This window comes from Euprymna scolopes, chromosome 26 (assembly GCF_053919585.1).
Source record: "Euprymna scolopes isolate OS-2025 chromosome 26, ASM5391958v1, whole genome shotgun sequence".
Classification (NCBI taxonomy): domain Eukaryota; kingdom Metazoa; phylum Mollusca; class Cephalopoda; order Sepiida; family Sepiolidae; genus Euprymna; species Euprymna scolopes.
This window is the reverse complement of record NC_136507.1, coordinates 48,253,698-48,325,786: the sequence shown is the minus strand read 5'-3', so window position 1 is coordinate 48,325,786 and position 72,089 is coordinate 48,253,698. Positions and strand designations below refer to the sequence as shown.

The 72,089-nt window shown below is 33.2% G+C and overlaps 1 protein-coding gene across 1 annotated transcript; it reads left to right on the top strand.

The window, feature by feature from the left end:
- Positions 1-26,006: 26,006 nt before the first annotated feature.
- Positions 26,007-59,637, top strand: LOC145248006 (ciliary microtubule associated protein 1A-like). The gene is made up of 5 exons (XM_080109696.1): positions 26,007-26,162; positions 29,464-29,872; positions 45,537-45,661; positions 59,027-59,167; positions 59,526-59,637. The coding sequence occupies exons 2-5, from the start codon at positions 29,470-29,472 to the stop codon at positions 59,616-59,618; spliced, it is 762 nt and encodes a 253-aa protein (XP_079965822.1). The 5' UTR covers positions 26,007-26,162; positions 29,464-29,469; the 3' UTR covers positions 59,619-59,637.
- The last annotated feature ends 12,452 nt before the right edge of the window (positions 59,638-72,089 follow it).

Here is a 72,089-nt window from a genome sequence, read left to right as displayed (position 1 = left end):
AGCGTCATGGCACAATTTCTAGCAAACTTGTTGAAATGAAGTCGAAAAATATTTTATGCGAATTTATTTTTATGTTTATAACTACAAAGAAAGGAGATTGACGCACTTCGTTTAATAGCACTCTGGAGGCATCTTTAATTATATTTAGTGCTTTTAGTAGCGCTCTGCAGGTCCCCTGTTTGTTTCACTGATCACTTAAATAATTTCATTTCTAGAAAGAGCCGATTAGAAAATTGGTTTTAGTAGTGTTCTAGAGGTTTTTTTTTACATAAGATAATGTCCTAGATTGAGACATAATCAAATTAACAAACAGAGTCCTGAATAGAAGTATGTGCTCTATTTCAATCATCATCAATTGATCTGAGGTAATCTCGTCAGCATCGGGCAAAGCCAAACTCTTTGACAAAAACTTTGCAGCTAATTCTACCCTATGTGATCAGAGCCGTCAACCCCCATATTTCCCCCTGTGTATGAAAACACGCCCCGCGACATACAAATATCTGTGCGTGATGTTACTAAGCTAAACAAAAACCTCGATTCCAGTGAAGCAACTGGCCCTGACGGCATTCCTATTATAGTGCTGAAAAAGCTTCAATCAGAACTGGTTCCCATACTTACAAAGCTGTTTAAGCGTTGTCGTAAGGAGAAAATGCTTCCAAACACTCTGGAAAATCTTATCAATATACCCCATTTTAAAAAATCAGCTGATCGGCTATCCCCCTCTTAATAGAAACCAATAAGTCTCCTATGTACCATGAATGAAACAGAGAAGTTTTATTTTCATTATATGTTATTATGTGGATAATAAAATATAATAAAAATAATTATTAATATAATTAATAATCATAATGATAATTATCCACATAATAACATATAATGAAAATAAAATATAATAAAAATAATTAATATAATTTGTAATTAGAACAAAATAACAATACTTAAAATATTATATAATGATATAAAATATAAAAAAATATTAAATTACTTAATTAAAAGATTATATAAAATATAATAAAAAGTATTACTTAAGAATTTGAATGTAAAACGTTTTTCTTAGCGTCTCTGGAGATTTTCAGAATATGGAAGAGAAACATTCTTAACTTAAACCAATCTTTTATCTTTACATAATCAACGATCTGATCCCCATCTGGCATCAATTGAAATGAATGGCTCTCGTCTTCGGGAGGCCTCATGTTTTGACAAGCTTCTGGGCTTGACCTTTACTCCTGATCTTAAATGGAAAACATACATTAAATCCGTTGCCAAGGCCGCTGAAAAGTGGTGGGATCCTTCCAGTAGATATCTCACTGCTTATGCAATTCTCTATCTATATAAGAGCCAGGTACGTCCAAGGATGGAGTACTGTTGCCACATCGGGACAGGAGCTGTTAGAAAGGACTTATACTGCCTTGATAGAGTTCAAAATAGATTTCGTAGCCTTGTGGGGGATGTCATTTTTTCTTCCCTGCAACCTCTTTCTCACAGAAGGAATATTGCGAGTTTGTCTATGCTTTATCGTTATTTTCATAGCAGGTTCTTGGCTGAGCTCCATTCTATGGTCCCCTCCCCTCGCCAAACTTTCACAAGAAACACCCGTCTAGCAGAAAACACTATCACTAGTTCCCCCCACTCTTTATCTGTGCCTAAACCTAAGCGTAGATTCCATGAGCAAAGCTTCTTTCTTAGAACTGCACGCCTATGGAATAGTGTCTAAACCTAAACGTAGATTCAATGAAGAAAGTTTATTTCTTATAACTGCACGCATGTGGAACTCTGTTCCGTTTTCCTGCTTTCCAACTGAGTACAATATGGTCGTCTTTATGTCCAACGTGAGCAAGTTCTTGATGAGCCAACTCCTTATGTAATCCAATTTACCAATTTTCTACTACTAACGATTACTACGATATTTTTCCATTGACTACTGTACACTCATTTACTCTTATCCTCAAGTGACCCCAGGGCCTTTATATGTCGTGACTCCTTTGTAAAATAACCTGATAATATATCATGATAGTAACGAAATTTCTTTTGCCAAGATGCCGTTACATCATGTCACGTGATTCTTATCTCGGTAGCCACGCCTTAGCTCACATTAATCAGCTTTCACCTCCATACACCATCATACAGCGTATACATGCCTGATAGACTCTTCCCATGATTGACAGTGTTAATCATCTGCTGATTAGTAATAGCATGGATTTATTCCATGCACTCGCTCCATCCTGGGTTCCAATGGTATCACTAAAGTAAGAAGACTCCTGAACAATCCCAATAGCTTCGCCATCTAGATATACATCTATACATCCATCTGTACATCTAAGTTCTCATCCATCTACACATCTTGCATACAAGTTGATTATCCTCTTTCAATCTACCACTAATTCCATTGCACATTTTGTATGCCCAATATTTATTAGTATCACACAAAAAAAATAATTGCATTCGATTCCTTTTTCACAAGCACAGCAAAAAAAAAACCTTTTTCTTTTTAAAGTTTTCCAACACTACAACCACTGATCATTATTTTGGGTAGCATTTACTTTCAAACTTTTATTTTCCATAGAATTCCATTGAAATCTCCAACTTTAGTAAACTTTCCAATGTTTTACTCACAAGTGCTAAATTATACAGCATCTCTTCCTGAATTATAACTAGTTATCGTTGCATTCGTGTGTGACTTTCTTAATACATTTATTCAGTTGATTACACAAACCACATTTATGATGAAAAAAAAAAATTTATTAGATAAAAAACGAATGTAAGCTTATATTAGATTTGTGCATTGTAGCTTTTTTAAATACATTGCCTTTTTTACGTTTCTCTGTGGTTTATACAACTAAATGAATTACAAATGATGCAATTCCCTATCTATATAAAAGCCAAGTACGTCCAAGGGTGGAGTACTGTTGCCACATCTGGGCAGGAGCTGCTAAAAACAGCCTATCCTGCCTTGACAGAGTACAAAATAGGTTTTGTGGCTTAGTGGGGGATGCCCTTTTCTCTTCCCTGCAACCTCTCTCCCACAGAAGAGGCGTTGCGAGCCTCTCTTTGTTTTATCGTTACTTCCATGGAAAGTGCTCGTCTGAGCTCCAATCTCTGCCCCTCGCCAATCTTTCACGATAAACACCCGTCTATCTGAAACCATTGTCAAAAATTTCCCACACTCTTTATCTGTGCCAAAACAAAAACGTATATTCCATGAACAAAGCTTCTTTCTTAGAACTGCACGCCTGTGGAACTCTGTTCCGTTTGCCTGTTTCTCACCTGACTACAACTTGATTGTCTTCAAGTCCAGCATAAACAAATTCCTGATGAACCGCCCCTTAAGTAAGACACTTTATCAAATCTCCATTACTAACGATTACTTCGATACTATCCCATTGATTACTGTACACGCAATAACCCTTAAAAAACACTATACCTGCGTTGCACACTGAAGTTTTCACGTACGTCCACAAACATAATTTGATTTATTGGCATTTTATAAATAGTGGAACTGAATTGTTAATAAAATTAACAATTATTATTACAATACAATATTTTGTTCAGAAAAAAAACCGCTCTATGCCTTTTCATAAATGCCCCGTAATCTCAATTTTATTACTATTCAATAATATGCAAGGACATTTTGGTGATCGTGTTATCTGTAGGTGCGATCAATTTTATCAAAATCATCAATCTAAAGCCAATAAAGGAATGTGTGAAAAAGTCTTTGTTAATTTTGCACACTCATATCCAGGTGTGCTTTTCATTGAATAATAATTATACAAAACCTGTTGGATATCAAATATTGGAATTTGGTGGGCAAGTCAGAGTTGAAGTTTATTTCTAACAAATATAGATTTTATTAATGATTCCGTGGGTGGCATTATTTGAGTCATCCTCTAAGTTAACTTGCCATGCTTATATTTAAATTATAATGATTATTGCTTATTTTAGTTATGTCCGAATATTTCTATACGGCATTCTGACCGTCAGTCAGACTGTCACGCTTATGTTTGAAACAACAAGTTTTCATGCTTCCGTACATCTATACATGAGGCTATTCCCGTTCGTTGGTCGGTCACACATTACACATTATTTGAAATACCATACTCATCGTTGTACACGCAAATTGGATTAACACGCGTTTGTTTCGCGTGCTTCTGAAAATGTCATTATTTTAAATCAAACAACGAACATTTGTATGATTAACGCGATACGTCGATTTGATCGGCACAGCGCTATTGTTGACATTGATTTCAAAGTTCTGTCTAGAATAAAGTACTCACGGGAAGAATCACGTGAATGTTTCTAACACCAATAGAAAAAGTGGCACCATGGAGCCAAAAGGTTTGAACTTGGCTCATGTTGTCAATCCAACCTTATTATCAACTTCACCACTTCTTCCCCTCTTTTGACAGATTGGATTGAATATTTAGTTTTCTTTCACTGGTGAAGACATTTGGAAAAAAATTTGTCAGAAATTTGCTAGTTTTTAATGTCGGTGTTGTTACTATTATTATTATTATTATTGTTGTTGTTGTTGTTGTTGTTGTGGTGGCACACATTCATTTGCATATGTGGATAGTAATTACACATAAATAGGAAGACTCAGTTAGTCTGAGTGTGTGTTCACCAGAAGCCAACGAAGGCCGCCAAGAGCAGATATGGTTCTCCAGCAAAGACTCTCTCATTTGACACCATTATGTAAATATCCTGTAAATATACCTTTTCCTAATACACTTCTTATTTGATCTACCTTTGTTTGTTGAGTCGTCATTTGTATTGCTTTCTACGTTACTTGCTTCAACCTGCAAACTTAACGGTGACGACGAGGATGAACGTCGAATATAACAGTTTGACGAAGAAATGGAAAGAACTCACTAAAAAAGAAGTACAACGCAACGGTTGACCTTTCTAAGGAATACAAGTTTTGACGAACGAAATAGTCGTAAAAACGGATTTTACGCTAAAGAGAAGTTCGACTCAAGCGGAAAAAATGAATAATTCAGCGAACATTGGAAAACTGTAAAATATTTTCCTCGCGAAGTACAACACGGTTGTTTCCCAAATTCCAAGAACAAAAACTACATTCAGGTTAAAAAAAAGTAACCTCGATTAATAGTATTTTATTTACTAAAATACTAGCCGAAAAAAAAGAGACAAACCAAAACCTTTAATTGCAGTCTCAAAGAAAAAAAAAACTCGAACGTGGCAAAAGAAAGCGACGATTTACGCCGTTTCCCGTGGAATACATCTTAAAAAAAATTTATAAAAAACTGTAAAAGTGAATTTTTGTAAGTCCATACATCTTATTTTTTTCAATTGTGACTCGAGTTGAAAAATTTTTTTTTCTATGGAAAGAGTTGTACTTAAGTTCGGCTGTTATTTATTAGGAAATGCCTAAAACGGAAAAGTAAATCGTATTTTGTGGTTTCAGCAAAAGTCTCAGTTCTTATGTTGTGGTTGGATGAGCTTGACTCGCTAGCAAAGTGAGAAAATATTATTCGAGCAGCGATATTACTATTGAAAACAGGAGCTATGAACAATTTTTTTGTAACACAAGCCATTTTATATGGTACGGATATTGTGTTCATGTGAAATTGTACAATTTTTCTTCGTAACTGCATTACTGCTACTGAAGCATACAAAAAAATGGAAGATTTATCTAGAATGTTAATGCAATTTTTGCAGACGCAACAAAAGGCGCAATCCGAGCTAGATGCACGTAGAGAGGAGAAATTATTGAAATGGCAAAGGGAACAAGAAGAAAGGCAGAAGAAATTACAATTTGAATATGAAGAAAGGCAAAATGAACGTTGTGCTAAAACACTGGAACTATTAAAGACTAATCGAGAAAATGTCGACAGTACTAATTTCTCGCATACAACTATATTTAATAGCACGGCCACATTTAATTATGTGCCGGAGGAAGAAAAGACTTTTGAAGCATACTATACAAGATACGAGGATGTCTTTCAACTGGACTGCAAAAGTTGGCCAAATAGCCAGAAAGTGAGCCTTTTACTCAGGAAGTTGGGTGTAAGAGAACACAGCAAGTTCGTAGATTATATACTACCTAAAAAACTACGGAATTAGATTTCATAGAAGCTGTAAAATTACTAAAAGAATTATTTAATCCGAATATATCTCTTTTTCATAAGAGATGGTTGTGTATGAATCTAAGGAAGATGGACAACCAAGATTATTTGACATACGCACGCATCAGTTGCCAATAAAAAAACTGTGATAATTTTAAGCTAGCGGAACTAACAGTAAAAGATTTCAAATGCCTAATCTTAGCACAAGGGGTAGTCTCCACGAAAAATGCAGAAATACGCAGACGAGTGTTGTCTAAGCTGGAATCTGAGCAAGATTTAACACTTCAGAAATTAGCAGAGGATTGTGAAAGGGCCATTACACTAAAAAAGGATTAAAAAAAGATAGAAGAATCCGGAGTGGCATATGTAAGAAAGGTTAGAAAACCATACACACCAACCAAGAACTATACAAATAAAAGCAGTCAAAACGGAACGAGATATTCCAAATATAATAATTATTATTATAGTTAAGAATATAACAAGTCTCTTCCTAGATATAACCGTAAGTGATGCGCAGAAAGACATTGGGAATCGGATTGCCCTTATAAGAAGAAAAATGCTACATTTGCAAGAAAGTCGGACACAAAAGCGATTGTGGCAGATATAAAGATTTCACCAGAAAGAGAGTACAGCAAACAAAATCAAATGAAAAATTAGGCAAAAATCGGCGAAAATACATAAAAGCGAAAATATTTAAAACGCCAATAAAATTACAACTGGATTCAGGATCCGATATTTCTATACTAAACTTGAATACTTGGAAAAAGTTGGGTAAACCAACCATGATGAAAACAAGTAAATCAGCTCGGACGGTAACTGGTGATGAGATAAAATTTGAAGGAGAAGTTATCCTTCCGATAAAATTAAAAGGGATTACGAAGAAATTAAAAATGTTCGTATTGAAAAATAGTGAAAACCTGTTTGGAATAGAATTAATTGAGAAATTTGGACTCTGGGATAAGCCAATTAATACATTCTGTAAAAAATAGAATGTACTACTCCAACAACAGAAAATATAAAAGAGGACTTAAAAAATTATTCCCTGATGTATTTATGACTAAATGAGGTCGTTGCAATAAATTTAAGGCCTCGTTTGAACTTAAAGAAAACACCAGCCTGATTTTTAGAAAAAAGCGAAACGTTCCGTTGGCTGGGTTGGAAAAGATTAATAAAGAATTAGCAGATTGGAACAGACAGGAATACTATCAAAAATAGAACATAGCGACTGGGCAGCCCCCACCGTATATGTAAAGAAAAAGAATGATGAAATCAGAGTGTGCGCAGACTTTTCGACAGGTCTAAACTCCATATTAAAAGATTTCCATTACCCTCTACCAAGCCCAGAGGAAATATTCACAAAGTTGAATGGTGGTAATATCTTCTCCAAGATAGACTTGAGCGACGCGTATTTACAAATACCGGTCGAGGAGAATTGCTCAAAAATACTATGCATCAACACGCATAAGGGATTGTACAAATACAACTGGTTGCCCTTTGGCATCAAAGTAGCGCCTGCCTTTTTCAACAAGCGATGGACACCATGCTAAGTGGTATTGAGTGCGCATGTGCATACCTGGACGACATTGTTATCAGGAGCAAATCCCTAGAAGAACATAAGGAGCATTTAAAACAAGTATTCACTCGAATACAAGAATTCGGGTTTAAAGTAAAAGAAAATAAATGCGACTTTTGTATGAGTGAAATTAAGTATCTTGGACATATAATAAATAAACATGGGCGACGTCCAGACCCAGAAAGATCTGCGGCAGTAAAAAACATGCCAGCACCTAATAACGTAAAACCTTGCAGAGTTTCTTAGGATTCGCAAATTATTACCAATCTTTTATTGAAGGGATGCATAATTTGCGAGCTCCCTTAAATGAGCTGCTAAAAAAGACACACCTTGGAACTGAACGCAATAATGTCAAACCGCTTTTGACAAAATAAAGAGCGCACTAACATCTGAATTATTTCTAACTCACTATGACACAAAATTAAATATAGTCGTCGCTAGTGACGCTAGTTCATACGGCATAGGAGCATGCATTCAACATATCATGCCTAATGGATCTAGAAAGCCGATAGCTTACGCTTCAAGAACGCTGCTTCCAGCAAAGAAGGCGTATTCACAGATTGAAAAAGAAGCGTTGAGTATAATCTTTGCAGTGACTAAATTCCACCGATATTTATATGGTAGACAATTCATACTTGAAACCGACCATAAACCATTAGTCACAATCTACGGATCAAAAAAAGGATTACCTGTATACACCGCAAATAGATTGCTGCGCTGGGGTACGATCCTACTGAATTACGATTTCCAGCTACAACATCTAGCATCGAAAAAGATTTGCCATGCGGATGGACTTTCAAGACTGATACCACAGAAACATAATTTGGAAGAATCAATGATTGCAGCAATTCGAACAAACGTCGAAGTGAAAAATATGGTAACAAACATCATTAAAGAACTACCGGTAACATTGTGGGACATTAAAAGAGAAGCTGATAAAGATGAATATATAAATGATATAAAAGAAAAAATTATAAATGACAAAAATGTTCAGAAAATTTTTTCCATATGTAACGATGTGTTATTATATAGCGAAAGAGTAGTAATACCTAAAACGTTGCAGAAGAGGATTTTGAGAGACTTCCACACAGGACATCCGGGGATAAATCGGATGAAGTTTCTAATAAAAAGCTACGTATACTGGCGTAACATGGACGTCGACATAGCTACAACAATAAATAGATGTGAAGGATGCCAGTTAGCGGCAAAATCCCCACCTATAGTACACAAACCTTGGCCGAAAACCGACCACCCATGGTCGAGAATCCACATGGACTTCGCTGGTCCAATAGGAGAAAATTACTACTTAATTGTAGTAGATAGTTATACAAAATGGCCTGAGGTAATGCGTTGCAGGAATCCAACAACGAACAACTCAATAGGATTCCTACACGAGTTATTTGCACGATTTGGTGTACCAGACACACTGGTCACTGACAATGGAACTCAATTCACATCCACAGACTTTAAGGAATTTTGTGACACGTTCCGAGTAAAGCATATCACTACTCTGCCATATCATCGATGATCGAACGGCCTCGCGGAGAGGTTCGTGGACACGTTAAAACAAGCGTTGAAAAAATCCATTTGGATACCAACGGAAAAAGCTTTGCAACAATTTTTGCAAATATATAGGATAACACCGCACCCTAATACCCCGTCAAACATATCACCAGCTGATTTAATGTTTGCCAGAAAGGTGAAATCAGCGTTTGATAAACTATTGCCAAGACAGGCAATTGTCCGAAACACTATACACATGATAAGAAAGAAATATAACTCGGGAGATCGAGTATATTTCAAGTGCTACAGGAATAATACTTCTTACATAAAAGGCACCTGAACCAAATAAAAAAACGCCACATTCAAGATCGTGATTATACAACAGCAGTCGAAGAGGAGGAAACCATGGACATCATATACGAATCCTTTAATTTGAAACCGCCTCAATATACACCTGAACCCCGAAGATCAGGTAGAAAAAGAAAGTTTAATGAACCATTAATGTTAAATCCCAAGAGAAAAAGATATTGAAATCTGTGCGACTTCAAATCTTGGGAGGAGGGTGTTGTGGTGGCACACATTCATTTGCATATGTGGATAGTAATTACACATAAATAGGAAGACTCAATTAGTCTGAGTGTGTGTTCACCAGAAGCCAACGAAGGCCGCCGAGAGCAGATATGGTTCTCCAGCAAAGACTCTCTTATTTGACACCATTTTGTAAATATGCTGTAAAAATACCTTTTCCTAATACACTTCTTATTTGATCTACCTTTGTTTGTTGAGTCGTCATTTATATTGCTTTCTACGTTACTTCTTTCAACCAGCAAACTTAACAATTATTATTGTTGTTATTATAATATGGGATTTGGTCCGTCGACGGCGATATAATTATGTCTCGATAAAACTATCGGTGGGTTGTGTAACCTTAAATTCACTAACCCCATTTATGGGAGAATGTCAAATCAAAATATTGAAAATAACGACGTAAATGAGGCTAGAATATCTTGCGATGGTCTCACGTCAGATAGGTGTCCCAATGGTCAACAGGGTGGGTCCTGTCGTCATCATAACACTGTTCGAAATTCTGAGGATGTGGTTGGATATAGGAGGAGTGAGAATTGCCAGAGAGGGTACCAAGATAGGAAGGGAGTTGGAACAGGAAATGTAAAAAAAATATGGACGGGTGAGAAAAGAAGAGTACCGTGGGAATGCTTTGTAAGAAGTGGAAGTACCAAATCTGGTGGATATATCCGAAAAATGAAGGAAGAATGGGAATCGAGAGGAGGGGGACCTAGAAGTGTCGCGAGTTTGGTATCCCAGTTAAAGCAAATTACAAATAACAACCTACTCTCAATGATTGCAAGAGAAGAGATTGAATGGATGGTTAGGAATGAAATGAATAACGAAAGTAAAATTGATGAAACTAGCTCTGATGAAAGAACTGAGAGAGTGGAAATGTAGAAAGGAAATGTAAAAGATGATGAGAGGCGGACAACTGAGGAGGTATGGAATCCTATGGTTAGGGGAAGTAATGAGAAAGAGTTTGAAAGATCTAAGGCAGATGAGATCATTGACTCGGAGACAATTGAGGCAGTGAAAGGAGCAGATGTATGGAGAAGTGGGGATGGAGTTCGAACTTTGACTTCTGTAGAAAAAGAAGTACTTCAGAAGTTTAGAGAGGTTCTTCTTAGAGACGATATTCCAAGTATGAAGAGTTGTGATAGACGGAAGGTGAAAAGCGAGGTAAAAATAATTCAAGGAGTAATTCACAACATCATAAGAAAGAACATATCGATTACGGAACTTAACAGGCTTTTATATGCAGCGTCATACGTTATTGTGAATCGTCTTGGCTTATTGCAGAAGAAAAAGGGGAAAAATGAAGGATAGAAGGCCACACTGGTAGAGGCAGCTTGAAGAAAGTATTAAACGGTGGCGGAAAGACATTGGTAGAATCGAAGAAATAAGAAAAAGAGTTAAACTAGGACAGAAAGCCATGGGCGAGCTTGAAAGGAGGTATAGATTACTGGAAAAGGGAACGATGAACGTTCTAACAATGTGGAAAGAGAAGGTCCACACTGGTGGTATAAGAATTAGGAATTTTGTTGGAAAAAGTGTTGCATTTCGGCAGAACAACCTTTTCCGGAACAATCAGTCGCAGTTGTATAAAGAATTAAATTATAGTAAACAGGCAGGAAATAACAACATTCCAAATGCAAAAGATGCAAGGAAGTTCTGGAGTGGGATTTGGTCCGTCGAAGGGCGATATAATGAGAAGGCTAGCTGGTTGGGAGAGGTCAGAGAAAGGCTATCAAAAATGCAGCAGATGAAGAACGTTGAGATAACCATCGATGACGTTAAAGCTGGCATACGAAGGATGACAAACTGGAAGGCACCTGGTCCAGATGGAGTGATGGGCTTCTGGTGTAAACAGTTCCCATGCCTTTATCAACCTATAGCTGCTGCTCTGCAAAGGGTTGTAGAGTCGGGAGATGTCTCTGATTGACTTGTGAAGGGAAGAACAACATTGATTAGGAAAGATCCTGCAAAAGGAACAGATGCCAATAATTATAGACCAATTACATGTCTGCCATTGATGTGGAAACTGTTGACTGGAATATTTGCTGAGAAAATTTATGAACATGTAGAGAGTAATGGTATTTTTCCTGACGAACAGAAGGGGTGCCGGAAAGGCTCGAGAGGTACTAAAGAGCAACTACTAATTGATAAAGCAATAATGCAGGATGTGAAAAAGAAGAGGAATCTGAGCGTAGCATGGATCGATTACAGAAAGGCTTATGACATGGTTCCTCATTCATGGATACGTGAAATACTATTGATGATGAAGGTTGCTGAGAATGTGGTACGGCTTTTGGAGACAAGTATGGCTCAAGGGAAAACGGTGCTAACAGCAAACAGAGAGGAGATAGGGAAGGTTGAATATAGAAAACATAAGTAAATATATAGAAAACATAAGCAAATATATAGAAAACATAAGTAAATATATAGAAACATAAGTAAATATTTAGAAAACATAAGTAAATATATAGAAAACATAAGTAAATATATAGAAAACATTAGCAAATATATAGAAAACATAAGTAAATATATAGAAAACATAAGTAAATGTATAGAAAACATAAGTAAAAATATAGAAAACATAAGTAAATATATAGAAAACATAAGCAAATATATAGAAAACATAAGTAAATATATAGAAAACATAAGTAAATATTTAGAAAACATAAGTAAATATGTAGAAAACATAAGTAAATATATAGAAAACATAAGCAAATATATAGAAAACATAAGTAAATATATAGAAAACATAAGCAAATATATAGAAAACATAAGTAAATATATAGAAAACATGAGAACATATATAGAAAACATAAGTAAATATATAGAAAACATAAGTAAATATATAGAAAACATAAGCAAATATATAGAAAACATAAGTAAATATATAGAAAACATAAGTAAATATATAGAAAACATAAGTAAATATTTAGAAAACATAAGTAAATATATAGAAAACATCAGTAAATATTTAGAAAACATAAGTAAATATATAGAAACATAAGTAAATATATAGAAAACATCAGTAAATATTTAGAAAGCATAAGTAAATATTTAGAAAACATAAGTAAATATATAGAAAACATCAGTAAATATTTAGAAAACATAAGTAAATATATAGAAAACATCAGTAAATATACGGAAAGCATAAGTAAATATTTAGAAAACATAAGTAAATATATAGAAAAGATAAGTAAATATATAGAAAACATAAGCAAATATTTAGAAAACATAAGTAAATATATAGAAAACATAATAAAATATATAGAAAACATAAGCAAATAATTAGAAAACACAAGTAAATATATAGAAAACGTAAGTAAATATATAGAAAACATAAGCAAATATTTAGAAAACATAAGCAAATATTTAGAAAACATAAGTAAATATTGTTACGACCCGGAATGTCTAGGGGTAAAAGTCGTAACACAAAATATAAAAAAATATTTAAAAGAAATTAGTTTTCCCGGGTTTTTAGATACGGGAGGGATATATCCATTTTCTCGAAATACATTTATAAACTCAAGACAGGAAAAACACATCCAAATGACAATACCGAGGCCAATGGAAAAATTAATACAATTTTATTTACATATATAAAAATATATTGTAACGAAAATAAAAGAGAATGTGTAATTAGATGAACAAACAAACTTGAAATAGATTCGAGAGAGAATTTCCGCGCAAAAGAAAAAGAAAACAGTTCATATCCTGTCGTCTGCTTGTAACTCCAAAATGGAAGGACAACCTTTTTGTGTTTTTGTTTTTGTTATTGTTTTCATATATGAGAGAGAGATATAGAGAGAAAAATAAACAATAGACTCACTCAGCGTCGGGTTTTAAATATTTCTATCGTATTCCTTTCTTTTTAAACAATTTCATTCCTTCGTCTATATTGAATACATTATCCTTCCTAATTATCGCCTTTTTTCGTTTTCTCTGTCGTCAAAATATCTCGTTCATTTCTTCGCTGTCATTAGCATCACAAAACGTTGTCACCATCGCCGACACTGTCGCTTTCCTAACCCACCTCTTCGACTGCTATATCGTCACTGACTCGCCACCCTGCGCCGCTCCTTTCCCTCTCTCTAATGGTATACCTTTCTCTCTCTCTTTGGCGTCCCCTCTCTCACTGCATGTACCTGCATCGCTCTCGCGTCACTCGCTCAATAATACGCGACGCGGATGCCTGCGGCTTTCCCTCTCTCTAGTTTCATATCTTCTCTCTCCCCCTCTCTCTTTCTTTACAATTTATAGGTGTCTCCTCGCTGTATTTTCATATGTTCTCTCTCTCTCTTTTTCTTTTTCCCGATGTTTACAAATCCACTGAGAGCAGACGATAATATAAAACGCGATAAAAACAGAATTTCTCTCTCGACTTAAAAAAAAAAAACATTTTTTTTATAATATTTAAAATAATTATTGTCTCAAATTATATATTTTTTCCACATATTTGTAACAATATATAGAAAACACAAGCTAATATTTAGAAAACATAAGTAAATATATGGAGAACATAAGCAAATATATAGAAAAAATGAGTAAATATATAGAAAACATAAGTAAATATATGGAGAACATAAGCAAATATATAGAAAAATTGAGTAAATATATACAAAACATAAGTAAATATATAGAAAACATAAGTAAATATGTAGAAAACATAAGCAAATATATAGAAAACATAAGCAAATATATAGAACACATAAGTAAATATATAGAAAACATAAGCAAATATATAGAAAACATAAGTAAATATTCAGAAAACATAAGTAAATATATAGAAAACATAAGTAAATATATAGAAAACCTAAGTAAGAATATAGAAAACATAAGTAAATATATAGAAAACATAAGCCAATATATAGAAAACATAAGCAAATATTTAGAAAACATAAGTAAATATATAGAAAACATAAGTAAATATATAGAAAACCTAAGTAAATATTTAGAAAACATAAGTAAATATATTGAAAAAATAAGTAAATATTTAGAAAACATAAGCAAATATACAGAAAATATAAGTAAATATATAGAAAACATCAGTAAATATTTAGAAAACATAAGTAAATATATAGAAAACACAAGCAAATATATAGAATGCCTTAGTAAATATTTAGAAAACATAAGCAAATATTAATACAACATAAGTAAATATATAGAAAACGTAAGTAAATATATAGAAAACCTAAGTAAATATATAGAAAACATAAGTAAATATATTGAAAATATAAGTAAATATTTAGAAAACATAAGCAAATATACAGAAAACATTAGTAAATATATAGAAAACATCAGTAAATATTTAGAAAAGACAAGTAAATATATAGAAAACATAAGTAAATATATAGAAAACATAAGCAAATATGAAGCAAACATCAGTAAATATATAGAAAACATGAGTAAGTATATAAAAAACATAAGTAAATATATAGAAAACATAAGTAAATATTTAGAAAACATAAGTAAATATATACAAAACATAAGTAAATATGTAGAAACCATCAGTAAATATATAGAAGAGCATAAGTTAATATTCAGAAAACATAAGTAAATATTCAGAAAACATAAGTAAATATATAGAAAACATAAGTAAATATATAGAAAACATAAGTAAATATATAGAAAACATAAGTAAATATATAGAAAACATAAGTAAATATATAGAAAACATAAGTAAATATATAGAAAACATAAGTAAATATATAGAAAACATAAATAAATATATAGAAACATAAGTAAATATATAGAAAACATAAGTAAATATATAGAAAACATAAGTAAATATATAGAAACATAAGTAAATATATAGAAAACATAAGTAAATATATAGAAAACATGAGTAAATATGCATTAACCATAATCAAATATATAGAAAACATAAGTAAATATATGGAAAATATTAGTAAATATTTAGAAAACATAAGTAAATATATAGAAAACATAAGTAAATATATAGAAAACATAAGTAAATATTTAGAAAATATAAGTAAATAGTTAGAAGACATAAGTAAATATTTAGGAAACATAAGTGAATATATAGAAAACATAAGTAAATATATAGAAAAAATAAGGATTTATATAGAAAAGATAAGTAAATATTTAGAAAACATAAATATTTAGGAAACATAAGTAAATATATAGAAAACATCAGTAAATATTTAGAAAACATAAGTAAATATTTAGAAAACATAAGTAAATAGTTAGAAAACATAAGTAAATATATAGAAAACATAAGTAAATATTTAGAAAACATAAGTAAATATATGGAAAACATAAGTAAATATATAGAAAACATAAATATATAGAAAACATAAGCAAATATATAGACAACATCAGTAAATATGCAGAAAACATAAGTAAATGTTTAGATAACACAGGAAAATATATAGAAAACATAATAAAATATGTAGAAAACATAAGTAAATATTTTAGAAAACATAAGTAAATATATAGAAAACATAAGCATATATTCAGAAAACATGAGTAAATATTCAGAAAACATAAGTAAATATTTAGAAAACATGAGTAAATATAGAGAACACATGAGTAAATATTTAGAAAACATAAGTAAATATATAGAAAACATAAGTAAATATATAGAAAACACAAGCAAATATATAGAATGCATTAGTAAATATTTAGAAAACATAAGCAAATATTAATACAACATAAGTAAATATATAGAAAACGTAAGTAAATATATAGAAAACCTAAGTAAATATATAGAAAACATAAGTAAATATATAGAAAACATAAGTAAATATATAGAAAACAGAAGTAAATATATAGAAAACATAAGTAAATATATAGAAAACATGAGTAAATATTCAGAAAACATAAGTAAATATTTAGAAAACATGAGTAAATATAGAGAACACATGAGTAAATATTTAGAAAACAGAAGTAAATATATAGAAAACATAAGTAAATATATAGAAAACACAAGCAAATATATAGAATGCATTAGTAAATATTTAGAAAACATAAGCAAATATTAATACAACATAAGTAAAAATAGAAAACATAAGTAAATATATAGAAAACATTAGCAAATATTAATACAACATAAGTAAATATATAGAAAACGTAAGTAAATATATAGAAAACCTAAGTAAATATATAGAAAACATACGTAAATATATAGAAAACATAAGTAAATATATAGAATACATAAGTAAATATATAGAAAACATAAGTAAATATATAGAAAACATAAGTAAATATATAGAACACATAAGCAAATATATAGAAAACATAAGCAAATATATAGAAAACATAAGCAAATATATAGAAAACATAAGCAAATATATAGAAAACATAAGTAAATATATAGAAAACATAAGTAAATATATAGAAAACATAAGTAAATATATAGAAAACATAAGTAAATATTTAGAAAACATAAGTAAATATATAGAAAACATAAGTAAATATATAGAAAACATAAGCAAATATATAGAACACATAAGCAAATATATAGAAAACATAAGCAAATATATAGAAAACATAAGCAAATATATAGAAAACATAAGTAAATATATAGAAAACATAAGTAAATATATAGAAAACATAAATAAATATTCAGAAAACATAAGTAAATATTTAGAAAACATAAGTAAATATTTAGAAAACATAAGCAAATATATAGAAAACATAAGTAAATATTTAGAAATCATAAGTAAATATATAGAAAACAAGTAAATATATAGAAAACATAAGTAAATAGTTCTCACAGCGTAATGTTCAACTGTAATATAGAACAAGATTCGTTACGTGAGACTCATTTGCTCTGTTGAATGCAATGTTAAGGTTGTCCTTATGTGCTGATACCATATGTATTCTCTTCAAGCTGTGTATCAGCTAGATTTAGATATTTTTTATTGCGATTCTTTCATTTTCTTTTTACTTATTTTCTCTATATAATGAAGTATAGTCAACCTATTTCCTGAAGTTTGCCATCGATAACTTCTGTCATACAAAATCTATCTTTGATTCTGAATAGCTAATCATGTACGGCAAGCATCGGTCACTATTCTTCTAAAAATTGGAAATTGTCTATTTTTAATCTATTATTACATACTATATCTGGCCTGATGTTTCCTCTAGTAAGATCAATTTTCGGTATACACCACACTTGTTATTGAATAATAATCTGCGTTTGTTTGCCAATTTGCTAAAATTGAAAATGGCGTTCAAAATCGCTGTGTAAAAGTTAACTAAAACACAAACAGCCATTCACCCTTTAGGGTTAACCGTGTTGTGGGATTATTGTTAGTCCCGACCTCTATGATCACCTAGAAGAAATAGTCAGTGGAATTACAGTCGAATTATGAAGGCGGCCACAAGTCCGGCGAGCAGTGACAAGAACATTTTTATGCAGCCATACTTGGGACATCTTGGATTTGTGTGCAAGAGTGGGGTTCTGATGGAAGACGTAGCTATCTGAACTGAAGTTAGTTTTAGGTGTCAGGGTCCAAAGGCCGTGGGAAGAAAACGGAGCCCTCAAAGTGGACGCAAGTCACAGAGGACGTAAGTCTATGGTCGGGAAGCGGGAGAAGGAGGAAAAAAAATAAAGAAAAAGAATTAGTCGGGGTTGGAATGTTTTGGCGAGGAAAGGCGATGATTTCGTTTTGATTGGCTGGTGGAATAAACGGCGGGAAGACAAAGAAAAAAAGATGATGCCTTAAAAACATTTATACGGTTGATTATGAGTTAGCCATGAAGGTTTGTGAATTTCCCTTCTCTGTTTCCTCATCAAAGAGACTTTTGCGTTATCACTATCATGGATTATATGTTTTTGTTTGTTTGTTTACTTGTTTTATACAGAAAAAGGATAAATAAAGTCCATATAAAACGGGAAAATATAAATATATATATAAACTATATTTCTGCTTCCGACCTCCTCATTATATCATGTTGAATTTTTCTTTTTTACGGTCTTTTTGCATACTCGCTTTTCGTTGTTTTAATTAAACTCGGGGAAACTCGATAGGCGATGAAATTCGCTCACACTCGACTGGATTGGGGACCAATCGCGTAGTCGTCTCTGGTGGTAAATGCTCTCCCCTTCTTTTAAGCTTTGGTGCAGGTAGTCGGTGTGCTGACATTAAAAGTACTGCTGCTCATTTAAACACGGACCAGGGATGTAACATAGGATATAAAGAAACATTGCATTCTCATGTTATGGAAAATTCATTAGAGATCTAAAAGTCACTGCACATTATTACCTCTTTTCGGAGAAAGTGAGTTTATCACCTGAGATACTCTCACTCATGAAGGAATGCTGTCAGATTAGAATGTTGTCGATATCGATTTTAACAGTTCATTACACCATAACTTGACATTTAACGGTTTTGTTATGCCAACTGCGCACACACGGTTTTCAAATTTTTCGTATTGCCACCCGGGCAGGGGTATAGGGATAAAGTAAAGCGGGTATTATATTTTTCATTCATATAAAATATTTCGTTCATTCATATAAAATATTTCGTTCATTCCAGTGTTTGGTTGTAAACACAATTATTTACGTCCTTAAAGAACATTTCTTGCTCGTAACGTTGCTGTGAGGATGCTTCTTCATAGATATGAACGAATGCGAACATATTCATTATACATAATTTTGATTCTTACTAAATATTACTTTTCATATTTATAGCTAATCAAAAATCAAATAATACGTTTAGATGGACTTTAAAAGTGGGAGTATGAGTTGCTTGCATTCTTCCATTTTCTCAGAAACTTGGGATGATCGAGCCTCACTAGATTCTACTAAAAGAAAGGGAAAGGAAAATTTTGCAGGAGAAAGATTTGTAAAGGTGCATGACAGATATTTATAAAAGTTGTTGATTTTTATTTCATATAAAAATATTTATTATGTTTCGAACGGATAACTGTCCTAAATATTGGGGTTATAGTAACATCTATATTACAGGCTTTTATAATTTCATAAGGCCGTACTATTCATTTTTCAAATCAAAAGAAATTCATAATTTTTAACTGATAAACATATGTTAAATTATGACAAAAGCATATTATAAACGAAATTTCTTTATTGCAAAAAAAACAAAACAATATTTCATGCAATAAGACACATATCCACTGACTTAGGGTTAGTAAGGAAAAGTTAGGTATTTCTTGCAAGTTTAATCTCTAAATGGCACAGAGTTATTCGTTGTATCCTCCCCTTTTCATAATACGTTAATGCTTGTATCCTTTGATCATGATAAACTTTTGTTAATTGTACCCCCTTCTTTTCACACTGAGTTATAGTTTGTGCAATGTTTTATTTTTCTCAATTCACTAATCACCCGATAAAGGGTCGAATTTTAACGTGAAGCAGACAATGAGCAGACACAAGGACACGCAAGATTAGTGAAATGAAATGTTTGATTTTCATTAAGAAAGAAATAATTGAAAATAAATTATGTTAGAAAATAATCGCTGTTCAAACATTGCCAAAAGTTACCATTTTTATGATGTCATCTATTACAGCATCACAAAAGTTTAATAAATAATTATATTTTTGTTTCAAAGCAGTAGCAGCAGCGGTCGTAACAATTGCTGTTCTTGAAAATAATTTTATTTATTTATTCAACTGGTAATTTATTACGATTTATTAAGCCAAAAAATCCACTCGATGTAAGAGTTAATCAGAAAGATAGATTATCAGTTCAATGATGAAGAATATTCAAATATTGAGAACGAATAAAATGAATAAAATTTGATGAGTATGGGGAAGCCATATGATGAGAATTTGTTGATATTGAATTTTCTGATTACTATGCTTGTAGCCCGCAGGTAAATTATCCTTTGGTAACGTGTTCGGTAGATGAAAAGTAATTATTTGCATGGAAGCCGAATTAGAAATGATGTTATGAATATCATCACAAACTGTCCGTGCCACAAACTGCATTCAATCACTGAAGAGCCTTTTCGTTCTTTTAAACCTCCATTAGTAAATAATAGAGCCATGTACTAATGTAACCGATGGTAAGACTTGAAACTTCAAGTTTGTATTTTGATATTTTCTTGGGATTGAAAGGCTCCCTTCAATTCCAAGTCTGAATAACTATGACGTTGTTTGCACGCCAACCGAGAAGGTTAACCTGCTAACCCGGCGTTTGCCTCTAACTCCATGTTTACCCCAACAAACCACTTCTCCTAAATGTCCCATTGCTCACGGAAGCCACACTCGATGATCTAAAAAATCACCCTTTTCATGTTCGTACTATCATAAAAAATCACCCTTTTCATGTTCGTGCTATCATAAAAAATTTTTTCATGTTCGTGCTATTATAAAAATTCACCCTTTTCATGTTCGTGCTATCATAAAAAAACTTTTTCATGTTCGTGCTATCATAAAAAAAAAACTTTTTCATGTTCGTGCTATCATAAAAACCTTTTTCATGTTCGTGCTATCATAAAAAACTTTTTCATGTTCGTGCTATCATAAAAAAAAAACTTTTTTCATGTTCGTGCTATCATAAAAAAAACTTTTCATGTTCGTGCTATCATAAAAAACTTTTTCATGCTCGTGCTATCATAAAAAAACTTTTTCATGTTCGTGCTATCATAAAAAACTTTTTCATGTTCGTGCTATCATAAAAAAAACTTTTTCATGTTCGTGCTATCATAAAAAAACAAACTTTTTCATGTTCGTGCTATCATAAAAAAACGTTTTCATGTTCGTGCTATCATAAAAAAACTTTTTCATGTTCGTGCTATCATAAAAAAACTTTTTCATGTTCGTGCTATCATAAAAAAAAACTTTTTCATGTTCGTGCTATCATAAAAAAACTTTTTCATGTTCGTGCTATCATAAAAAAAAACTTTTTCATGTTCGTGCTATCATAAAAACTTTTTCATGTTCGTGCTATCATAAAAAACTTTTTCATGTTCGTGCTATCATAAAAAACTTTTTCATGTTCGTGCTATCATAAAAAAAACTTTTCATGTTCCTGCTATCATAAAAAACTTTTTCATGTTCGTGCTATCATAAAAAAACGTTTTCATGTTCGTGCTATCATAAAAAAAAATTTTCATGTTCGTGCTATCATAAAAAAACTTTTTCATGTTCGTGCTATCATAAAAAAAACCTTTTTCATGTTCGTGCTATCATAAAAAACTTTTTCATGTTCGTGCTATCATAAAAAACTTTTCATGTTCGTGCTATCATAAAAAACTTTTTCATGTTCGTGCTATCATAAAAAACTTTTTCATGTTCGTGCTATCATAAAAAAACTTTTTCATGTTCGTGCTATCATAAAAAAAACTTTTTCATGTTCGTGCTATCATAAAAAAAACTTTTTCATGTTCGTGCTATTATAAAAAAACTTTTTCATGTTCGTGCTATCATAAAAAACTTTTTCATGTTCGTGCTATCATAAAAAAACTTTTTCATGTTCGTGCTATCATGAAAAAACTTTTTCATGTTCCTGGTATCATAAAAACTTTTTCATGTTCCTGCTATCATAAAAGCTTTTTCATGTTCGTGCTATCATAAAAAAACTTTTTCATGTTCGTGCTATCATAAAAAAACGTTTTCATGTTCGTGCTATCATAAAAAAACCTTTCATGTTCGTGCTATCATAAAAAACTTTTTCATGTTCGTGCTATCATAAAAAAAACCTTTTTCATGTTCGTGCTATCATAAAAAACTTTTTCATGTTCGTGCTATCATAAAAAAACGTTTTCATGTTCGTGCTATCATAAAAAACTTTTTCATGTTCGTGCTATCATAAAAAACTTTTTCATGTTCGTGCTATCATAAAAAACTTTTTCATGTTCGTGCTATCATAAAAAAACTTTTTCATGTTCGTGCTATCATAAAAATCTTTTTCATGTTCGTGCTATCATAAAAACCTTTTTCATGTTCGTGCTATCATAAAAAAAAACTTTTTCATGTTCGTGCTATCATAAAAAAAACTTTTTCATGTTCGTGCTATTATAAAAAAACTTTTTCATGTTCGTGCTATCATAAAAAACTTTTTCATGTTCGTGCTATCATAAAAAAAAACTTTTTCATGTTCGTGCTATCATGAAAAAACTTTTTCATGTTCCTGGTATCATAAAAACTTTTTCATGTTCCTGCTATCATAAAAGTTTTTTCATGTTCGTGCTATCATAAAAGCTTTTTCATGTTCGTGCTATCATAAAAAAACTTTTTCATGTTCGTGCTATCATAAAAAAACGTTTTCATTTTCGTGCTTTCATAAAAAAACTTTTTCATGTTCGTGCTATCATAAAAAAAAACTTTTTCATGTTCGTGCTATCATAAAAAAACTTTTCATGTTCGTGCTATCATAAAAAAAACTTTTCATGTTCGTGCTATCATAAAAAAAGCATGGACATCTCATCGCTACTATACTACCAACAAAAATGCTCCGCTGATATTGCCTCCGTTCTCTCGTAAGTCTTCAACAAATGAATTTCCAAATCTTGCTTTCCTGGCTGCTGAAAAATTGCTTATGTGGTACCAGTTTTCAATAATTTCTTATAAAAAAAACTAGCCAATTCAACCATCGCCATATTAGCTTCCTTCCTCTCTCCGCCAAATTTCATGTCAATCAATCACTAGTTCATTGCCTCATAGATTCTAAATCTCTTTCTGGCCGACAATATGAATTTCGGTAAGCTTGTTCTTCTACATATATCCTAACTGTAATCCTTGAACCTATATCTCACGCACTGAATAAAGCAGGGGGGCTAGTGCAGTAACATTATATATATATATATATATATATATATATGTATATATATATATATATATATATATATGTATATAATATTGTACAAGGTTTTGCACAGATCTTTTCATGAAAATTAAATTACTTGACGAATACTAAATATGATCAAATCTTCCTTAGACAAAAGAAAAACCCAGGTTGTCGTTATTCGTACGTCAAAACAACATGTTATAAATGCGAGTGTGCCACATCTTTGGACTTTTATCATTCTTGATATTCATAAATGACCTGCCTCAGTAAATTGTATTTGAGATGAATATATTTGCTGATGACACCATACTTTATAACAGACACGAGGGTGACAACGAATGACCACGTATCAATGGTTGAAATCTTAGAGAAAGTCTGTAGTGGAACGTGGGCGTAAAAGGATGGTAACATTGGATGCTGCTAAGATTAAACTTGTTTCCTTTAACAATTACCTTTTCAACCACTGATTGCCATGACTAATAATACTTTCCCGAAAGCACTTCATTCAAACTCCTCGGCTTAAAATTCACAGACAACATGAATTGAAACAAATACATTGAGGACATTGCCAAGGCTGCTGCAAAGAAGGTTGGCTCTCTTTATCGTGCGAGAAAATTACTCACACCTGTGAGTATCCTATATTTCTACAAAGCCATTTTTGCCCATTTATGGAATATTGTTTCAACATCTGGTCTGATTCATCTGCCACCAGTCCTTCACTCTTAGACAGTGTCTCCCAAAAAATGTCTTCAACCTGATATGTCTCAGACTACCAACCAAACTTCAACCTTTGTCCAGTTGTCGAAATATTGCATCCCTGTGCTTATTTTGTAACTATTTTAATGAGATGTTCTCTGAAGAACTCAAAGCACTTGTCTCAACATAAATATAACTGACAACCCCAACAAGCAGCAAAATCCCACCTCATACATTGTAGAAAGCCTTCTACTCTGATAGTTTATTTCCTCGAACTTCTAGGCTTTAGAATTTCACCCCCGTCTCTTGCTTCTCCGGGTGTACACAGAATTTAAAATGTAATGTCAACAGACATTTCGCTTCTCAACTCCCTACATAATGTTCCTGTAGATTTGATCTCAAATAGTAGGCCCTTACGTTCAAGTGGCATTGTCCTTTGTTTGGGTTAAACAAAAAATAATAAAGAAACATGAACTTTGCTGTCATTATTTGTTATGTGGTAAATCGCTAAATCCACAGAATAAAGTATGGTAACTTTTGGTTGAATGAATTGATCTTTGTCTATTTATGAAGTTAAATAATTATTTCGGTAACTTTCATCTCAAAACCAAATTATCATTTTACATAGCTCAACCCATTGAGTGACTACGTTATTATGGTGGTCACAACGTAAGTGTGACGGAAAATTGATTATAGTAAATGGTATTGTCTGAGAGCACAGTTCAGTAGACATATCTTGCTAATATAATACCTCTATTTCCTCAACAATAATATGCGATCAAATGGAGGCATGTTAAGGCGTGAAGATATTATAATTAAGAAACATATACAACATTATTCCCAGGGTATAATGCTTGGGATGATAGTCTCCCGACAACAATACAAATAGAATACATCATTCTCCCTGAAAGGAGGAGGTAATACTTGAGGGGTGGTCTTATGATCATAGAACAAATACTACACTAACCCCCCCCCCAAAAAAAAAGGAGGTAACGTCTGAAAGGATGATATCATGGCGAACGAACATGTAGTATACTACACTTCAATGAGGAGGTAACGCCTGAGATGATCGGTTCATAACAGCAGAACAAATACTACACTATATTCCTCCTACTAAAGTGAGAATTAAAAGAGACTACATTAGTCTAAAATAGTATAGTAAACTGAATGGCGTATTACAAGTACAATAGTACAATATTAAGGAAGGTAATAGTATAGTTTCGACTTAAGATGAATACCACATCTAGATGAGAAATAGATATAAAAAAGTCAGGAGTAAAAGAAATTGCTTTCAACAGAAACATTTGAGGTTTCTATCTCTTCTAACTACTGTTTCTCACGAAGAGATGCCTTTGACATTATGCAGGTTGATTGTGTCGTATGGCCATATACACATTTATGGCCGCTCAAAATTTCCCATAAAACATTGCCTTAATCTAAAAGGAAAATCTCTTCAGATTAAGGCACCAGCTTTAATTTTATACATATAATTTTATATATATATATATATATATATATATATATATATATATATATATATATATATATATATATATATATATATCAACAATTTTTTATACATGTATGTATCAACTTCCCCAAGAGAGCTCTTTATAACAAAATTTGAACTTTACGTGGATTTAAAATTGCCTAGATCGGATTCGTCGACATTCCTCAGTAGCAATCGACTTATCCCCTCGCAAACTCGAAACGATGATATAATTCACGAGGGGATGACTCTTTGAATACTGAGAAAAAACAGTAGAGCCATCATATTCTAATTCTATCACGAGGGTCAGAAAAAAATTCCACCTGCTCTACTTACTTAGTAGTGTTTGTTATCTATGCGTTTAAATGACCTGACGTCATCAATGAAATGACGTCAAAATTGGTTGACCTTCTCAGTTTCTTCTTTCATGATTTTTCGTGCTGTTGTCAAGTTTAATTTTTCGGTCCGGCCACAAAGAAATTCAGTTCCTTTAAGACGTGAAGAGAATACGCTACAAGGCAAGTCTGTAAAACTATCAAGTCTTTCTCTTTAATTTTCGTAATGATGAAAGGTGCCACTTTTATTAGTTTTCGAAATCTATTTTATTTTTCAATATTATAAAAGAAAACGAAACTTGAATTTCTGCATGTCAGTAAAGCCGGGGAAGTAAGAAACGGGGATGGAATTCCAAAGTCTAGAAGTTCGAGAGAATAAACTATTGGGGTAGAAGACATTATTCTGATGAGCTAACCTTTGGAAAGCATGCGCGTGCGCGACAAGGACTGAATATCGAAGTAAAGATTTTACCATGAACCGAAATTACTTTAATCCGGTAACTTAGAAGTCCAAGTCGATAAGCAATTCCGGGTACTCATGCAGAGAGTGATCCGGATGTAACTCAGAGTCAGCCCGGCTTTCTCCGGAACATGACTACAACAGCTAGAGTAAGCCGAGCGTCGCCGAGGAAATTAAGCCGAACGTCGCCGATGAAAGCATAACAAGAAAAGAAAACCTACCTTAAATTTTAAATTTTATTTACTGTAAAGAAAAATGTTATAACAATATTTTTTCCTTTTTTTTTGCTATATATATTTTTTTTTGTTCGAGAAAAGGTTCAAAGGGTAGTCAAATAAATACTTTCAAGGAATTTTTTGTAAAGTTTTTTTTTTCAAGAAAAATTGAAAAATTATTTTTGTTTTTTGGGGTGTTTTTTATAGTTTTTTTTTTCAAGGAAAAACCCGAAACTAAAAAAAGTTGAAAGAAAACTGGGTGGGATAGTTTTTTTTTCATATTAAAACAGATGTTGTTGTTGTTGTTTCCTCAGACCGTTGTTTTATTAATCGTGTGCGTAGATCGTATTCTGCATTCGCGTTGGAGGTCTTTCTGTGTTGCTCGCTCGAACGCCCACAAGTAGGTTATTTTAATTATGATGGCAATTGTCAGTCTAGACTTGGCAAAAAAGTTACCAGTCCGGCATTTGGTAGCCTGACAGCTCCAGGCATAACCATCGCTTACCTTTCCTCTTATAATATGATTGCACCTGTGTCCACATGATGCACAAGTTTTCGTCTGTGCCAGTAATTCTTTTCTTTACAAAAGTCGAGGACCCCGGCTGGTGTTTTAAGCTGCTCACTTTTAAGGCTGTAAAATTCATTCGTGAAAGTACGAAATGGTGTGTTTATTTTATTTTTATTTTTTTTTACTAGTTTTCTTTTCTTCCTCTCCCAAATTGTCGTCTGCTGCTTTGAATTTTCAACTCGCGCGAACGCGCGTCGCGTTGAAAACCATCGCGCTACATTGTCATTGGCTTAGCTTTATGTTATGTTAGACGGCTTAATTTCCTCGGCTTACTCCGGCTAATGACGTCATGTTCTGGGGAACGTCGGGCCGGCACTGAGTTACACTGGATCACTCTCTGCATGAGTACCCAATTCCGTGAGAAGAAGAGAACAAATTTGTTATTATTGAATGTTGTTTTTGCTTTACTAGTTAATTTAATCCATACCGTGTTTGTGGATATGAGAGAATTGAGTATCGTAATAGTTTCAACAGAAATCCAACAAAATATATATATATATATATATATATATATATATATATATATATATATATATATCATTGAACCATATATATATACCATTGAACTAAAAAAATCGAAGCAAAAGACGGGAGATTGAGACGATATAGATACAAATCTGAACAGTGCAAGCAAAACAGGACATTTGAAAACAATGAAATCCAATTCTACCAAAATGTGAACGGAGGAAAAGCAAAAACAGAATGACCAAACCCGACAGAAACAAAACTTTACTGTAATTAGATATGAGAACATTGTAGAAATGCCGACTGGTTGAAAGATATGAAAGAAGAGCTACAACAAATCGAAGAAGGAACAGTGAATGAAATCAGCAAAGAAACCCTAAAGAAAACCATAGAAAAAATGGCAAACTGGAGAGCACCAGGGCACGGCATACTGGTTCAAAAAATTCTCAACATTACACGAAAGGCTAGCTCAAAACCTGAGAAGATGCATACAGCAAGCTCTGATAATGACCCGTATGAGAACTCCTAGCAAATACAAATAATATCTCTACTTATATATGAGTCACTTTTTGTGTGTATGCGTGAGAGTTCATTCCTGAAAGTATCATAAAATAATCATACAGATATAACATAAAGAATATATGAAGTAAATAAACTAAAAAACACGCCATGAGAAAAACACATGCATACACAAATGTTAATAATTAACAAAATTAGCAACGATCGAACGCCGGAAGATTTTTTTTATGATAATTCATGAAGCCGATATAAATAATATGTTATAAATATATATCTTGGGACCTCACGCCAGTAAGTAGAGATTATGTAAATTAATATAAATTAGTATAAATTTCGGGGGGGGGGGTTACATAATATATGTAAGGATAATCTGGAGACACGAAAATAAACCCGCCCGCAGCCAGCGTGATTGAGGCGGGGTCCGAGTGATAACTTCCTATAAAAAATGCGCTAGAAATGCAGGTGTTGAATGGTATGATATTGAGATTCGACGGAACAGAGCTAGTTAGTCGGAATCGGAAAACCAGAGAAGCGAGATTCACCTGAAACTGTAGAGAGAATCTAAGTGAATATTGCCTCAAGACTCTGTCGTGCGTTGACTATCTTAAGACTACGTTAGAAAAACGAGCAAGTTAAGAAGTAATCAGAATTAGATTGGTCTCTTCTCCTATCTCTAAATAAAACCTTTGAAATCCAAGCAAGTCTCCATTGTATTTCTATGGATGAATAGATTAGTCTTAAATTAAACAGACGATTAACAACCACAAGGAGTAAGAACCCCAAATAGAAAAGCAGCGATGAAAAGAATGAAAACCCAACAACCTCACGCGTATGCAAAATACTTTTTTGTTGATTGTTCTTGATCGCTCACTGGCATTAAAAAACACACATATGCACAAGTACGCGTTTTTTTTTTGTTTGTGAAATCTTGCAAATAGATTTATTTCAATTTACTCGCTCTTTCTCAAACATCTTTCTGTTTTCGTGGAAATACTTATAAAATAAACTCAGGAAGCCGGCTTGAGCTTGGTATTCACTGCGAATCTATTAAGTTAGAGACGTGTTTGTACTCTGTCTAAGAGGAAGAAATAAGTTGTTGCGCCAGCTCAGATGTAGGAACAATGGGATCTTTGTTAATTTTTGTGATCGTTTATTTCTGTAAGGTATTCTACGAAAACAATCGATCAGTCTTTTGCTTTATACTGTATTCGTATCGTTTATTATCAATAATTTAATATTCATATCTTTTTTTAATAGAAAACCATGACTTTTCAATTAACTATTCCACGAGGGCCGGTTGGCGCGATGTACACATCACCCGGTCCGATATACATGCTGCCCAACTTAACAGGGCAAAAGATGCACGATTTTCGCAGTATCCACGTAAAGGCACCAGCGTATCCGTTCGGATATCGGATCGAAGAGAAGCGAGAGAAGATTGGCCCAGGTCCTTGTTACAATTTTCAGAATCAGAAGGTGTATCGAGATGGCATGGACGGCACACCGCATTACTCACTTTACAGACGCCCCAAGGACAAGCCAGAATATCCTGTCCCAGCGGCGAACCGATACTACCCAGAGAAAACATTTGCTCTTAGCATGCCGTCAGCACCGAAATACTCCTTCAGACTAAAGAACGACACCTTCAAAACTGATAATACCCCAGGTAAGTCATTTAAATACGTCTCTGCACTTTGCACCTCAGCGAGCGTCATTTTATTATTCATCACTTATATCCATTATTTTATTTTATGTCCGCCACTGCATGTAGAGGAGGATTTGACTGAATATTCGAGTGAGAACTGTAACTTGAATTGAAACAATATTCTTAAATATAAAATTAACAATTTGATGGATTCATAATCAAATCCAGAATTTGAATCTAAAAATTTGCTCGATTAAATAGAAAATTTAACATTTCCTTGTGTTCGCAATGCATTCACAAACAACTGTAAATTGGTAAATATGACCAACTCAAGAATTGGGAAATGCGTTGCGAGAAAAATTTGAAATGAATTATTCAATTGTGAAGGTTTATATAAACAAGATGATTACATTTTAAGCAATTTTTTAACCAATATATCAAACATTTAGGAAGAGAAAAGAAACAAACATTTTTTGAAAACCATCTTCTAAACAAAATAAAAAAATATATTAAAAAGACGATAAAATTACCACAAACTAAAGTTGATCAATGTTGCGAAGAAACCTGGGGTCACTATAGATAATTATCAGTTAAGTCCATAAAATAACTGAAACATAGTAGAACGTATACAACATTTTAACGGACCCTCAATATCTGGTTCGTACTTGTAAGACATTCACAGCAAGAACTCTCTTTGCTGCCGTAATGAAAAACTTTCCTTTCTTTCAGAAATTTTTCGCAGAAGGATACATGCGACGTGGTCGTCTTCAAATCCAATGTTAACAAATATTTATTATAAACTGTTATGAAGCGTTCCCATATGTATTTGAACTTGAACAATCTCATCAATATTTCCTACTCCTCTTATAAAGGTCTTCATCTCTCAAATCACGACCTGTCAATATCGTTAATTCTTATCCTCGAGTCGACTCCGGCCTTGGTATGTTGTGGTTTATTAATAAAAGTATTTCTATCCATCTATTACGCTTTGGTTTAAAAGAGTACTTCCATGTGCTAAACGTACGGATTAAATAGACGCATCTTAGGTAAAATATGCGTCCTTATTTGATGTTAGATGACAACCACATACGATTATAATTCACCTCGCTTTTTAATTTCATTTCGTTTCATCTGCCGATCATAACGTTTTTGTTATGGACGTCACTCCAGACAATGGACAGAACGCCACTTAATGTAAGAAGGCAAAAAGAAGGAACTATAATTAGCGTAAAGACTGGAGATTTCCCTTTATCTGAATCAATCATCTCTGTAAAATGCTTTATTCATTGGATGGTCTGTTGATTTAAGATTGAAATGCAACAAAGCATTTCAAGCTTAAAATAACATCCTTAAACGCACTGGTTGATTTCAAATTTATTTTCAAGTTAGTCGAACTATCAACATATCTATCAATTTGAAGTTTACAAATCTAATTAATTTTCCTTAACTAAAACCTCAGTTATTTATAATTATGACAAGTAATGTGTTAAGAGGAGATCGATGGTGTGGTGAAATCACCATTTGTCTCTTCATAAATGCAACGTAGTAGTTTTGAATTTAATCTATTTTTACATAGATAATTTATAAAAAGTCAGAGATATATCGGCTATAAGCATATTGAAAACAAAATAAGACGGATACAAAAGTGAAAGTTAAATGAACTTTTTCAATTTCTTGTCCATTATTATTATGTCTCCAAAGAAGCTTTCAAACAGGTATTCACAGATCTCTCCTAGAAAACAGCATGTGGTGTTCTCTGGAAGCTGAGTGATAACAAGTCTCCCCCAGATTTCGAGTATTCTTCACCATTTGCAAATAATTTTGCATTATCGCAACAGCTGCTAGCCATTGATTTCTGCTTGGCAGCGGCTATGTATCTTCAATGGAATTTCAATAGCACTAAGCATCCCTAAGGTCCCAGTTCTCTTCGCACTTATCCAGCAGAGGTTTTACCATTACTCTATCCTCGGTCTTTCCTTCCTCCTTAACTTTACTATGCTATTCGGTCTATTTTTTTGGGGGGGGCAGTGATGTAGTAAAGGGGAGATGAGGTGGGTTAGAGAACTTATAGATATGCACCTTAAATGTTCTTGGTTCCATGTAACACTCTGCAGCAGTTTGTCTGGCTCGGGTTTATTATTATTATTATTATTATTATTATTATTATTATTATTATTATTATTATCTATATATTTATACACTAATTCGCTCCAGCCGTTATCATTCTGACCACCCTTAAAAGGAAAGTGAAATATTCCAAAATGGCTAATAAAACAAATAATTTGGTGTCGCTGTTAGGAAAACACATTCTGATTATATATTAATACGTCAAAATAAGTAAAATCATGTTGTGCTTTTTAGTTCAGGGGTCTTTGAAATCTCTGCATTTCACGTAAAAACATTACTTAATTATATGGAATGTTGAAATTAGTACAAATTCCAAAGTATTTCCAGTGAAAACATTATTACTTACTAAAGTGTCGCTTCGATCATTATCATCCTGACATCCCTTAAAAGGAAAGTGGAATATTTCATCAAAATGAAAAAAAAATACCTCTTAGCTGTAATGAAAATAAAATCTTACTTGTACATAAAAGTTATTAAAACCGAAACTCATTTCAAATCATTGAGAAGTATAACTTTTAAATAATAAATAAGGTGCTTCTACAGTATAGCCCGTATGAAAAAACAAACTCTAAGTTGTAATGTACAGAAAAGTTAGCACAATAGAAAATCGCATAAAATAATCTAAGAGTTTCAATTTTAAATAAGAAATAAGGTACCTGAACAGTAATCGACTCAAGAAATAAGATACTTGTACAGTATAGTACCCATATTAAAAACAAAGAACATCTTACGTGTGACGTACTTGAAAGTGATTAAAACTGAAAATCACGTAAATTCATCGAATAGTATGATATTAAATAATAAACTCTTAGCTGTGACGTACGGGAAAGTAAGAACAACCGAAAATTACGTAAAATCATCGAGTAGTTTTATTTCTAAATAAGAAATAAAGTACTTGTACAGTAATCGACCTAGAAACTAACGTACTTGTACAGTACAATTCCCATTTGCAAAATACAGAGAATCTTACCTGTAACGCCCGTAAATGTTTTTAAAACTGAAAATAACATCAAATCATAGAGTAGTATGACGTTACATTATTTTCTCATATAGGTAGAATACTGTACAAGTACCGTATTTCTCCTCATATTATTGTGAAAGCGGGTAGAAAGAACCGAAAAGCGCATAAGGGGTCAGTCCTGGAAATGGCTGAAGCAGTTTACGATCTGAGAATCACTTTATTTTATCTAACAAATTAACATTAACATAGACATTAAATTCCATCATGAATAAGAATATTAATCTTATGATATATATATATACATATATATATACATATATATATATATATATATATATATATATATATATATATATATATATATATATATATATATAGCGTTGCAATATCATTTGCCAACATCCTACACTTTTATTTTTTCTTTAACTAAATCCCACCAATCGTATTCCTTACTGATTCATTCCATTTTCTTACCACTAAAAAAAATTTGCAAAAATTTACATGCAACATGTTTCTATCAAATCTTATTACTTACATGCCAGATTATCAGATTATCAAGAAAAGATTGTAACATACTTATTACTAACTGATTTACAAGTCACTTTGATTGGATTAAAATCTCTAGAAAAAATGATGCCTTACTCTAGTTCTATTTTTGTAATAATATACCTCCATATTTAGCTAGAAAAATATTTAGTTTTTAATTCACAGTCTGATCGGAACTATTATTACACTGATTGTTCTATTGAAGGACATTCTCTTGTTTGCTTATGTGATGATGTTTTCAACTACTGTGGAAATTACACGGGTTCTGCTAGTTATTATTATTATTATCATTATTATTATTATTATTATTGGCTCACAAGGAGCTTTCACACAAGTCACCAAAGATCTCTCCTTGATAACAACCTGTGGTGTTCTCTGGAAGCTGAATGGCAACCACTCTCCCCAGGTTTCCAGTACTCTCTACCTTTTTCGATAATATTTGCAAATGACTTTGCATTATCGCAACAGCCGCTTACTATTGATTTCTGACTGACAGCGGCCTTTGGTCTTAACTGGAATTTAAGCAACGTACCAGTTCTCTTCGCACTTGTCCAGCGGGGATCTGGTCAATGCTCTCCTCGATCTTACTCTTTTTGGAGGAGGGAGCGGGACAATAATGTGGTAATGGAGGGATGGGGTGGGGTTAGAGGACTTATAGGTATGCCGTTTCAGCGTACTTGGTTCCGTGTAGTGCTTCATGTTTTGCCTTTGCAGCAGTTTGTCTGGCTCATGCATGTGGTTCATATATGTTCGTCTCCACATTCAAGGGTTTCTTTGATATTTCAGTTGTTTTCATTATTGATATTCGTTATATCTTTCCAGTCATTTCTCTGATTCCAATTTCTCCCATTTTTTTATAGTTTATCGGGATTGTTCCTAGTGCTCCTACTTTAATAGATAGTATTTGGATTTTCTTCATCATCCATATCCCTTTTAGCTCTCTGGCTAGTTTTGTATATTTGCTCCGCTTTCCCTTTTCTTTGATATTCGCCTGTGATCAGCTGGGATAGCAAAGTCTACGATTTGATAGGCCTTTTCGTTCTTGTTAATTAATATGACATCCGGTCTTCTTGCTTAGATTGTTTTGATCAGTTTGTATGTCTATGTCCCATAGGATTTTATGATTCTCGTTTATTATTATTATTATTATTGATTTTTTAATACAATTTTCATTTTTTCCAATTATAAATCTTATGTTCCCTCAAAGTACCTAAATACAGGTTTCGTATAACATAAGTTTCCTATGACCTCACTCAGATTGTTCAGGAACCCACCCGTGTGCCCGACAATGACGGCCAGTATGCGAGCCTACTAGACCTTTTTCTCACAACTTGCCCTGAACTATGTTCAGTTTCTGTTCTGTCGCCTCTTGGATCTTCCGACCACTCTGTTGTATCAATTAAGATAAAAATGAAATGTAATAAGTCCCCAGACGTACCTCTCCATCGTACAGTATATCGATACACTAAGGCTGACTCGGATAGCTTCCGTACATTTATATCTGATCTACCTCTGCATTCCATGTTTAAAAAGGATGTGTCCTCTATAGTATTAAACCTGACTGAATAGTTAATTGTAGGTATTGACCGTTTCATACCCTCTAAAACGTTTCAGCAAAAACCTAACAGCCAGCCATGGTTCTCTCCAGAATGTGCTGCTGCCATTGCGCACAGAAATCACTTTTTCCACTGCTTCAAACGTAATAGATGTATGGAAACTAAAGCCGCTTTCAGGACTGCCAGCAACCATTGTAAAAAAGTAATAAAGAACGCAAGAGAGTTGTATGCTCAATCTGTTAAGTCCAAAGTAGCTGAGCAGCGGCTTGGTTCCCAACAGTTTTGGCAAATAGCAAACAGAATCCTGAACAGAAGCTTGTGTTCCATCCCAACTATTATCAATGGACCTGAGTTAATCTCGTCAGCATCAGACAAAGCCAAACTCTTTGTCAAGAACTTTGCAGCTAATTCTACCCTTTGCGACCAAGGCCGCCAACCCCCAATATTTCCTCCTGTACTAGAAAACACGCTATGTGATATACGTATATCTGTACGTGATGTTGCCAAGCTAATCAAAAACCTTGATTCCAGTAAAGCAACTGGCCCTGACGGTATTCCAATTATAGTACTCAAAAAACTTCAACCTGAACTAGCACCCATACTTACAAAACTGCTTAAACGTTGTCTTAAGGAGAATAGTTTCCCATCTCCCTGGAAAATTTCATCAGTATGCCCTGTATTTAAGAATTCAGGTGATCGCTCATCCCCCTCTCAGTACAGGCCAATAAGTCTCCTGTGCGTCATGAGTAAGTTGCTAGAATCTGTGTTAAATACAGAAGTAATCAACCATCTCAACAAAAATAACCTTCTTAGTGACACTCAATATGGTTTCCGTTCTGCTAGATCTACAGCAGATGTGCTTACAGTTTTATCTCATAGGATTAGCAAATCTCTCGACGGTGGCAATCTTTCTAGGGCAATTGCTCTTGACATATCTAAAGCCTTTGATAGGGTATGGCATAAAGGTTTACTTCATAAGATCGCTAGCTATGGTATAGCTGGAAAAGTCTTCTCAATTATTAAATCATTTTTTTCTGATAGGTTCATAAGAGTAGTAGTTGAGGGGCAAAAATCAGAAGCTCACAGTATTAATGCCGGTGTCCCTCAGGGGTCCATCCTGGACCCAACTCGTTTCCTGATCTACATTAATGATCTTCCAAATCACATCCTTACATCATTTGTAGACATTTATGCTGACGACACTACCATTTATGGTAGCACATCTAAGACAGTAAACGACTAAGTTCTCTCCAATTCTCTCTCCTCTGATCTTGAGCACGTAGTACAATGGGGAAAGGAGTGGCTGGTTTCTTTTAATGCATCTAAAACCAAGCTTCTCTCTTTACATCATCAACATTCTAATCCACATCTGGCATCAATTGAAATGAATGGCTCTCGTCTTCAGGGGGCCTCAAGTTTTGACAGGCTTCTGGGCTTGACCATTACTCCCGATCTTAAATGGAACACGTACATCAAATATGTTGCCAAGGCCGCTGGAAAAATGGTGGGATCTTTCTATCAATCCGGTAAATATCTCACTGCTGATTCTCTATCTATATAAGAGCCAGGTACGTCCAAGGATAGAATACTGTTGCCACATCTGGGCAGGAGCTGCTAGAAAGGACTTGTCCTGCCTTGATAGAGTTCAAAATAGACTTCGTAGCCTCGTAGGAGATGTCCTTTTCTCCTCCTTGCAACCTCTATCTCACAGAAGAGATGTTGCGAGTTTGTCTCTGATGTATCGTTATTTTCATGGAAAGTGTTCGACTGAGCTTCAATCTATGGTCTCCCCCTCGCCAAACTTTCACAAGAAACACTCGTCTAGCTGTAAACACTATCAATAATTCCCCCCCACTCTTTATCTGTGCCTAAACCTAATCGTAGATTCCATGAACAAAGCTTCTTTCTTAGAACTGCACGCCTGTGGAATTGTCTTCCGTTTTCCTGCTTTCCGGCTGACTACAATATGGTTGTGTTCAAGTCTAACGTAAATAAGTTCTTGATGAGCCGTTCCATATAAGTTATCAAATTTACCAAATTTTCATTACTAATGATTACTATATTGTCCAATTTCTACTGTACACTCTTTAACCCTTATCCTTGAGTGGCCTCTTGGCCTTGATAATGTGGTGATGCCTATGTAAAAAAAAAAAAAAAGTTTCGTCTCGGTGAAGGGAAAAACGCGTGTTATGTGGCGCACACCCATCAAAAAAATTTTTTTGTAAAGATATGGCTTATCAGTCTGTAAGTACAACTCATCTCAGAGACAAACGCTGATATCAACTCCCCGTCCTGTTAATCAAGTGATTGTTCAATTCATCAACGAGAAAATAAGATTTATTATCTTGTATTAGAAATATACAAGCTCGTAACAACTTTAGAATTCGAGTAAATAACAATAAAGAGGCAGCCAATATATAATTATGTAAGTGAGACTAACGTGATAATGTTCAAGAATTCCAGAGCAAATAATTATCACGAAATTTTCTTCAGAAATAGGATTTCAACGCATTGCTCGTGATTGCCGGTTCGTCACTTGTAACTTGCTCGAAAAAATATCTTGTTCTTCTGAGCAACATATTTTTTCAAACTGGAGAATTCGAAAGATCCTAGTCGGTCGCATTACCGATTTTATCACGTCGAGATTGAAAAGCGAGTGAATAGTGTTCAGCGTTGCTCTACACGAGCAAAAGCTACTTCAAGCGAAGCCTATATATATATATATATATATATATATATATATATATATATATATATATAATCATTTTAGTCATTCAATGAATTAAAAGAAAATTGAAGTGAAGTGTTTGAGTTTCATATCAAAGATTTTTTATTTTTCTAAGTAAGACAAAGAATACATTAGAAATTTTATCTCCTTATCCTATAGGGTTTCGATGTCTACCATATCTTCAGAGGAGAAAATATTAGTAAATAGCTATAATGGTATACCCCCTGTTTGCTAAAGTCAGTGAGACACGGGAAATCAGAATTTAAAATTGATTAATTTAAAAGTCATAGAGTAAGGGACGTTAAAGAAAAGGATGTAAAAGTTTACATCCAAAATATACGGTAAAATCCGCGGTGACTGTCATCGGTTTCCATACCAGCTGATTGTTGGATAATTTTTATTTTGAATTATATATATATATAATTTGACTATTGTATTGTAAAAATATTATTTAACAAACCCGTTTTATATCCTAGATTATACTACTACTACTACTACTACTACTACTACTACTACTACTACTAATAATAATAATAATAAAATCGAAAGATTAATTGAAGTATGGTGTCTTATAATTAGAATTATATTTTTTTGGAACTGGATTGTGTTCCGCTTATTTTCAACTAGATTTAAATTAACGTATTTAGCATCAATTCAATAACTGTTTTGTAACTTGTAAATCGTAATTTTCAATTCACCAGGAAATCCCTCCTTGACTCTTCTGGAAGGGTCAACAGGCTTTAACTCTTCCCGATTTTCTTTTCCCATCTCCATTCCTATCTCTCACTATTACTTCAATAGGGAAGGTTCCTTCGACTTTCGGACTTCTTTCCATTTTCTTTTCTTAGGGAAGGAGGCACGATCATATCATTTGGTGATTAATTGATCTTCAATGATTTGTATATTCATTCAAATCTCACAAATCAGTATCGACTTTGGTCTTAACTGGAATTTAAGCAAGGTACCAGTTCTCTTCGCACTTGTCCAGCAGGGATCTGGTCAATGCTCTCCTCGATCTTACTCTTTTTGGAGGAGGGAGCGGGGCAATAATGTGGTAATGGAGGGATGGGGTGGGGTTAGAGGACTTATAGGTATGCCGCTTCAGCATACTTGGTTCCGTGTAGTGCTTCATGTTTTTCCTTTGCAGCAGTTTGTCTGGCCCATGCATTAAATAGTTAACTCTAAATATGCTACTTCATTCGAAAAGGCAGCTTCTAAATCTTTGTACAAAGATTTAGTATTCCTAAAAGTCCTTAAAAATGATAAAAAGTCTTCTCTATGTGTAAAGTAAACCAAAGCTAAAAGAAAAAGTATATTAATTCTATTACCTCTATATCTGGGAACTACCTCACTTGAAAATTTACTTCCTAAGAACTCTTTAATTAAACCTAAAGTATTATTATATCTAAGAGAAGACATTTTCATAATTCTTGCCACTAAGGACTAACTCACTAAGACTAGCATTCTCAAAATGCTTTAATTGCAGACATACCTCCTTTGTAATTGCTTCCAAAGGATGTGTGTTGCAATTGAGCTCTATTAATTGCTTTTCCCATTGTAATTCCAATATTTCTACAGTACGGTGATTGACAGTCTGTCAAACACGAGCCAATTTTTTCAATTATTTTTTATGCTAATTGCAGGTTCACCAAAAATTTTAGAGTATACCTGAGCCAATTTACTAATGCGGTCATTGATGTGATTTGCATAGTCCTTTGCATAACCACCAGGTACACTCTGGACGGCTATGACATGGGTTGACTCAGGCGTTATCATAAAATTATTAATATGTTCGCCATCCTTGATTGTGGCGTCAAAATTCAAAATACTCGCATCAGAGTTAAGGATTTTATCCACAGTCATATAGTCTGCAATAAAACCTAACTCTGCTGGCCTCTTAAACACTGTAGTTGCTGAAAACCTTTACATTGTACATTGAAAAATGTACAAATTGAATTTACCAAATATGGCTAATTTTTTGTTGCCACATTATGCATATTGCATATATAAAAAGAATTCTGGAAAGATATTTAGAAGTTTTTTTGTGGCTGTTTTTTAAATCTGTCTGCGTTGATGCATCGCAAGTGGTTTTTATTGTGCTTGTGATGCTGGTACTACTGGTGGTGGTGGTGGTACTGCTGCTTGGGTTACTGGTGGTAGTGCTGGAGAAAGAGGACTTTGGGTGAAACAGTTTATACACAGGTTTTTTGCATAAACTAATGAACTCTCCAGACTTTGTTGGGAAGGAATATTTCCTGTAGTTCTTCAATTGTTTGCAAACATTGGCGACATGATAATATGTAACTACAGGAAAACCATTTTCTACATTTCTTCTAGTTGCCCACTCCGAGATCTTCCTCAGTGGAAGATGTTTAACTACTAACATATAAAATATGTGGCCATTCAAACCTGGCTCATTTCCTTCAGCGTTTTCAAAATTCTTTCAAATTGAGGTCAAAAGGGTCGGTTGTTCAGACTGAAAATAATAGAAAAAGAATTCTTTTACAAACTTGGAATTAATTTTTCAGATTAGATAAAATTTATGAACATCGAAACAATTTCAATAATCCAAAAAACAAATGCTACAAACAAATTATAGTTATTAAAATTATTACATTTTGTGTTTGTATTACTGTGCACATAAAAAGTTGTCAAAAAACAAATGTATAACGTAAATGTTATCAAAGGCAAGATAAGTTACTTTTCTACCTAACTGGATAATTTTTTGGTGTTTTTATTTAAAGTAACATGTTTATTCAGCTCGAAAAACATACCATGTTTACCGATTGGAAAATTTAAAATGGCGCCCGACTCTCTCTTTCACACGGTAAGTTTGGGAAAGGAGTTAAAAATAATAAAATAGGCAAAATACTGTTAGAAACTAGCTCAATATATGTTACCGTGCGGTGGGTTTTTAACAGTATTTTGTATATTTTTTATTTTTAACTCCTTTTCTCAAACTTATCGTGTGAAAGAGAGAGTCGGCCCTGGGCGCCATTTTAAATTTTACGTCGGTTAACACTATGTTTTTCGAGCTGAATAAGCATGTTACATTAAATAAAAACGCTAGAAAATTATCCAGTTAGGTAGAAAAGTAATTTATCTTGCCTTTGATAACATTTATTTCTTATATATTTGTTTTTAGACAACTTTTTTGAATCTATGTGTACAGTAATACAAACGTGTAGTACTTTATCGCCGAAACTGGACACGCAATTTTATTTCAGTTTCGGCGATAAAGTGCAGAAATTACCTTAAAAATTAATACTTTTTTTTTTTACTCAAATAAAGTTTAAAAACTCAAAATAAAATTAAAGTACAACTTTCTCATCAGTTATAGAAAATAAAAAAACACATGTGGTAATAAAATGAACTCACGATTCCAGCAGAATTCTTTAAAGACAAGTAAGTCCGAGTCCCTTGTGCGGAGCCTTGCCAAAGGTAAAGGATTAAAACGAAACAGTTGAGTCGTCGTCGTGACAAGAGTCAAAATATAATAAATGAAAATACTGATATATGTATATATATATATATATATATATATATATATATATATATATATATATATATATATATATAAATTGTAATAATTGCAAAAAGGAAAGCAGAGAATGAAAATCTTAACACAGCTGAGATACGTGCGTTTGCGACGGTCGACCTGTGTATAAAAAAGATAATCAGTTGCCGTTGTCGCATTATAAATATAAAAGGGAGATAAGGCTGGATGGCATAAATATGCCACCCAGCCTTATCTCCCTTTTGTACTTTTGACATATTTCATTTCAAATCCTTATGTGCTACCATACTTGAAAACTGTTAACATTTCAATTATGGATTTTGACCGATCACAGATTAATCGCCTCACCAAATTTCCGTTTTTTTTAATATCTGAAAGAAATACCTGAATTTTTTATTTAATATTGTAATTCTTCATTATCGAGATATTTTTTTATATCGAAAAAAAAAGAAAGAAAACAATGAATGAAATAGAAAAAATATCCTGAGCGTCCAATGTTGACTGGAATATTCTAAAGATAAAATAAACTTCCACCTAAAAAAAAAAAAAAAAAAAAAATCAACGTAGTTTAAAAAAAAAGGATTTACACTTTGGACTTTATATGTACATTTATAAATAACTATTCTTTTTTGTTGTTTTAAATTTGAATATTTTATTTATTGATCTTTTATCTTCAATTTGTGATATATAAAACTTTGGTACATAAATTAATTATTTAAATTTAAATAGACATTTCAAAATGGGAGAATTTAAAAAAAACTTTTGTCTAAAATATTATATTCGGTTTATTAGAAAGAGCATAACATTTCACATTGACCCTGAAAATATCGTAAAAATTGAACCAATAGGAAAATTTTGATAGATTTTTTAAGTTTAAAAATTGAAAAATATTTAACACGTAAAATTCAATTGATTTCATTACGTAAAAAGTGGCTGCCTGAACGCACGCAGGCACTTTGTAAACACTGTTTTTTTTTTAAATAAAAAATAATATTTCTCTTATTTTTTAAACAACTTTAATAGTTTATTTTGGAAGTATATTTTATAAAGAAAATAAACAGCCCACTTTAAACAGAGAAATTACGAGTTTTTAAAAAAATATTTTATTCGTTAGGGGTGTCAAAAATTCCCCCCAAATTCTGATACACCTAGTGCGTGCAAGGTATACGCGTAGGAGTGCCAAAAGTTTGCTAAGATATTTCTTGTTAAATATTTTTTCGTTGAGTCACTTGGCGAGATAATTTAGTATTAATTACTTTGAACTTCAATGCTAAGCCATAAAGCTCTGGTCCCTGTGCAACGATTGAACAGAATGGGTGTATAAAGACATATAAACTGGTCAAAGTACACATATGCTGCATATCTATCTATCTATCTATCTATCTATCTATATATATATATATATATATATATATATATATATATAGATATTCACTTTCATTAGAACAACTCAAGCACAACAGATATGCCTTCAGCCTAGACGTCGTCGCCCTTCAGCCTAGACGCCATCGCCCTCTACACATCTGTCCCTGCATACCCGGCAATTGACAGAATTACCGACTGCATTTCTTCCTGTAACCTCTACTGCTTTGGCCTCACTGGAACTGATATACATGACCTCCTAGAAATAATAATAGATAACACTTACTTCACATACAAACAAAGCACATATAAACATTGCCTATGGGGTCCAGCCTGTCAAGACTACTCGCTATCGCATTCATGGATAAACTTGAACGCCGCGCCCTCAACTCTTGCTACTCCTACACCTTCTTCACGCGATACGTTGATGATATCCTACTCCTAACACCTTCCCGGGAGGACGCAAACTCAATTTTTAACATGTTTAACAACACCGACCCACACATTGAGTTCACCATCGAGCACCCCGACAGCTCTGGATCCCTGGCACTTTTAGACTTCAGCCTCAGGATCTCCGTAGACGGTAATATATCCACCAAATTCTATAAGAAACCCGCCTGTAGAGATCTCTTCGTACACTATAAATCTGCCCTCCCCCATAAAGCTAAAATAAGCCATGCAAGGAATGAAATAGCGCGCATCCGCAACAAATGCAGCAACGAAGCGGATAAAAATACCTGCACTAATAAATTCAACCAAGTGCTAAAAACCAATGGATACCCAAAACCAACCATTGAAAACCTCAATAAATCTAGAAGACGCACGCAACATTCTTCCTCTAACACCTGCTTTCTAAAACGGCCCCATTTCAACGACAAGATTACAACAGCCATCCGCAAAGCTATACACAGAGAGGGTCTAGACATACAACTTATACACACTGGGCCATCACTACGACAGCATTTGTCAAAACGCAAAACCCACCTAAGCAACGTACCCTGCACCCTAACTAACTGCCCAATGAACACCACCAACATGTGCCACCGTACATACACAGTATATCGCATACAGTGCACCAAATGTGACCAATCATACGTCGGTATCTCAGTGAGACACCTGCACATTAGAGTAAAAGAGCACATACAAACACAAGCCTCTTCTGTTCGCAAACACCTTCACACATGCGGCAACACTAACACATCCATCAGAGTAGATATTTTAGCCACCGAACGCAATGTTGGCAACCTTCGTATCAAAGAATCAATCCTGATTGCCAAATTACATCCCAAGATTAATCGCCGACATGAATTAGGCTCTTCATTCTTAACTTAATGCACACCATCCCACCATTGTATAATACAATTAAAAAAAAACAAACAAAATAAAATAAAATAAATCCAAAATTAAATTAAAATAAATCAAAATAAATAAACAAACAAAATAATAAATAAGCAATCCCTATTCAAGATTACTACACATTAATAATAATAACAATGTTAACAATTAAATAGCAAGCCTAAGATATATGAATTAGATGGTGCGAGCACGTGGGCTACACGGCTACAGGTTTAAGGCTCATGCAAATTTATAAGTTTATATGGCCCATTATAGCCCAATTTATTTCTCCGAGTAAACCTAACAATATTAATCGCAAATAACAATAAGACATAATACACCAAAAACAGAAATCCAAGTTAACTCAAATAAATAAATATATTATAAAAAAGAATTACAAAAACTCTCGAAATAACTTCTAACCACTTCGTCATAACACATTGCATATATAAATAAATAATTATAGTTACTATATAATTAAACTAAAGATACAAGAATCCACAAATGAGTATATATACACTACATAACGAATTAGATAAACTACCCCCAGAATAAGAATAATATCACTAAATTAAAATAAATAAGCAAATAAATAAATACATAAAAAGTAATGCAAGGTTATACATCTAACTGGGAAGAAATATCAATAACGATTATCCCCCTTAGAACAACTCATCAAGTAGTCTCCCTTGACCAACCGATTTATTCTAAGTCTACGCTCCCACCACCTCTCAACCAGAATGCAGAAACACAAATAAATTAGTTAATTAAATCTCCTCAATATAAACATAAACTACTATAAAAAAATAAAAAATAAAATGAATAAATAAATTAGAATTAAAAATAAATAAAGAAAAACAAACAGACTCAATCATATTAAATTAAAAGCCATCAACAAGGTCCGGACAATTATTTAGCCCGATACTGTCACTGTTTACAACAAAACGCTTGAACCACAGATAAACTATTATAAAAATAAATAAATAAATAAAATAAGATATAATAAAAATAAATAATTTAGAAATATAAAATAAAGAATTGGAAAAAAAAACTCTAACCATATACTACCTACAAGTTCCGAGCGATGATTTGCTGCGGTACAGTTACTGCCTACAACAGCACGTTTAATCAAAGTCAAGTAAATATCTGACGAAGAGATCTTTCTCGAAATATTATATAACACGGATACACCACCAGACCGACTTTCCCAGGTGACCACTGTGCAAATATCTCACCTGCTTTAGCTTGTGTCTTTTCGTTACTTCTGCATTGTACCGCCTTCTACAATTCTATTTAACTACATACTATACAATGCTTCAAGCAAACTACACCCAGCTCTTTATATATACAAACACAAACACGCACACACACATATATATTATATTCAAACACATATATACATGGAGAGAGAGACAGTGAGAGAGAGAGAGAGAGAGAGAGAGAGAGAGAGAGGGTGTGAGAGAGAGAGTATGTGTGTATGTGGAAGTGAGATGTTAAAATTAAAATTTATTTTCTCTGATTAAACATGAATAATTCATTTTCTTTTTATTCAGGCCCAAACGCATATAAGATGCCCCCGCTGACAGGGCGAACAATAGAAGGAACAAAGAAGCAAGCGCCAATATATTCAATGCGGGGTCGTGCAACCGTCGGTAATTTTGCTGAGGACCACGCAAAGGTAAGAACAAGACATGTCTTTCACATTATACTTATATGCATATTGAGAAAAATACACATTTATGTATGACCACCGACAATTTTGCATGCGTTATTCGTTTTCAGAATACCCGAAAACCTATATATGTCGTCAAATTAAGGTGAATGTGAAAAGCAGTGAGAAACAACTATTTTTATAATAAATTTCCGTAATTTTTTTTTATTTCATTTACAAATGCGTCCTGTTTTTCGCAAAATATTTTTATAAATGAATTTTCGTAATTATATTTTTTGTGCGATAGTGTTCATATTAGGAGAGATAGACAGGGTACATATAAAGAGGGACAGGGTACATGTAATAGAGACATGCATTACACTTTGGGTGAGAGGGGGATGGATATATAGATAGAAGAGATACATAGATTTATACTGTTCTGAATGGGAATTGACACATATTTTCTTAACACGTATTATTTTTGAGATGATGATTCTTAGTTTTTTATCATGATGAAGAACCATTCATTATTTCTTGATACTGAAAGGGAGGCACATTCTTAAATGATAGATACACATTCTTAGATGAGTTTATACACAAAGTTCTTATAATACAAATTTACAATACCTTTTTTGTTTAATGACATAACACGAAGACGACAGTTACAAAAATATGATGTTCGTTTATTCCATTCGACCGGTCAATGGCTTCGTATCAAGGAATTCAAAGTTTCTACATTATTTCCTTCTAATCTTCGCTTCCAAGGCGGATGTCAGCTATGTCTGTCCGACCTGTACCGGGACTGACTTCTCTCTGACTGACTACCTTCTAGCTATATTCTCATCTCTTACTCATGGCGACCAAACAACGTGCATATCGATACCGTAGCCTGACATGTCTCACCTTGTTTAAAACATGCCCAAAACACGTGCATCGTGCACACATGCTTGGAGAGAAGAATTCTCTAACCTCATTTTCCACTAACCTATTTTACAATAATGTTTAACATTTTCTATTTTTCGGATCTAGATGACCTCAATTTAATTTTCATTTCATTTTCATAAACAGTGTTGCATCATCAAATTCCTTTTTAAGCCACTTATCTAAACTATTGCATTGCATTTTCAATAACATCTCTGTATTATTTATTTTAAACTTATGATCGGAATTCTTAATTCCAAACCTAGCTTCCCAGGTTCGAATTCTCGCATTATCCTATCTCATTTTTACTCATTTACAAGAACAGACGACTGTTCCTTGACATTGTTACCATTGAACAATCCTTTATTAATGCGTCCTGCTTTCCGCAAAATATTTTTATAAATAAATTTCCGTGATTATATTTTTTTACAATTGAATATTCCTTTATTAATGCGCCATGCTTTCTGCAAAATATAGGTCCTGAACTGTCATCTAAATTTCAGCCTCTGTCACATCGACGAAATGTTGCATCCCTTTGCCTGTTCTACAAATACTTTAACATAAGTAACAAAATATTTTGTTATATTCGGTTTCAACGGTATATAATAATATGGCAAAATACGCCGAGTGGGATGCGTAACAAAAAGAAGGTTTATTAACACTTTGCAATAATATAAATACAAAATGGCTACTTGCTTTTGAAATTAGATAAATGTAATTGAAGGTAAAGAAAAAAGAACTTAGCGTGTGAGAGCTAAACGCTCGTCCTTGGGAAGCTTGGTTAACCGGAGTACACTTGTAGAGTGTCCGACGCGAGACTGCAAAACAAGACAAGGCGCCCCAACTTAAAATGGTAGCCTTTTATGTCCTGTTTCGTGTCCGGTTCGATACGTAGTTGTGTCCCTTATAACATCTTCCCCTGAAGCTGAAATCTTCCCGATTTTAGATTTAATATCGCTTCCGTTTAGGATCAGGGCTTAAACGCCTGACGACTTTCCTTTTACGTGTGCTTTTCCTTTTAGTCAGAGTTTCCTGCGGTAAAAATTCTGTCTAGCCCGTATGATAGGCTCAGGGGATACATTCATGCGTCCGTGTATACACACCGGTTTTGGAATGTCAAATGTGTCACACAAGTTTCCATTGGGATTTCCTCTGTATTTTCCGAAATTCTGGAACGGATTTGATTAATATGTCTTTTACAGACAAAACTTTGGCCATGTTTCCAATTCTTTTCTTGATGATACCGTCCACCCAATGATTTTTTCCCATTTTGAAATTTTTAAAATAAACTTTATCTCCTGGGGAATAGCAGTTTACATTAAAGTTTTCTTTTCTAGCAACTTTCTTTTATCCGGTAGGAGTCTATCTAAAATGGATCTAATTTTTCTGGCGAACATAAGTTCTGCAGGGGAGGAATTTGCATCATTGTTTGGATTTGGGGTTACTCTGTAGATCGCTAGAAATGTTTGTATTGTTCGCTCATTTGTGTCAATGTTCATGTTTTTCTTTAATGCTCGCTTAAACGTGCCCACAAATTTCTCTGCCAACCCATTCGACCCAAGATGGTAAATAGGTGTCGTGATGTGTTTTATATCCAGTGAGTTGTAGAATTCTTTAAATTCGTAACTTGTGAATGCTGTACCATTGTCACTCACTATGGTCTTTGGTACACCAAACCGGCTGAAAATTTCGTCAAGTGTTTCTTGATGTTGGATGTCTGATCTTGAATATCTCCGGTCATTTGGAGAAAGAGTCCACTACAATTAAGTAAAAAAAAAACATTTAAGGATCCGGCACACGCAATATACAGATGTGACCAGGGCAAGTCCGTCTTCGGCCACGGGGTCGATTTTACCGGGGGATCTCGGGCTGCTAACTGACATCCTTTGCACACTTTGACACATTTTTCCACCCCTTTATTAACACCAGCCCAATACACGTAACCTCTAGTTATGGATTTCACCCTTGAAATTCCAGGATGACCTGTGTGAAATTCCTTTAGCATTTTTCTTCGTAATACCTCTGGAATTACGATTCTATCAGCATACATGAGTACATCTTCGCAAATGGAAAAAGGTGTAATTTGGCCTTTTTATTTCTTTCCGTTCGTCCTACTTGATTTTTCATTTTCTTTATGAAAACGTCTTTTGCAGTTTCTCTTTTAATCTCTTCTTGAGTAACTGGGAGTTCACAGATCATATTGCACATTGAATTTGAGCATTCGCTTTCATCTTTAAGAGCTGCAATTACCTTCTCTTCGAAACTTTCATTTCCTTTTAGAATCAACCTTGACAGTGCATCCGCGTGTCCTAGATTTTTTTATGACACATGCTCCATCTTAAACTGATAGTTTAAGAGAGTTACAGCCCATCGCTGTAGTCGATTTGCGGTATGCGTAGGGATGCCTTTCTTCGATCCAAATATCGTGATTAGCGGTTTATGATCTGTCTGTAATATGATGTTTCGTCCATGGAGAAAACGGTTAAACTTTTTGACTCCAAATATTATCGAGAGAGCCTCCTTTTCAATCTGGCTGTAGTTTTTCTCAGCTGCAATCAAAGTTCTTAACGCGTGAGCGATTGCTTTTGTTGTTCCATCCTCATACTTATGGAGTAATGCAGCACTAACTCCGTAATCACTGGCGTCCGTTGCTAGTACTATCTCCTTTTCTGGATCGAAATGCGCTAACGCCAGATCTGACAGTAGACATTTCTTAATTTTCTGGAAAGCAGATTCACATTCCTTTGTCCAATTCCATCTACTGCCTTTTTTTAGTAGCTCGTTAAGAGGAGCTCTCAAATTATGCACATTAGGGATGTATATCGCATAATATTGTACCAATCCTAAAAAACGACTGTAGTTTTGGTACTGAATCTGGGGCAGGCATCTTTTCGATTGCTTCAGTCCGTTGTGGATTTGGCCTTCGTCCATCTTCGTCAATTATTTGACCCAGGTATTTGATCCTTTCCATGAAGAAATTGCATTTCTCCGGACTCAATCTGAAACCAAACACCTCTATTATCTCTTAAGTACTTCTCTGAAGTGCTTCTTGTGCTCTTGCAAATTACTGTTCTTTATCAAGACATCGTCAAGGTATGCCATTGCAAATTCCAACCCTGCGAGCATCATATCCATTATCTGTTGAAAGAGAGCAGGGTCAACCTTTAAGCCGAAAGGAAGCCTCTTTGGCTTGAAGATACCCTTATGCATGTTAATGCACAGGTACTTTGAGCATTCATCATTGACCTTGATTTGCAAGTACGCATCCGAGAGGTCTATCTTGGAAAAAAAATTTCCTCCGTTTAGTTTTGAGAATAGACCTTCTGCCGACGGAAAGGGATAATTGTGGTCCTTTATACAATCATTCAGATCCGTGAGAAATCAGCACAGACTCTGATTTTATTCTTTTTCTTCACATATACAGTCGGGCTGGTCCAATTCGTATGGTCAACTTTTTCAATGACATCTAACTGTTGAAGTCTCCAACTCCTTCTTGATTGCGTCCATCGATGAAAAAGGTACATTTCTTTTAGGTCTGAACACCGGGGTGACATCTTTCTTCACTTCAAATTTGGCTTCTATTTTCACACAGTGCCCAAGTCCTTCGGCAAAATCTCTTGGGAATTCTGCTTTTACATCGTCCAGGAAGCCTTCCACTTGGTTCGATTTCTCTGTGTTCAACCTGTTACAAAAAGAATTAACTGGTCGTTCCCATAAGTTAAACAGGTCAAACCAATCCACTCCAAATAGACTTGTGTTCCTTCCTTGTACCACGTACACTTTTGACTTACGTGTCTGACCACCAAATGTCACGTTTCACCTCAGTTCTCCTTTGAATTCCAACTTTTTGCCGCACGCGCTCTTCGCCATCTTGCTGGTTTCCATTAGTTCTGGTCGACCAATCCTTCTCCAGATATCTTCATCTATGATGCTGATGTCCGCACCACTACCCAGGAGTAATGTTACAGGATGTCCATTTATATGAACATCGACATACTTACGCATTTCGCAACTTTTCTCTTTCCTTGTGCGAAGCGCATTCACTTTGTCGATCCTTCGCTTTTTCTTCTGGTCACAGTACGTTCCCTTGTGGCCTCTGAATCCACATTCGTAACATATCCTATTTCTGAACCAGAAGGTCTTTTTGGTGTCTCGTACTTCCGCAGCATTCACAATTTTGGTCCTTGTGCATTCTGGGGATCTTTTGTTCGTGGGTCTTGTACGTTCTAGAAGTCCTTTACTTTTTACACGTTGTACCTTGTAAACGCTTTTTTCTTCAATGCGGGTGTTGTCTCTCTTGATATTAATGAGACGTTGACATTCCTTGGTAACTTTTTGTAAAGTTATATTTGGATCCGACTCCATAATTGTCAGGATCCGGGATCTGATATTTTTGTCCCTTGGTGCTGTGAGTCCCTGCACAAAGATCAAGCATTTAAATAAATCCGCAGAAATTTCATTTAATTCAAATGATTCGCATAAGCAATTTACAGTAAAAGCATATTCTAGATAATCTTCAGATTCCGATTTCTGTAAATTTAAACATTTATATCTAGAGTGGAAAAGACTATCTCTTTTATCAAATATTCTAGATAAAGTATTGATTGTCTCTTCAAATGTCACTTTCTCCAGGTTTTTTGGGTAAAATTAAGTTAGCATACTTGGTGTTTTCATCAGTACCTAGTTTTTGAAGTAACAGCGTTACTTTTTCTTCGTCGGCCAGCCCGAAAACCTCTTTGTAAAAACTTTCATACCTTCTATAGTATGCTGGAAATGTAACGCCAGTATCGGGAGAGTAGTGAAATTCCGACAAACAGTTTGAAATACCCTCTGCAGTAAAATTCGTTTTTTTCTCAGTTGTAGAGGTTTTAATTAATTTTTCCAAATTCTTTTGTTGAGTCGACATTTGGCGTTGAAATATTTTTGTTTGTTCTTGTTGTGCCATTAAAGTTTTTTGTGTCATTTCTTGCTGTTATTGTAGCTGTTGTTGTTGTTGTTGTTGTTGTTGCACTAAGAATTGCTGTGTCATTTTTTACTGTTCCTGAATGCTAATAGTTAGCACCTTCGTCAACTCAGCCAATTGTTCCATTTTAGCTTAAAAAATGTCTTTCCCAAAATTTACACCAATGATTCTACAAAAGTTCGTAAATATGGGTTTTCACAAATTAGCAACAATACTTCTACAAGTTTTGCAAGAATAAATGTCTCAACAAAGTTCATACAATTTAGCAACAGTAATTCTACAGATTTTGAAAAATAAACTGCTTCAACAACGTAATTTTACACAATAATATTTTTCAACTTCACACAACAAATAGTTCTAATGATTAATTTACCAATAATTAATTTACCAATGATGAACAAACTGTTTTTCAACAAAAATACGGCTGCATGGGGGGAAAAAATTATAACAATAGTCTCTGTTTTGTTTAGAGAAAAAGAATCGTAAGAGTTCTTTCTTTTCTTTCGAAGAACTCGTAATCCTATGTGCCGGGTTCGAATTCAGTTTGCGTTTCCCAAATATTTTTTCCATCAAAAATATAAATAAAGTTCACTTTACCTTCAATATCTTTCAAGTAGAATTTTATTACCTTTCCGTGAGTTCTTATCGGAGAAATCCGTACTTTCCACTACTTTATGTAGGAAAATTCGAATAGTTCTTTGTCGCACACGCACGTGTTCAGTACCGAAATCCTTGTAAATTTTCGTCAAAAAATCATTGAATAGAACACAGTCCTTTTAATATGGTAATTTATCTCTGTTAAGAGATAAAGAATCATCTTCGTTCGCCAACTGTTATATCCGGTTTCAACGGTGTCTAATAATATGACAAAATATGCCGAGTGGGATGCGTAACAAAAGAAGGTTTATTAGTACTTCGTAATAATACAAATACAAAATGGCTGCTTGCTTTTGAAGTTAGATAAATATCAATGAAGGTAAAGAAAAGAAACTTAGCGTGTGAGCGCTAAGCGCTCGTCCCTCGGAAGCTTGGTTAACCGGAGTACACTTGTAGAGTGCCCGACGCGAGACTGCAAAGCAAGACAAGACGCCCCACCTTAAAATGTTAGTTCTTTTATGTCCTGTTTCATATCCGGTTCGATACGTAGTTATGTCCCTATATAACATATTTTTATAAATAAATTTCCGTAATTTTTTTTCAGATAAAATTGTAATAAAAAAGACGCAAATATTTGGAAGTTAAACTGCTTTATATATGAAAAATATATGAATGTTTATATATTGACGCACAGACTCTTTGTTTGTTTGTTTTTTTCAATTTTACTTCTTTGTTTGTTAAAATTTGGCTACAGTTATCCATTGGCCTTTTTTGTCCGTTTGGCATTAGGGTCAGCTATTGGACACGTTTACCCTTTTAAAATCTTTAAAACACACTATTCACTACATCACTCTCCTTCGTCGTCGTCGTCGAAAAGCACACACACACACACACACACACACACACACACACACACACACACACACACACACACACACACACACACACACACAAACTGTTTACCTCGATTAAAACCTTTCGCTCGTGTTTTTATCACATTGAAAACACATAGTACTACAGATACCCCAACCGTTCTGTTGCAATATTTTGATCCTATAATGGGGTATATATTTAATTGCCGCCCACATCGGCAATATTTGGCACAAGGCCGGGAAAGTGGGATACCTGCAGCCTCCCCTAAAGGAGGGGCACTCCTGCAATTTTAAAAATTGCCTGAGTAACCCCGTCGGCATTCCCCGGTCGGGGCGCCTCAGGCAGCAAGCAAAAAACTTGCCCCACCGGAAAGCCCGGTGGCAAGGCCTGGGAGGATGGACCTCCTAGGTATTACCCAGGCGGTGTACCTCAGTCCAACAGGTGCTGGGCCGGTTCCCGGCCCCTCACCTGTTGGGCTGAGTGTCAAGTGACGAATCCTTGACTGGTACTACCCTGTCTCCCTGCAGCCGAGGTCGCTAGGAGACATCCCATCAAAATGGACTTTTAATGGGGTATGATCCCACACAGTCGGACGATTCTATTTATAAACGATGCTGCTAAGAACTGACGAATCAAATTAATTCACGTTCTGCTACAAACCAATCAGGAACCAGAATTGCTTCATAAATATTAAACCTTTTCTGGAGCAATTTCACATGTTCTTTCCCGGGTTTCGACACGGTAAGAATATTTTGTTCTGTGGAACTGTCTACTACAAACAAATCACCTACCAGGACTTGTGTGTAACAGCGAACCATCTGAAGCTCAAAGTGGCTTACACTTCTACAGGTTATGGGCCCAGTGTGCGTCTTTATTTCGATTGATCTGAATCAAAGTTCGAATTGTGGCAAGTTAAATTTCTGGGATATCTACGAATCCAAAAGCTACACAAAGTACTAGAAACACAACCTGAAAACAGAAACGACCCCGACTTCATTGAAAAGAACGCAACTGTCTTTGCGGAATTAATACAGTGTTTAGATGACTGAAGTCTGTCACTGGTAAAGAGAGAAGCCCTGGACGACGGCTGCAAAGAATTAGACATATTGAGAGAGCATTATTTATCGAAAGGAAAACCCAAAATTATTTCTTTATACACTGAACTGACCTCTCTAAAACGAATGGAAGCCGAAACTGTTACTGATTATATTATAAGAGCCGAGACAACTGCAAATTCTTTAAAAATGTCTGGCGAAGTTATAAGTGACAGTCTGTTAATTTCCATGGTCCTTAAGGGATTACCGAGTGATTTCAAGCCATTTACCACCGTGATAACCCAGAAAGAAATACCCATGTCAGGAATAAAAAACGCAACTTTGCCAAAAGCAGGTTTTTTCCTAAGAAAAGTACAAAAATTATGTTATAATTGGACGACCTAAGCACAAGAGTTTCCAATGTAGATACAGGACTCAAAATGGCGACTACATTAAAAATGTAGAGAGCTCTGTTAGCGAACATACATTTTTTTATTTTCGTGTACATTTGATGCGTCAACAAGCAATAATAATTTTATTGTCGGTTGTGGGGCCACGACACATGTGATTACAAAGGAATCTGATTTTATCAATTTTGATCCCAACTTTAAGCAACAAAATCATTTTGTAGAACTGGCTGACGGAAGTCGAGTCAATGATATCGTTTTTGAAAAGAGCCAATGCGAAAATCTCGCTAAAGAACAATAAGGGTGAACTGTGTTTCGGTATTCAGGAGTTCGCTCTTCTGGTCCCAAAATTTAAACAAAATATATTTTCTATGCAGGCTGCCATGGGACAATGTGCAGATATAAACTTTGGCCCCAATAAATCGGGGCTGGTGTGCCCGAATGGAACTGTATTTGACATTGGGGGGGGGGGATGGAAGACTATATTATTTAAATGGCGTAGTCCCATAAAAAACCGCCTGCCATGATCTTCAGACATGTCATAAAATTCTTGGACACTACAATATTCCTGATATCAAAAAGTTGCCGACTGTAGTTGATGGAATGCGAATACAAACATTAAAAACCTTCAACTGCGACGTCTGTACGCAGGGGAAGATGACAAACTATGAATACAAGATACCAAAAAAAAAAAAAAAAAAAATCCTATCAATGATGCATTGTGACTTGAACGGTCCCGTAGCACCGATGGTCAGAGAACATTATAGATATGTGTTGAATTTCGTAGATGACCATTCAGGTTTAATAATGGTTTACTTTTTAAAGAACAAATCTGATACCCTGCTAGCAACTAAGAAATATCTAGCCGACATGGCCCCCTACGGTGAAATCAAGTGTATTCGCTCTGACAACGGTACGGAATTCACCTATTAAGACTTTGAACTTTTATTAATTAACCATCGTATCAGGCATGAAACATCAGCTCCTAGATTGCCACACCAAAACGGGACTGCTGAACGTGCGTGGCGAACACTTTTTGAAATGGCAAGATGCCTACTCATTGAATCAAAACTCCCTAAAAACCTCTGGACGTACGCACTTATGGCGGCAGCCTATATACGCAACAGGTGTTTTAACAAAACACTATCTAAAACTCCATATGAATCTTTCTGCGGTAAAAAAAACAAAAACAAAAAAAAACAACAAATTTAAGCAGAATGCATATATTTTAGTTCAACTTGCTTCGCATATATAGAGAAAAAGAGTAAATTGAATATTAAAGCTGACAGAGGTATATTTCTTGGATACGATAAAAACAGTCCAGCACATTTAATATTTTTTCCCGAAAAAAAAAAATAAAAATAAAAAGAATCCGGTGTGTAAAATTCAGACACGTTTAATTGTAAAGACGAAAACCCGTCATATGAAGAGGGTGGAATTATATTACCTCAAATAATTAGAACAAACGAAAAGAATAAAAATGACGGAGACGAGTGTCGATGATGATGATGATGATGATGATGATGATGATGATGATGATGAAGTAGAGAGATATCCCAAAAAGAAATAGAAGACGACCCGATTTTTTTGTGGTCGACAATATAAAAGATTATCAAATCGACTATTGCTATTCAGTGGAAAATGCCCCAATAGACTGTGAAATTTATATTACCCCTCAAGAGGGATTTATAATGAAAAATAAAAATAGCGTGTGGCGACTTAACAAGTCATATGGTCTAAAGCAGAGTGCTCAGTGTTGGAACACAGTGTTCCATGATTATATTATTAAACAACAATTTAGACAATGCGCTGTAGACCCCTGTTTATATACCCAACACAAAGACGATAAACTACTGATTTTGGTTTTGTGGGTCGAGGATATTTTAATCGCATCAAATTGTGACATAATGTTGACTGATGTTAAGAACAAATTAAGTAAAAGATTCAAAATGACCGATCTTGGCAAAATATCCTGGTTTCTGGGGATAGAATTTACTCAAAGCAAAGGACTTGTTACGATGACTCAATCGAGATACATCGACAAAATACTATTAAAATTTGGAATGGGAGAGTGCAAGAAACGCTCTGCACCGGTCGAAAATGATATTAATAAAAAGTATACACACAGTCTGAAATAATGAATGACACAATATCGCGAAATTATGGGTAGTCTTATATATTTGATGACTGCAACCAGGCCCGACGTATGCTATGCAGTAACGAAACTGTCACAGAGATTATCACGACCGAAAATGAAGGATTTGGACAGAGCTAAACAAGTCCTACGTTATTTAAAAGGAACTAAAGAACAGAAGTTAGTATTTAGAAAATTAAGAAATCCCCTAAAATTAGAAGGTTTTACGGATTCAGACTGGGCAAGCGACGAGGATCGCAAGAGTGTATCTGGATATTGTTTCAGACTCTCAGAAAATGGGGCTATTATTTCATGGAAATCTCAAAAGCAACAGATTGTATCTCTCTCTACGTGTGAAGCAGAATTTATCGCGATCACACACACGACCCAGGAAGCACTCTACCTTAAAAATATCCTGAAGACTATTTTAGAGCCAGAATTGATTACAAGCCCCGTGGTAATTAATTGTGATGATCAAGCCAGTATAGTCTTAGCACAGAGCACGGATGATCAATCAAAGATCTAGGCATATGGATATAAAATGCCATTTCGTAGAAAACGAGATAGAGCTACAACGTTTTTCTCAAAACTTGTTGGTGAATTCGACTGAATATTTTTTTCTTTCACTGCCCTGTATGTATATAGATTTCTATATATTAAAAATACAGACCAGCGAAGTTCCACTTATGAGAAGGCTATTACTTTTTTGCATGAATATCAGCGGAAAACCCTAAGGATAATGTTCAGTATATAGATTTTTCTATATATAAAAAGAAAAAAAAATGGTCCTGGACAAGACGTTAAACTGTATCCATTTTATTTTGTATTAACACTTTAACCTACTAATACTTTTGCTTAAAAAAAGAAAACAAAAACAATCTTTGTAATTTTCCTTTTTGACATTTGAACACAATTAAAAATGGCGTTTTTTTTTAATGCTAAAATTCTAAGATACAAATGATTTCTAATTTTTGTTATGTCTAAGTAAATATAAAAATATATATTTATTTTTGAGCAGAACAAACACAAGGGACTTCCCCATTATAAAAAATAGGGAGGATGTTGCAATATTTTGATCCTATAATGGGTTATATATTTAATTGCCGCCCACATCGGCAATATTTGGCACAAGGCCGGGAAAGTGGGATACCCGCAGGCTCCCCTAAAGGAGGGGCACTCCTGCAATTTTAAAAATTGCCTGAGTAACCCCGTCGGCATTCCCCGGTCGGGGCGCCTCAGGCAGCAAGCAATAAACTTGCCCCACCGGAAAGCCCGGTGGCATGGCCTGGGAGGGTGGACCTCCTAGGTATTACCCAAGCGGTGTACCTCAGTCCAACAGGTGCTGGGCCGGTTCCCGGCCCCTCACCTGTTGGGCTGAGTGTCAAGTGACGAATCCTTGACTGGTACTACCCTGTCTCCCTGCAGTGAACTATAATAAAAAACACATATCTGCAGTTGTTTAATGCTGCTTTAATGCTAGCGTTTTACGCTGGCTGGACTTGTCTTACGGCATGATGAACCTGATAGAAAAATACTACCATGGTACCCAGAAGTCAAGCGACGAACTGGAAGACTTCATATTATAACCAACACTTTTCTGGAGAAAAACATCGGCCTCTAGAGTTTGGAGCTTTTGGATGCAATGAGTGGGCAAGCATTGTGTGAACTTAGTGATGCTTCATCGTCGATTGGTGGATGCCTCACGTAAAATAAAAATAAAATGTTTATTTCAGATTGAAAATAATTAACCTATGAAGGACGGAGAAGAATAATCCAAGACTATTAACCAAAGAACGTATCCTTCAATTTAGAATTATGTTGACTTCTGTGCAAGCGAATCTTTCATGTCACTTTTAAGAGCGATCGCGAAAACCAACGTCTGTTTATTCAGTTATAGAGATATGTTTTTGAAGTTATTTTGATCACAGTCCGTGGAAATACACAAGACGTGGTTCACAAAAACTTGGTATCTCTCAAAGATTGCAATAATCTTACACGATGCCAAGTTGAACTTATATGATCATAAATTCTTCTACTGAAATATATGCATACTTATGCATGTTGCAACTCAATGAAACTTTCTTCTTCATAGATTTTCTAAATACATAAAAATGCAGCGTTTCGAGCATTAAATGATATCCACACAGCTTTTCCATGATGTGCATTTAATAATGTATTACATATATTCATATACAATGTATTACTTAAATATGATTCAATAATGTTTGCACTATCCGGCTATCTCGGCCTCTACTAACACTATAAAAAATGGTTAAGACATCTCGCTCGGGTTGCAAGCCCTTCGATGTGGAGTATACAATGTTGTGCAAAAGCCATAAAGAAAAATCCGTCAGTTTGTTAAAATTAAATGAGATTCCTAAATATTGCAAACCCCTGGGCTCACCATACAATATTTATTGAATGAAGTGAAATAATACCTCACCATTTTTGTTGTGTTCTCAGACTCCTGGTCCTTCCGCTTATAAGCTAGCAAGCTATTACGCCTATCTGCCAAAACCCCCGGTCTACACCTTACGCTCCAGAACATATATGCCAGTAGATTGTGGTGAAAAACCTGGCCCTTCTGTTTATTGCCCAGAAAAGGTAAGACATCATTCCGAATATGTTCCTTTTATAATCTTTGTTTTTCCATGATTCAGTCCTCGACTTGTTCGGAAAAGAAGTTATGCGGTCTTTAATGTGTTTTTCCATTGATTCATGTTATTCGATTAAACTGCTATTTCATTAATATATCATTCCATTATTGTTAATTCTTTATTTATTCCGTTAATCCATTATCCCATTGATCTGTTATTCTTACTTACCCCAAATTTGTTCCTTAGTTTTTCACAAAACCTTTCATAAAGTTAGGAAATCTCGTTGTGCAATTCTTGATAATGTATAATTGAAATAATCATTTAAAGAATGTTTGTAAGTTTTCATTCATATTTTTACTTTTCAGTCGTGGCCGGATAAAAAAAGAGCCCCTGGATATTCTTTCGGGATCCGACATTCACAATACATTGCACCTCTCATGAATTCAGGGGACGATTAATACACACTGAGCAATTCAATTGTTGTTTTCTTGTTTTTGATAAAAAAAATCGGTTTGATCATCATCATCATCATCATCATCATCATCATCATCATCATCATCATCATCATCATCATCATCATCATCATCATGTGTGTTGTCTTCGAGCTTTAAGATTTTTAACCTTGAACTATTTATTGTGTTAAAAGGTTGTTTAAAACATATATTGAGGTAATTTGTGCAAACAACTGCTTGAACCATTGTGCTTTAGATCTTGTTTGAATACTGTAATCCATGCTGTATATTAAAGTGCTTTTTGATCCATGTTTTGCAACAAGAAACTGAGTAATTCATGACTTATTCAAAGAGACTGTTTGAACCATGGTGTGCACTAAGTCACTGTTGACAAAACAAAACATTTACTTCCCCTACTTCAGTGCAAAAGTATACTCCTATCCAAACCATACATTTAGAGACTATTTGAACCATATTGTATATGAAAGCATTTTGATTAATGATGTATACTAAGAGATCGATTGGACCATGTTTTATTCAAAGAGGCTCTTTGATCAATTTTTTCATTCTGAATCACCGTTGATCAACAGTAAGTTTATCGAGCCAGCTTCAATACGGCATTTTACTACTAATTAAAGTAGGACCCTGTTAAATGGAATGGTAGCACGTCGTTGAAGTGATTATAGGTATGCGTCTTCCAAATATTCTTTTTTTCATCTAATCTCGATGGAGGTGACACATCTTCCTTACTGCTCAATGGGCGAGCCATTTTAATCATCGCTAATCATGAAACAGTTATTACTAATGTACATGTTCTCCGTGGCAGTTGAAACCTTTTAAATAATGAAATATAAATGTTTTTGAACTGAAAATGTATGTGAATAAACGTATGTTTCACCTATAAATCTAGTTCCTACCATAGTAGTCCCTTCCGCAGTTGCAAGATGTCTTGTTTGGGATGAAAAAAGAAACAAAAAACAAAAACAAAAAAACAAAACAAAAGTACAACTTTTATTTAGAAGTAAACTATACCAGAAATGCTTTTAAGCCCTCTCATTTTGTGCGTGCATATAACCGAATGAAAACATTTTGAGCTTTTCTGAATTTGTTGAACTTACCTTTTTGATCTCGAGTGTAAATTTTTCCTTCAATAAACAAGCTGATTTTACCTGTTTTTATTAACTACCACAGGATGTATATTTGGGGCTATTTGCACACACCTGAGCATTTTTATTTTGTGCATCTTAGTGTAAACTTCGTCGTATCTAGGAGGTGTCCAAGCTGATACGCACCCTCCTCCCGGTAATCACCCGACATCTATTTCATGAAATATTTTCGAACAGTGAAAAGAGAACACGTATGATAATGATCCCTTTGTTTAACAGAGACGAAAATAGTTGGATGCATCTAAAATCAGAAGCGTTCATTCAATTTGCGAGTGTATTAATGAAAATGCGGTTTCAAACTAAACACACGACAGACTAATTGACGAACCAACCACGATGTTTGGATATTCATTGTGTAAATCACGTGACAGAACGCTACATACGCCGTGAATAAAAACTAGCTTTCAAAGTAATTGTAAAAGTTACTGCCATGTCAAGGGGAAATGAGGAATCCAACTGAGAAATATTTGAATAAAGGAAAACGTATTTGGCACATCAAGCATAAAGAAATAAAACCAGAAATTTGCTGTTGCATGGGCGGCTTGTGTAGCTGGAATGCAGACAATATATCAGCATTTTAGGGTATATCTTTCATTTTCTTTTTGTTTTGGCATGCGTTGATTTCTCAGGATAGGGAAGAGGAATGGAACTGGACAGAATGTTCTTCCTGGAACTTATTTTTATTTTTATCGTTTTACATGTTTTTTGAATGAGAGGGCGTGGTTCAGGATTGCGTCAAGGTAGACAGTGTTTGTGCTCTTCTCAAGTTGTATACCAGGCTACGTGATAGGGTTAAGTTGATCCCCTTGTTCCTGAGATAGAACGAGTATACTTTGCATCATTCACATACAGGTATTTACTCTCGTAGTAGAGGAGCAGATCATCCAGGGCTAGTTTGATGTTTGTTTTGGGGGTGTTACAGAGAAGTTTTCTGTGTAGACGAACCATTCAATATTTTTTTATGAAACATAAAGAAATCAATTGTTTGAGATGAGGTTCCGAATATTTTTATGGATAACTTATATATTATTATGGATAACTTATACCCTGCGGCCTTTTGTGTAGAACTAAAGTGTAGTATCTGCTCTTTTACTACACTTATCTTTTATGGGCAAGCAAAAATTATTTTAGACAAAGGCACTAAAATTTTTTGTCCCAATCTAAGGTACTTCTTTTTCGAGAACTGAATTTCCTCCATATTAAAACCAGGATTATGTGAAGAAACAAGTAAATAAGAATTCGTGTCAAAATTACATCTTATTGAAGAGAGAGAGAGAGAGAGAGAGAGAGAGAGAGAGAGAGAGAGAGAGAGAGAGAGAGAGAGAGAGAGAATAAAGTAACGGACAGGCTAATTTCGTAATTTCTTAAATTAATGTTTGCCTTGATTCAGTAGTCAGTAACACGTTATTATCTTTTGATTAATTATAGAGATGCGTAATCTGACCTGCTTTTTTTTTAAACTATAAAAATGAATAACTTAGATAAATAATAAAAAAAAAATCATTCAAAATCAGAGAATTATCGACCTTAACAAAAATTTCGGTATTTATTAATGAATAAATGTTGATACAAGTATTTAATATTCATTTAATTAAACATTATTAGGAAAAAACAGTTACTTTACACCCATATATGTCAGAGAGGAAATAATATTATTATACTGATAGACGATGGTCAGTGAACACTTTTTACAAAGAAATAAAACATTTAATGTTTGAATAACAAAATATGAAATGCATTTAAAGCTCATTTTACATTTGATTTTTTAATGTTTTAATAATCGATATAAAAATTCTTATCTAATAATATAATCATAAATTTAATAATTTTTATATAATAACACTTATCAATATAATATATCTTATTTACTAATGTTATTATAAATTTAATAATTTTTATATAATAACACTTATCAATATAATAATTCTTATCTAATAATATTATTATAAATTTAATAATTCTTATATAATAACACTTATCAATATAATAATTCTTATCTAATAATATTATTATAAATTTAATAATTCTTATATAATAACACTTATCAATATAATAATTCTTATCTAATAATATTATTATAAATTTAATAATTCTTATATAATAACACTTATCAATATAAAAATTCTTATTTAATAATATAATCATAAATTTAATAATTATTATATAATAACACTTATCAATATAATAATTCTTATCTAATAATATTATTATAAATTTAATAATTCTTACATAATAACACTTATCAATATAATAATTCTTATCTAATAATATTATTATAAATTTAATAATTCTTATATAATAACACTTATCAATATAATAATTCTTATCTAATAATATTATTGTAAAATTAATAATTTTTATATAATAACACTTATAAATATAATAATTCTTATCTAATAATATTATTATAAATTTAATAATTCTTATATAATAACACTTATCAATATAATAATTCTTATCTAATAATATTATTGTAAAATTAATAATTATTATATAATAACACTTATCAATATAATAATTCTTATCTAATAATATTATTATAAATTTAATAATTCTTATATAATAACATTTATCAATATAATAATTCTTATCTAATAATATTATTGTAAAATTAATAATTTTTATATAATAACAATTATCAATATAATAATTCTTATCTAATAATATAATCATAAATTTAATAATTATTATATAATAACACTTATCAATATAATAATTCTTATCTAATAATATTATTATAAATTTAATAATTCTTACATAATAACACTTATCAATATAATAATTCTTATCTAATAATATTATTATAAATTTAATAATTATTATATAATAACGCTTATCAATATAATAATTCTTATCTAATAATATTATTATAAATTTAATAATTCTTACATAATAACACTTATCAATATAATAATTCTTATCTAATAATATTATTATAAATTTAATAATTCTTACATAATAACACTTATCAATATAATAATTCTTATCTAATAATATTATTATAAATTTAATAATTCTTATATAATAACACTTATCAATATAATAATTCTTATCTAATAATATTATTATAAATTTAATAATTCTTACATAATAACACTTATCAATATAATAATTCTTATCTAATAATATTATTATAAATTTAATAATTCTTACATAATAACACTTATCAATATAATAATTCTTATCTAATAATATTATTATAAATTTAATAATTCTTATATAATAACACTTATCAATATAAAAATTCTTATTTAATAATATAATCATAAATTTAATAATTCTTATATAATAACACTTATAAATATAATAATTCTTATCTAATAATATTATTATAAATTTAATAATTATTATATAATAACACTTATCAATATAATAATTCTTATCTAATAATATTATTATAAATTTAATAATTCTTATATAATAACACTTATCAATATAATAATTCTTATCTAATAATATTATTATAAATTTAATAATTTTTATATAATAACACTTATCAATATAATAATTCTTATTTAATAATATTATTGTAAAATGATTGGCAGAAAAATCAAGCCGACATATCGGTTCTCGTTAGTGTGCAGATGAGGGATGATAAATTACCCCCCCCCGCCCCCGCCGCTTCTTTCGCTCGCTTTCTTATAATGGTATAACAATCTGAGAATAATACATGTTATTGGATGAACAAATTTTGGTGCAATCGGGTATTACATAGCAAAAGAACACTTTTTGCTATATTTTTCTGATTACTGTGGATTTATATCAAATTTTCAAATTGTTGTATTTTCTAGTAATTAATATATTATTGTATCGTCCGCAAAATCGCTTTATAATTTTTTTTAAATTCTCCCCTATTGTAAGAACTGTGGCACTAGGATCAGAAAGTGAGGTTTAGAAATCAGCGCCCCAAAGAGGGGCACACTGACCTGCAAAATGTGCCTAAGCAGCCTCGTCGGCATTCTCCGGTAAGGGTGCCTCAGGCGATTAGCAATAAACTAACCCCTTCTCTAAGAAAGAAGGCAATGCCTGAGAAGGTGGACCTCTAAGAACTGCACAGGAGTTCCACCACAAAATCAACAGGGACCAGATTATTACAGGAATGGACTAATCTCTGCTGATTTTTTTTTTATTATTCTCTCTACATAATATTTTATTTTCTCTACATAATATCTTATTTTCTCTACATAATATCTTATTTTCTCTACATAATATCTTATTTTCTCTACATAATATCTTATTCTCAACGTAAACGAACAACAAATGAATAAATGAATAAGGCAAAAAAAAACCCAACAAAATAAAACAAAACAAAAACAAAACAAAAAAAGACGAAAAAAATGTAACAAACAAACAACCCCACATATTAAAAAACTAGGTACGTGCAAAATGAATGCCGATGCTCAAAATGTATAAACATTTTGACTCCTCCTTTTACTTAAAAATTCACCAAAAATCAGGAATTTAACAAATTTCCATGAGATTTTCAGTATTTATCAAATAATGACCACGGAATATAATGAAAACAAAATTTTGACTTAAATTCTAGTGGAAATATATTTTTTAAACAAAAAAATATATTTACACTAAAGTTATGCTTTTCAGTAGTAAAAAAAAAACAATGCATGAATTTTGCTTTTTTTATGAAAATAAAGCATCGTAAATTGTAACAACTAAAAAAAGATATTTAAATTTTACAGAAACATGACAAAAAAAGCCCTTAAAGTCCTTATTAATGAATTCCGTATAACTCGAAGAAAAATTAATTTCTCGAACTACCGATATTATTATTATTGAATTAAGCATTGTCTATTTTCACGGAAAAAAATATATAATTATAAAAAATATTCCTTTTTTTTAAATTAAAGATTTCGAATAATTTTTATATGTACGATTCTAATATTTTCCTTGCTTGCGTGAATGTGAAACTTTTAGCATAACAATTTTTTTTATATAATCTTTAAAAATAAAGCTTTTCTTTTTCATTTAAAAGCAGGCATATAGAAAAAGAATTAAATTAAAAAATGGTAAAAATTAGACAAACGTTCACGATATGAATGTACGGAGGCACATCTGGAGAAAAAAAAGAAAGAAAAGAAAAACAGCACCCCCTGTCCCCTTTTAACTACCTGATTTCATTTTCAGACAGCCTTTCGACTGTCTGAAATTATGGGCTTCCCTATAATCCATATGACGGGAACTTTATTTTCTTTTGGTTGTACGAAGCGAGAATCTCTTGCTTTTGGGAGCTATTTAAGCTATTTTTTGTACAAACAATGTTTTTTTTTATTTTATTTATTTAATTCAATATCTTAGGACGTTACTAATTATCTTCGAAATAGACCCCGGAAACTAATAATTAACTTTTCAATGAATTTTTAAAATTAATTTATTTAACTTCAAAATTTAGCTGAATTAGTTAGCTCGCAGTGAAAATATTTTTCAACCTTTTTTATTCTTCACGTGGAAATTTTTTTTTTCTTGTAGAAATTAACTTTAGTCTTTAACTTTCAAAAACAATAAAGAAAGTAGTCGGAAACCTACCAAAAAAATTAGGATAAATCGGCTTTCAAAACTATGTCCTCCTATCTTTATTCCACAATTTTGCCTGCACCTATCAAAAAATAAAACTGGCGTAAATTTCTATTTCAGTCATCTAAATTATTTAGAGTGAATGAGTTTTGGCATTACTCCCCAAACGAAGAAAAAAAACATTTAATTACAGTTGAGGTTACGTTATGATATACATTTAAAATATTGTGTTATCGGAAACTCATTATTCGAATATAGAAAAGATTAAATGTATTGTTAAAACAGATTATACATTTTGCTCATAACCAAAGAAACCAATTGTGTTAAATTCCAGCTTCATTAAAATGCATCACTTCTAGCGAAACTAAGAAGAAAAAAATATTAACTAGAATTCAAGAGAGATAATTCAGGAAAACAACGGAGAGTTCAAGGGAGATAACTCATCCTTTAAAATTAAAGTTACCTCTCTTGTTTGAAGTTTGTCTTCTCTTTCGTTTGGTTTGCTTGTATTTACTTGCCTGCACACGAGGGCAAAATTAAACACGGGATCATTTAACATTTTTTTTTGAATGTATGTTCCACTATAAGAGCATATTTTTTTCTCGAGTCAAGAAAGCTTTTTTTCCTGACTGCAGTCAGAAAGGATTCTTTGCTTTGAAAAAAAAAAAAAATAAATAAATATTTACGAAAATTATAAAAAGTCATAAATAATTTAGGCAGAATGCCATTTAAAAATGTGAGGAGGGTGTCTATGATCACCCTTGTCACTGTATTCTATAATTGTCTAAGCTATTCCTAGCTAGATACCGCAATCATTATAATACCACATTCACTCAATGTGTTGTTCTTTGTTCTACTTAAGATTCAAAAATCGACTTTTTTGTGAGTTAATATGTACATAAATAAATCGTTTTTATTAAAAATCATTTTATTGGCGTGGATGGGGGAAAAATGAAAATAGATGTTAGTAAGACCTTCCCGCCCTTTTCTAAATGGTAGACTACCCGCTGTTTTCCGGCTTGTTGGAACGGAAAACAAGCATATCACTCTCTAAGTAAAGTCGAAATCTAGATGGGATCTAGATAAATGATAGGAATTGAGAAGTATGTGATGTTCTTCCAAGATGAATGCAAGTTGGGTAAGGCCAAGGGCAAACAGAAAAAATAAGGAGCAGGCATCTTGAAGGTTTCCTATCGGGAGGAGGGGATGTTAATCACTTGACTAGCTAAGACACTAAAAAGGCTTACGTCAAAAGGTCCAGGAATTGCGTGCACCATGTGTAGTGATATTAGTACTATTTTCCAACGCGCAAAGATTGTTACTTTTTGGCGTAGGAACACATGTGTAAACAACGGACACTTGAAGTTGAACAACATGGCTCAGGACGTCAAAAAGTCATCTTGTATATATGTTAATAAAACGTTAATAAAACAGCATTAGTTAATCAACCCACATTAACATTACATGATGGTAGCATTGGATTTAATTTAAAAAATGAACATGAGAAGATTCGATTATAAAAACATTCGATTATAAAAACGAACCTCCAAATGGAAAATAATAATAAAAAACAAAACAAAACAAAAAATACCAAACAACAACAATAAAATATATAAAAAAAAAACTCACCAACAACAACTCACCAATAAAACAACAAGAAAATCCGCACAGAAAATAACGGAGAAAAGTGCTTAATACCAGGAATACAGACTGCTAATTTAATTAAACTTCCTTTTTTTAATTGGCCCATATGTGGGATATTTTTTCTTGTATTAACGCAAATTTCGTTTTCTTTTGCTGTATTAAGTGCATTGTATTTATTATGGCTTCTAACACCACTATCCCGTCATTTGACTGGAATTCTACAAATCTGGTAGAAGCATTTCAACTGTTGAAACAAAGAAGCAAATCATATTTTATTACAAGTCGGTAACGAAGGACTAAAACATTCAACATCTAGACGCTAATAGTGGAAGAAAAATGTTCTCCTCAAATTATTTTTAATAAGTCCATTGAACACCTTAAACGTACAGAGAATTTTAGAGTTAATCGTCTAAAATGAATATCATATAGGCAAAAAGCTGACGAGTCACTAGATGACTTCGTCAGCAAATGTAAACGGCTTATCCAGAAATATATGTTCACAGAATCAGAGCAACAACACAAAGAATAATAGAACTTATTATTGCTAGCACGCCAATTAATGCCTTCCAGAAAGAGTTTAAAAAAAAAGATAACACTTTAACTCTCGAAGAAACTCTTAACATTGATAAAATGTAGTAAGCTTCTAACACTCATTTAAAACAACTCAAGGTCATGCTAAACTAGGCACGGCCAAAATGAAAGGAGGAAGTATTTTTTGACGGAGTCTCTCTTAAAAGATCTACCAAAATCAAGTAATTATTCAATCAAGACAACATTTTCACCGATTATTAAGTGAGTATAAACTTTATAATGATGTATATATTTTTTTCATAATCGATATTTATATATATATTTTTGCCCACAACCCTACTTCTTTATTTGGGGGTCCAAATATGCTTAAAATAATCAGCCGAAACTGAGCAAAATACATTGCATTGTGGGGAGGGTGAAGATTGTAGATAAAAACGTATCTATTTTAAGGTTGAAAATTCGAATTTTCAATGTGTTTTATTTTTTATTTTTCGTATTTGGAAGTGTGAAATTCGTTGAATATGTTAATAATAAGTATTAACTTTTCAGATTAGCAAATATACATACATACATGCATACACACACACACACACATATATATATATATATATATATATATATATATATATATATATATATATATATATGTGTGTGTGTGTGTGTGTGTGTGTGTGTGTGTGTGTGTGTGTGCATAGATCATCGTATAATGATTAGATCACTGTCTGACTGACGTAAAGAACATTTAAAATTAAAATGTTTAAATTCAACGTTATTTCACGCGGTTAATGGTAGCCGAATGGATCGTCTTTCCGAGTTTGAATCTAACGGCTGGTTTAATCGTGACACTCAGCATTGAAGATTCTGTGTCTGTAGGTATTTAATTATTATAGTCAAAATATATATATTATTTTTTGCGAAAACATTAATTTTAAATCTTTTAAAAATAAATTAATAATTTTCTTTTAGCGAGCCCAATATTACTAATATACCATTAAATAGGAAATGCTTTGAAAAATCAATACTAAAATAAGAAAAAGATCGATAAATAACTGCGCATTTTGCTAAAAATACGATAATTTCTTTCGGCAATTTCTTGTTTATTCACCTATGATGACTCACCCGTGGTAGAAGATGCAAGAGTTTTTTCAACAACACCTAGCATTCCCAAAATTGTCACACATTTGGTACTGGCCAGCCTCATCGTTGCTTAACAGGGTTATGTAAGCAACACACACACACACACACACACACACACACACACACACACACACACACACACACATGTATACATATATATATATATATATATATATATATATATATATATATATATATCGATATCGCTTATGAAAAACGAATTTAACCTTTAACCCTTAAAACTTAATCATCAAATCAAACGTTAAAAATACACGGCTTAATATAGTTTATTTAGTCTCTTCAAGGCATGCATACTTACTTTTGAACTGTAATTAAATATCATTTTCTATTAATTTCGCTACGAAAACCTGTAGAGTGATATAAAAAGTTAGAATTATTTGAAATTCAGGTACTTATATTATAATACTTTTCCATATTCTTATAGCAAATGATCCTAAATCTTATTTAGACGAAAACAAAAGGGAAATTATTTGGTCCAAAAACCTTTTAAAAATATTTTAATGTTTTTAGCGATCGAGATAAAAATGATGGTGAATATTGTGATTTTGAAAATTTTTTTATTTAAAATTCTATTAAAAATAGAAAAAGTTTTATATTATTCTGATTTTCACATGAAATTTAGCCTTTTATTTTTCTGGAAAGAATAATGGATTTTAATAGATGTTAATTCGTTAAAACAAAAAACAAAAACTTGATTTTTCTTTCACTTTTTGACCGTGCCTATGCTAAACTGTACTGACGATCGCAACACACACACACACACACACACACACACACACACACACACACACACACACACACACACACACACACGCGCGTGCGCGCGCTCTAATAAATCAAGCAATTGCCTTAATTGGGTAAAAGCCAGGCTTTTCGCCGCGAAGCTTGTCCAGCATTTGAATCAAAAGGTGACGCATGTAGAAAAGCTAATCACTGAGCATCAGTTTGTTCATCAAACAACAAATCAAAACAAGGTCTAGATTACGAAGCAAAGAGAACTAAAAACATCTATTTTAATATAGGCGGAATCAACATAAGAAATGGCAACCTATCCGAGCTGATGCAGTGTATAATACACAAGCACTAGAAGAAAAAGTTAAAAGCTTAACATTTGACAGCATTAAGATATTCTCCATTACTGAGAGAGATGAAGTTTCTGTATATATGAACATAAACCTGCCAAACAAAACTAGAGTTCATAAGTTGCGAGCAAAACACTGCCAATCTTTACATTTCGCAAAATGTTCCCAAAGAAATTAGACCTTGATGGTTTTTCAAAACTAACAAACCAAAAAGTAGGAATCTGGTAGCATATAACGGTACACCAATAAAGTATTATAGTAGACTTAAAATACCATGTAAATATAATAATTCTGACTGCCATAAATCACTTTCTACGTTGTAATTGTACAAGGTTCTGCAGTTCTAGGACTACCATCAAGAACAGCTTAAACTAATTGCCCTTCATTGCATAGCCCCAAAAGATGCACGCAAACTTCTGCAGCAGCAATAAATATTGGCCCAGCAACAAACAGTTGTCCTACAACAACAACAACAACAACAACAACAACAGCAACAACAACAACAACAACAACAGGTTGCGGCTCAACAACATTTTCCCATGTTAACACCAACAACTTTTGACACAACAACAACAACAACAACAACAACAACAACAACAACAACAACAACAACAACAACAACAACAACCTAACTGTTCAACAGCAGGGCTTAGTGCAAAAAACAAAAAAAACAAACAAAAAACAAAACAAAAGCAAAACAAAACAAAAAACAAAAACAAAAAACAGAAAAACAAAAAACAAAGAAAGGCAAGAATTTGCTCAACTTGCCCAACAAAGTCAACAAGCAATGCTAGCCCAACAGCACATTTTTCCTATCAGCCAACATCAAGTTCTTTCTCAGCAACTGCAGCAGGATCCACTGGCCCAACAGACACTACTTCAACGACAAAAATAAGCAACAGCAACAAGCAACAAGCAACAAGCAGCAGACACTTGCACAGCAGCAGTCACAACAATCAACCACAACCTTTCAAGTTCAGCTGAACTTTTGAACAACCGCATAATGAGAGCAAACAAAAATTCTAACCTCAAGATTTTCCAACACTTACCATATCCATGAAGAACTAGAACACAAACACACGATATGCAGAAAATGTATCATGACAGAACAGCTTATGATCTACCAGCACTTGTCCTTGTATAAGATGTACGCATGTTGGATAACCAAACAGGGAAACAGAAACCAGCAACAATTATAAAAGAATGTGCAGAACCGAGATCCTACATCTTTCAACTTTCAGACGGATCATCACAAAGAAGAAATAGAATTTAAATAAGAACAGCAGAAGCATCCATTCGTTTCAACGACAATATCACCCCATTTTAAACAAAACATACTAACACAAACATCTCACACCACAGAAATC

Bases quoted from the DNA above. Each gene is read 5' to 3' on its own strand.
- LOC145248006 (XM_080109696.1), top strand. From the start codon at position 29,470: ATGACTTTTCAATTAACTATTCCACGAGGGCCGGTTGGCGCGATGTAC. The intron at 29,873-45,536 runs GTAAGTCATTTA...CTTTTTATTCAG, and splicing joins CAAAACTGATAATACCCCAG to GCCCAAACGCATATAAGATG. The intron at 45,662-59,026 runs GTAAGAACAAGA...TTGTGTTCTCAG, and splicing joins TTGCTGAGGACCACGCAAAG to ACTCCTGGTCCTTCCGCTTA.